Source organism: Nicotiana tomentosiformis, chromosome 2 (assembly GCF_000390325.3).
Source record: "Nicotiana tomentosiformis chromosome 2, ASM39032v3, whole genome shotgun sequence".
NCBI classification, from domain to species: Eukaryota; Viridiplantae; Streptophyta; class Magnoliopsida; order Solanales; family Solanaceae; genus Nicotiana; species Nicotiana tomentosiformis.
The window spans coordinates 110614301-110686389 of record NC_090813.1 but is presented as its reverse complement, the minus strand read 5'-3'; the positions used below and the strand labels follow the sequence as shown (position 1 = coordinate 110686389).

At 40.0% G+C, this 72089-nt stretch overlaps 3 protein-coding genes across 5 annotated transcripts; 2 read left to right on the top strand and 1 right to left on the bottom strand.

Moving 5' to 3' along the window:
* Nucleotides 1–12769: 12769 nt before the first annotated feature.
* Nucleotides 12770–15788, top strand: LOC104084795 (uncharacterized). The gene is made up of 2 exons (XM_009588743.4): nt 12770–14764; nt 15091–15788. Exons 1-2 carry the CDS (start codon nt 12952–12954, stop codon nt 15294–15296), a joined length of 2019 nt encoding a protein of 672 aa, XP_009587038.1. The 5' UTR covers nt 12770–12951; the 3' UTR covers nt 15297–15788.
* A 599-nt stretch (nt 15789–16387) lies between these two features.
* Nucleotides 16388–40365, bottom strand: LOC104084793 (suppressor of RPS4-RLD 1). Of its 3 annotated transcripts, none has more exons than XM_009588740.4 (24): nt 40048–40364; nt 39822–39931; nt 37029–37717; nt 36408–36452; nt 36140–36241; nt 35977–36057; nt 31495–31561; nt 31020–31120; nt 30780–30887; nt 29566–29636; nt 29337–29393; nt 29033–29141; nt 28846–28926; nt 25200–25286; nt 24446–24652; nt 21912–22246; nt 20150–20236; nt 19781–19880; nt 19227–19318; nt 19068–19106; nt 18846–18936; nt 17701–17798; nt 17322–17630; nt 16388–16634 (listed from the first exon to the last, which is right to left on the bottom strand). In XM_009588740.4, the coding sequence occupies exons 1-23, from the start codon at nt 40167–40169 to the stop codon at nt 17342–17344; spliced, it is 3168 nt and encodes a 1055-aa protein (XP_009587035.1). In that variant the 5' UTR covers nt 40170–40364; the 3' UTR covers nt 16388–16634; nt 17322–17341. The 3 variants fall into 3 exon arrangements, with proteins under 3 accessions (XP_009587035.1, XP_070052065.1, XP_070052064.1); XM_070195963.1 differs by lacking the exon at nt 16388–16634 and adding an exon at nt 16667–17141 and having other exon boundaries at nt 40048–40365; XM_070195964.1 differs by lacking the exons at nt 39822–39931; nt 40048–40364 and adding an exon at nt 38451–38622.
* A 2666-nt stretch (nt 40366–43031) lies between these two features.
* Nucleotides 43032–44544, top strand: LOC138905391 (uncharacterized). The gene is made up of 2 exons (XM_070193913.1): nt 43032–43191; nt 43988–44544. Exons 1-2 carry the CDS (start codon nt 43032–43034, stop codon nt 44542–44544), a joined length of 717 nt encoding a protein of 238 aa, XP_070050014.1.
* The last annotated feature ends 27545 nt before the right edge of the window (nt 44545–72089 follow it).

Genomic DNA, 72089 nt, shown 5'->3' with positions numbered 1-72089 from the left:
CTTCGCCATGGAAAATTTCAGGTTGTACCTCATGGGTCCCAAAGTGATTGTGCACACCGATCACGCGACACTTCATTATTTGATGAGTAAAAAGGACTCTAAGGCTAGGTTTATAAGATGGGTTATTATTCTACAAGAATTTGACCTTGAAATCATAGACCGAAAAAGGAGTGACAATCAAGTGGCTGACCACTTGTCCCGCTTAGAAGAGGAGGGGAGGCCCCATGATGGCCTCGAGATTAATGATTTATTTTCGGATGAACAACTTCTCTCTGTGTCTGTGACTGGGATACCGTGGTTCGCCGATGTGGCTAACTTTCTTGTGACCGGCATTGTCCCGAATGAGCTCTCTTCAAACCAAAGGAAGAAGCTCAAACGGGACTGCTTGGATTATTATTGGGACGAGCCATATCTTTTCAAAATTTGCAATGATAGTGTTATCCGGCGATGTGTTCCGGAAGAATAGCAATTGAGTATTCTTGGAGCTTGCCATTCCTCGCCCTATGGTGGTCACCATGGTGGGGCGAGAACTACTACAAAGGTCCTAAGCTGTGGATTCTATTGGCCCACCTTGTACAAAGATGTTAGCGAGCTTGTTAGGCGTTGTGATGAATGCCAAAGAGCTGGTGGAATTTCCAAGAAGAATGAAATGTCCCTCACCACTATTTGATATTTTCGATGTGTGGGCATCAATTTTATGGGGCCATTTGTGAGTTCATGTGGGAACACTTATATTCTAATTTATGTTGATTATGTTTCCAAATGGGTTGAAGTTTTGGCTTTGCCCAACAATGAGGCACGGAGTGTGGTGGCTTTCTTAAAGAAAAATATCTTCACAAGGTTCGGCACCCCAAGGGCTATCATTAGTGATGAGGGTTCTCATTTTTGCAACAAAGCCTTCTACACTTTACTTTCTAAGTATGGTGTCAATCATAAGGTGTCAACCCCTTATCACCCACAGACTAGTGGACAAGTTGAGGTCTCCAACAGGGAGATCAAGAGCATATTATCCAAGACTGTCAATGCAAATCGGACTGATTGGTCAAGGAAGCTTGACGATGCTTTATGGGCTATCGTACAGCTTACAAGACTCCAATTGGTATGTCTCCGTACCGGTTGGCATTTGGTAAAGCATGCCATCTTCCGGTTGAATTAAAGCACAATGCCATGTGGGCGCTGAAAAAGTTGAACCTTGAACGGGATGTAGCTGCCAATCTCCGGGTAGAGCAACTAAATGAACTTGATGAGTTCCGGTTCCATTCTTATTCCAGCTCGTCCTTGTATAAGGACAAGATGAAGTACTTACATGACAAATATATCCGAAATAAATAATTCAAGGAGGGTGACTTGGTTCTTCTATTCAACTCTTGGTTACGGATGTTTCCGGGAACACTCAAGTCAAAGTGGAGTGGCCCTTTTGAAGTGATGCATGTAACTCCATTTGGTGCTCTCGATTTGAAAAATAAAAATGGTGAAATATTTAGACTCAATGGACACCGAATGAAGCATTACCTTGGCAAGATTGATGATAGCCACGCAGTGGCCTTGATCCGTTTCAAATGATGATGGTAACATGCGTCGTACCACGACGTTAAATCGGGCGCTTCTTGGGAGGCAACCCATATGTTTTTCTTTCTTTTGATTTTCTTCTTTTATTAGGCATTGTTTTGGATTAACTGGTTGTGAAGTGTATGTAGGAATTGGTTGTGCAGTGCAGGATTTTGACAGGGAAAAATTTGACTAAGTGTTGGAAGTTCGCGAACCGCGCCCAAAATTTCGCGGTCCGCGTGAGCATTTCGCGGCAGCACATTTTTGTCCGCGGACGCGCACTTGGAAAGAGCAAAATGCCAACTCTATGAAGTTGTACTGTCAAAAATCCTTCAGATATTGCGGCCGCGCTCCAATTTTCGCGGGCCGCGTTGAATCCCGCGGTCGCGGACAGTATTCCGCGGATCGCGCCCAAGTGCTTGAAGCTGGTCTACATAAGGTAACATAGTACGGACCGCGATAGAATTTCGCGACCGTGCTCAGGTAAGGCAGTGGGTTCCACAGCTGATTAGTATAAATAAGGATTCTTTAAACATTTTACAGTTTTCGAACCCTAATGTTTCACCGCACAAAAAAAAAAGCATTTTTCATCTCATCCTGCTCTCAATTTTCATCTCACATTAAGAGTTCATTTCCTACTACAATTTTACAACTGGTATGTTCAATTCCATGATATGATTTTATCTTTTTCTTTTCTTTTCTATTTGTTTTAATTTTTCTTTGTTAGTTAGGGTTAAATGCATACCATGATCTCAAATTAATGCTTAATTGATACTTAAATATATGTGGGTAGTGTTTATATGCCTAATGGGGGCTGGGGTTAGTAACTTTGCATGGTTAATTGAACTAATTTTTGCACACTTAGTGAAAACCCTAGTTATCAGTGTTCTTAGTACCGATATTATTGGAATTTCGTGGCCGCGGTCCATTTTATGCGGCCCGCGATAGGGTAGGCTGCCGCATTCATTTTTTCGCGGTCTGCGCTACCCCATCTTTTAGTTACTGAGTGATTGCTAAGAGTTCGCGGCCGCGATCACTTTTACGCGGTCCGTGGTTGCTCCTTCGCGGCTGCGTTCAAGTTTCGCGGTCCGCGCTTGTGAACTCCAAAGAGTGTTAATTGACTTCGCGGCCACGTTCCCTTTTACGCGGTCCACGATTGATCATTCACGGCCACGTCTAATTTTTCGCTGTCCACATATGTCCAAGATCAGAGAGTCAGTAGTCTGAACCTGACCTCTTCGCGATCGCGTTCACTTTTTTGCGGTCCGCAATGGGCATTCCGCGGACGAGTTCACTTTTTTGCGGTCCGCGATGCCATGTTTTGAGAAACACTGTTGTTCATTTCATCTGTACTGCTATAAGGCATGATTGAACCCCAATTCTAATTATCTTTCACTAATTATGTATTGCAGAAAATGTTGCGATCTCGTGGAGGAGTAGACAAATCAAAAGGGAGGGCAGAATCCTCCCGAGGCCGGGGCAACGGAAAGCAGGCTTTGCCCTTAGCAGCTCAAAGAATCATAAGCAAAAAGAAAACCCTCACTAGACCTTCTACCGATTCATCAGACACAAGTGAATATCTCCCATCCCGGGAGATTTCTAAGGGGGAATCTACACAACCTCGACAAGAGGCCCAATCACAACCCTTTCGCCTAATCGATGAAGCTACCTCCTCTTCTGGGTCGTCTAATGGATCAAAAAGAGGTAGTGAGGCATCTTCCCCACCTGCTGCAACTCCGGCCTCAACAGCTGCTCCTATCAATATAGATGAGGATAAAGAGGTCCCGGATGACGGGAGATGGGGTGATACCAATGTGGGTGGTCTTGCTAGATCAAGGAAACCCGAGGTATGGGCGGATAGATTCGTGAGCGAGAAAGCATACCTCAAATTCCGGGAATGGTGGCCCCAAAGGTCGCTCACCCTGGAGCAACAGTTTATAGATAGAGATCTCCTTCCCCACAATCCGAATATCAAGAGATAGTTTGAGGAGAGAAAAGGGTGGAAGTACTTTACTAGCAAGGTTCCGGATGCAAATGAGTACCTTGTCAAGGAGTTCTACACAAATGTTGCCCACATCAAAAAGGGCACCACTGTGACAAAGGTACGGAACTTGAAGATACGGTTTGATGGCGCCACCTTGAACACATATGCCGGTTCTGAGGATGTGGAAGTTGTACAGTATTTAGAGAAGATGGCCCTAGATAAAGCATCACGGCCTTGGCCAGCGGAAGTAATAGCCATTCCAGGGACAACACTGGCCTGGCTCACAGCTGGAGTCCCAATCGCCAGAAACACCCTTAGCTTTGAAGCAAAAGGGTGGTGCACATTTGTATACATCTGGCTTGATCCTAGCCATCATGGTAGTGACATTCCACTCTCTCGGGCGATCTTAATAGATTCCATAATGGTGGGGTATCCAATCAACATGAGGAACTTCATGTCCCACCACATCTCCAAAAGAACCGAAAAAGAAGAAAGGTCCTACCCCTACCCCAACTTCATCACTATATATCTCGAGGACCAAGGGGTAGAGGGGAGGCACTATGACACAAAGGTGAAGCCGAAGAGACCTTTCTCCAGGTATAGCCTCCAAGGACCGGACAACCCTAAATTAAAGGGTAAAGCCACTACCTCCACTGGCCAGTCTGAAGAGCCAAGGGTAGTGGTCACCGGGTCAGAGCCTTTCACAGTAGCGGGACCTTCAGCTGCCATGCCTCCTCCTTCCTACGGGCCATCCATCACTGTGCCACTATTTGTGCCCTCATCTTATACTTACCCCCAGACTGCAATGAGGGTTTCTCAGACCTTATCCAGCATCAACAATTGGATGCAGGCAGTTACATCAAAGCTATCTGTCTTATCCAGTGCATTAGCAGCACAGTCATCCCCAACACAGCTTCAGGTACCTCCATCAGTGGAGGATTCATTGACGGAGTTTTTGGCCAACTAGAAGAAGCTCCTGGACAACCAAACGAAGATCCTGGAGACTTTGGATACTCATGGCAAGGTGATCAAGGATCTGGGCAAGCATGTAAAGAAGATGAGAAAGACTCAGGCCTCAAAGGAGTCAGTGGAGAAGCTGAAGAGGGGGATAGAGAAGTTCACTTCTGTTGGAGATATCCCACTTGACTTGCTTATGGAGGAGACTGCACCAGCAGCACAGGCAGTAGAGCATGAGGCAGATATAGCTCCAGTTAGAAGATTTGTGGTCCCCCAGTTAGAGGATTTGGAGATCCAGTTAGAGGACCCGGAGGGAGCTGATGATCTTATGCAGTCCGAGGACCTCACTCATGTGCCTGACCCCATGCAGCCAGAGACCACATAGGGAGTTTTCTTTACTCTCTAACCCTTCCCTGATCTTATTTTAATATTAGCATTGAGGACAATGCTATTTTTTATTTGAGGGGGTGTTCCATTTTGAGTTGGTTATGATTTGATGACATTGGTATGTAATAATTATGATACTATTTTTTCTTTACCTTTATTTATCGTTAGTTTCACTTTCGTTATTTTTTACTTTTGGTATGTATATAACATTAACATTCAATGTAGATATTCATTTCCATTTTGTATATATATTCGTGTCACTCCATTATTGTACATATTCATTTTACTTTCCATAGTTTACTCCATAACTTCTTTCGTATTTTTCCTTAATAGATGAGCTTCTTATTTCCTTTAGTAGCTTATTTTTGAGTTTTTAGCTTCTTTTTACATTCTCCATGATCAATAAGAATTTAGTTTTCTTAATATCACGGTTCTTTCCAAAGGTAGATGTTGTGTGAACCGGGTGGCTCTTCCCAATGATGGATGGTGTGACAACCTTCTTAAGGGATTGAGTCCATTTTCTTTTTGTTTTGATGTATATAGTAGTAGTAATGAATAAATGTGTCTCAAGCAGGCTTCACTTGGTACTAACATATTTACCTTCGACCTCATGGTTAGAGACAAGTTGATTGGCATAGACTAGCTCTAGTTGTGACCTTTAGACTTTTGTGTTGACTAAAACAATCATCGAGTGATTTTCTTGAGCCATTTGTGATTTTCAATCTTAGCTAGGGTTTGTGGACCCTCGACTCTGTTCTCTTTAACAATCCAGCATCTTAAGAGGTGAGGTATTGAATTGCAAGTCCAAGTCTCGTGCCAATAAGTCTAGAACTTGCCCTGAATGTTTGTCTAGGCAAAATTCTAAGTGTAGCTTGACTTGAGAAATGATTGTAGGCTCTCCTTGGTCCAAGTTGAACTTTGAAAGCTTCCGTATCCTACCAATATGATATCCCTAATCAACTCCTTTGATCCTAAGCCTTTTTCATTCAATAGCCATATTGCAAGCCTTTATCCATCATATAATGACCCTCTCTTGGAATCCAATCTTTCCTTAACATTCATGATGAACAATTGGCAAAAGCATAAGTTTGGGGGGAGAGACGAGTAAATTAAAAGTGATAAAAGGTTCAAATAAGAAAAAGAATTGTTAAAAAGGAAAGGCAAAGAAAAGGAAGAAAAGCCAAAAAGAAATACGTCAAAAAGAAAGAGAAGGTTAAAGGGATTCAAAGAACATAATGATGAAAGGCAAGGAATGATGAGAAAAGGAGAAAAATGATTGTCATGAGTAATAAAGAGTGACGGTTTGTCTCTCTAGTTCCCCTAAAGAAGAAGAAAAATGACTCAAAGAGTCAAGACAGTATGAGCCGAAATGAGAAAATGGAGTGCTTAAGGAAAGATGAAACCATCATAGTTCGTTATGTCCTACCTTGATCCAAAAGCCTTCATTACATCCCTGCTAAAGCCCTATATGATTTCAAGTTGAGTGAGCTTACATTAGTGGTGATTTACATAAGGGGCAAGCTTATGGTACTTAGAGCCAGACTTGTGGCATTCTTTTGAGAGTGATGAGCGCACTTCTTCACAATCCTTGTTTTGAGGGTTCATTCTAAAAAGTGAGATTTGCTCATAGAGAGTAGAGGAGGAGGAGTTTGGGATCCACAATGACCTACGTGAGAGAGCGAGCTTCCTTGATGAATTGGGTCAACTCTTGATGCTCTAGTGTCACATTAGAACTATGGAACTCAAAAGGGCATAACACGACATTGTTGATAATTCATTAGTGTTGAGGGTAATTGTTAGACCCTAATTAATGCCTGATGAAGTCACCTTAGGCCAGATGAAATATCCTTTTCTTTTTCTTGTGGAGGTGGGAATTATCTTATTTGCTTGAGGACAAGCAAAAGTTTAAGTTTGGGAAAGTTGATAAGTAGGGATTTTAGTCTATTAATTGCTCTCTTTTACTTGTGTTTTAGGCCAAAAATGCGTGAAAGTATTCCCGGAAACTAACTTAATATGCATGCTTGCAAGGATTGTTCAAAATGAACCAAAGGAGCCATAATCAACTCATAAAGGAGTCAAAACTTGAACAAAAATCAAAACTGGGCCAAGACATGTGGAACGCGGACCGCGACAAATAAGTGCAGCCGCGGAAGTATTAACACAGACGCGGCCATTATTTCGCGGTCCGCAATATGAAGAATCAGAGAGATGGTTTTTTGGGCACAAACATGAACGCAGACCACGACAAAAAGATGCGGCCGCAAAAGTACCAGCGCGACCGCGATGGAAATTTCGCAGACCGTGGTTGCTAAGGTTCAGAGAGTGCATAATTCAAGCAAAATGAGAAGGGCGGTCCGCGTCAAAATTAAGCTGCCGCGGAAGTCTCTCACATGGATGTGGTAGAAATTACGCGGTCCTTAAAACAAGATTCAAACCAGGTGTAGATGTGAAGAAACTTGGACCGCTATCAGAATTATGCGGCCGCGAAAGCAAGTATACGGCCGAGGTCAGAATTACGCGGCTGCGAAACTTCCGCAAGGGTATTTTTATCTGGAAATTTCATCTTAGTATAAATAGATCTTTTTGTCAATTTTACGTGATGTTATGTTTTTACTGAGTACGTGAGACATCTAGGTTTACCTTTTTGGATAATTTTGTACAAGATTTACTTTATAACATTAGATTTTCATCTTTTAATTTAGTATTATGGATTATATCTTCTCTTTATCTTTGATTTTTGCTATTATTATGAGTGGCTAGACTCATAGCTAGGGTTGTGACTCAACCCAAGTGTGGGTATTTAATGGATCTTGAATTTTAGGACTTGAATGTCTATGGGTTAGTGATATTTAGCTTAGTTCTTTCTAGAATTATAGAATTAGTGGTTGCAAACACTGATTCATGCCTTTATGATTTGGTCTCTTCTTGAGAAAGAGGGATTAAGTCTCGAAAAACTAGGTTAACAAGGAATTGGGGTGAACTAAAGAAATTGATAGTCCCAATTAAAGGGTTAAACCTAGAGATAGTAATACCCGACTTGAACTAATATCACACGACTTGCATGAATACCCAGGACTTGAGAAAGCCAAATTGGGCAAAATCACTCAAACTATCGAGAGATATAGAGTGAGTACTTGGGTGTGATGGCTATATTACGATCCCAAATTAATCAAGCTTGTCCTAGATTTTTACTACCCGTTAGATGTCCACCTAGGCGAAAGTCACTACCCTAGTCCTTTTAACCTCTTGAAAACCAACATCAAAAATATTATACTTAGCTTTAATCATTGCATACAATAGAATAGAATTAGAAATAGAATCAATACCATCATGCTTGGAAGTGCAATTAGGATCAACACACGCATCTAGATTTAGATATAAACCTAATTTCAAATCAATTAACTCCCTGTGGAAATCGATCCCAACCTTGTTGGGTAAAACTGCATCGACCATCCTCACTACTCAATAATGGTGTAGGTTTGGACCCGATCACTAAAGTCGTAGATTTATGATTTAAATTAGTTTCTTGTAATTGTATTCATGTTATGAAATTGCTTTTGGCTAGATTTGGACCATTCGGAGTCGAAAAATCGAAGGAAGGTATTTTACCGATTGATTGAGTGACATTTGAGGTAAGTGACTTGTCTAATCTTTTATGGGGGAAATACCCTTAGGATTTGGTACTGTTGTAACAGTTTGTGATATGTGAGCATCGTGTACGTGAGGTGACGAGTGCGTACACGGGCTTATTATAGAAAATTCGGTTCTTGCTGATTTGTCATCTTTTAAAATACATTAATGGAGTTGTTTTCTTTTAAAATACATTAACTGAGTTGCCTCAACATATGTAGTGATCATGTTTAGCCTAGTATCGCATGCCTACGTGCCTTAATTCTTACTTGCAATTTGTGCAACATGCTTAGTTGAATTACCTGCTTTACTTGATTTGAATTAAATCTTTAACTGTAAGATTTTTGCTGAAAATTTGTGTTTCCTTTCGATTACCTGCTGCATATTTACTTTGGGACTACGAGGCGGTTCCTCGGGAGATCCCCCTGTACTGCATATTTACTTTGGGACTACGAGACATTTACTCGGGAGATCCCCATGTACTGCATATTTACTTTGGGACTACGAGGCATCTACTCGGGAGATCCCCTCGTACTGCATATATACTTTGGGACTACGAGGCGTTTACTCGGGAGACCCCCCTATACTGCATATTTACTTTGGGACTACGAGGCAGTTCCTCGGGAGATCTCCATATATTGCATCTTTATATTTGGGACTACGAGGCGGTACCTCGGGAGCGCCCCTGCTGTATACCTCTATTTATTGTACTGATATTTTCTTAAACTTCTTATTGTTTAAATTCTTAGTTATTTCAAAATATTATTATATCTTCTGCCTTATTTTTCTTTTAAACCAGTAGGGCCCTGACCTGACCTCGTCACTACTTTACCGAAGTTAGGCTTGGCACTTACTGGGTACTGTTGTGGCGTACTCATACTATACTCTGCATATATTTTTGTGCAGATCTAGGTTCTTCCCACCAGCCTAGACACCAGTGAGTTGGACTGCTCGTGGAGACTTCAAGGTATATCTGCCAGCGCTCGCAGACCTCGGAGTCCCCCTCTATCCTTACTATGTTGTTCTCCTTATTTTCTTTTAGACTCTGATGTATAGAGATACTTAGTAATTGCTCTTAGAAGCTTGTGACTTATTGGGTTTTGGGAGATGTATTGATTTTGAATCGTAGTTTGAATTATATCACATGTTTAGATTTGAGCTTCAGTTTTATTATTCAGTTATTTCGTAAATTGTTAGGTTTACCTAGTCTTAGAGACTAGGTGCCATCACGATATCCAACAGAGGAAAAAATGGGGTCGTGACATGTTCGCGAAGTGTAACTCCGCCCCAGTCCCAATTTTCCCTTCGCGATCGCGAGAGTAGCTTCACAAAGCACCAGACATCTGCAGATAGCTGAAACTAGCAACTTCCCAAGTCTGAAATGGTCTGAAGCCTATCCAAAACTCACCCGAGCCCCTTGGGATCCAAACCAAACTTGCACACAAGTGTAATAACATCATATGAACTCGCTCGGACGATCAAAATATCAAAATAACACCTAAAATTATGAATCGGATATCAAAATGAATGAAATTTTTAAAGAAACGTAAGAACTTTCAAATTTACAACTGGACGCCTGAATCACGATAAATCAACTCTGTTTTGCACCAAATTTTACGGACAAATCATAAATAGTAAAATGAACCTATTTCAAGTTCCGGAACCAAAATTCGAACCCGATAGTAACAAAGTCAACTTACGGTCAAACTTAGGAATTCTTTAAACCTTCAAATTATTTGTTTTCAACAAATCACGTTAAATCAAGTTAGCGACTTTCGAATTCGATATCGGGCATACGTCCTAGTCCCAAATCATGATACGGACCCGTCGGGACCGTCAGAACACTAATCCAGATCCGTTTACATAAAATATTGACCATAGTCAACTCAAATTATTTTTAAGGTTAAAATTTACATTTTCCTCAATGTTTCACATAAAAATTTTCGGAAAAAGACACGGACTGCGAATGCAAATTGAGAAAGGCTAAACGGAGCTATTCGAGGTCTCGAAACACAAAAATAAAGGCTAAAACTCAAAATGACCTATCGGGTCATCGCAATATAAATCAGATACAAAATACATACAAAAGACATATTGCATAAAAATTTTATAAAAATTGTATTTAAGTTGTATGATGTATTTAACTAGGTAAAAATAATGTATAAAAGTTGTAGATAAGTTGTAAATATGTTGTATACTATATAATTAGTTGTACAAAATTTATTTTTAGTTTATCTGTTGTAGATTTATCAAATTTGTACGAAATTTTATTTTTAATTTGTATACTGTTGTACCATACAAATTTATCATTGTCGAATTTCTACTGATGTTGTTGTTGGTACTACATCGACGGAGGTGAAGGCTTTGAACATTTTGCTTAATTTCGACTCACGTGTTCAGCCACAAAAATCAGCCACTTAAACCATTTTTAAACCCAACAAAACAGTTGACAAATCGCCCACTTTCACACCTAAAACCAAGCCCAAAATCATTCATCAACAGCCGCAAAAATCTGTTTGAAAATAGTCCAAAGAGCTTAAAAACCCTTGGAAAATCAGTTGAAATTACCTTTAAAACACAACTAAAAAATAACATAGGGAAAGAGGAATTTTTCCTTCTTATTAAAAGTTAAAAACCTTTACGTACAACATTGGGTAAGAGGAATTTTTCCTTCTTATTAAAAGTTAAAAAAATTTGCGTGGCTGAAACTAATTAAGTAACAGCTTTGAAAGAAAATTAATTTAAATCCAAGTGTTTCTTGTTTCGAAACGAAACATGCTTGCCTATAATTGTCTAAGTTATTCATGATGTAATGTTCTTCAATATTTTTCTCGATTTTTTCACTTTAATAAAAAAAAATTGTCTAACTAAATCCTCTAAATTAAGGCACTAGTAATGAATTGTATATATAGAGAGAGAATAGGGAAAGAGGAGAGGAGAGAAAAAAGGAAAAGGGTGTAATAAATCCCCTAATTTAAGGCACTAATAATAAAATGTATAAAATTTATAAGTAATCCTTATTTAAGGCGGGTAATATACAAAATTAGGATAATTTTGATAGATAAATTTCAAATATTATATAAAAATATCTCATTTAGGATTTTACTTGTAAAATGTGTGAGTTACTACTTGATATTTCGTAAAATAGTGCCCGTCATATTTTTTGAATAGTTATGATTTTTTAAAGCTACTCCATCATTTCAATTTATTTGCTATAGTTTGACTTGACACGGATTTTTAAATTTGTTTGGTAGAATTTAACTTGGGACAGCGCTTAAAAAAATAAAGAATTTTTAAACTTATGATATTCCACATGTTATAAAATTTGTGTGATCGTATATTTAAAACTTTTTATCTTAAACATGACACACTATTTCTCTTTATAAAAAGATTAAAATGAGAAGTTTAAAATTAATTGTTTTCAAATATATAATAAATCATTTTGAGGAGAAAAAAAAGATTACCAAGAAAGAAAGACACACGCGAAGATAGATCCTGAATACAGACATAAAGACAAATGTTGTAAACCTGGACTAAGCACGTTAGCATTATATATCCTAGATTTGTAATGATTATTTTTGCCATCAAAAGCTATGCCCTTCAGTTTCGAACTGAGTTGCAAACTCTGCTTCAACTCAAAAAGACCCCAAAAGCTACTTTAGCTCATTCGTGAGTTAGCCGCATTTTCTTGAGACCCACACTATTTGTACTTGTGGTTCTATAAACAAAAAGTAAACTACTGCTAGATTTGCACTTTGTTTGATTTTCAAGTTAAATCTGGATACCATGAGGCTGCTAGGTCTTACGTAAATAAAAAGCCTCTTCATTGGTTTCAATAGGAGCGGACCATAAATATTTAATTCCTTCTTAGACCTCATATTCTTAATATCATAACGGTCTCATCCTTGCTATCATATTCTATACTTCAGTTTTTCTTCTTTAATCTTTATTTTCTGTACTAATACTATTTCATCTGCTAGTTACTTCACTCGTGCATCACAATTCCTGCTCATAGTTGGATGAACACGAATTTAAAGTTCAGTTGCTCAGTTGAGAATGAGTGTTATCGTATTATATGTATATATTTTTAGATCTTATGCGCATAGGTAAAACCGAAAAGAATTCTCATAGCTTCGTCTAAATCTGCTTTTAGAGTCATATGAACTGGTCTCATGATACAGCCCACGTGTTTGTCAAAAACACTTCTCTCCCTCTCTCTCTCTCTCTTTGTGGGTCGGGGGAGTTGCAACTTGGTAGTATTATTTATGTACGATTAAAGATGAATAACGACAAAACACATTGCTGACTAAGGTTAACTTGTGAAAATGAAACCCTACCTGCCCACTAACCAGGAAATTAATTAAAAGTAAAACTAATAAAACTACAACCTGCCATGGAAATTAACTCCAGTAGGAACATTCTCTGACTCCTCAGAAAAGCTAGCAATGAACTCCCATAACTCCCACCCCTCAAAGAAAACAGCTGCTAACAACTCTGCCATTCATTTAAACATGACATGCACCAGTAGTAGTTGCTTGTTATGCACCATTAGTAAAACAGATACATCTGGCAGAAGAAAATTAATAGCTCAATGCTTCAAAGATTTGCCTCTTCTCAGAGATGATAAAAAACTTGTCATCACCTTAAGATGCCTATGGAATATTACTCTGGCTCAACCTGATGACCCTGAATTTCCAAATCTCGGCGTTTTTTATTGCATGGCTAAACTTCTCAACAGGTGCATCCATGACCAAAAATGGCTTTCGAGTGGCAAAAATGTGTATATTCCTTACTATGCAGCTCACATTATTGGCTCCTACACCATGAACAAAGCTCGGTTTTCTGTATTGGCTGTTAAATCAGGTGTAGTTTCGCCATTAATAGAGCTTTTAAGAGGAAAGATAACATGGGTTGAGCAAAGAGTAGCTGTTAGAGCACTTGGTCACATTGCGAGACATAGAAGAACATTTGAAGACATTAATGTCCACGAAGTTGAAATCATGAAGCTAGCTATGGACATAGTTTCGAAATGCATTGGAATTATCTACAGTGAGTTTGTGGTCAAGAAAAGTGATGATAGAGTAGAATATCATCGTCATTTGATGATTAAGGGTCTAGGAGGATTAGAAATGGAGAATAAAAAAGCAGAGTCTTGGGCTTTCCAAATGCAAAGCTGGTCTCTTTACCTTCTCAATTGTTTTGTTAGAAAGAAAAGAAGCATCAATTTGATTTGCAAAGAAGAATTTCTTAAGAAGTTGTGTGGTATATGGGGTGGATTAGAGAGCCAGAATTCTTTCTCTGGCATTGGGTTAATCAAAAGTCTATGCCACAGTGAAATTGGTCGAAGAAACATAGCACAATCAGAAGAAATTATCGAAAGTATCTGTAGTCTCTCTAGATCTTCAGACGAATGGCAATTATGGGCAATTGAAAGTCTTTTGTTACTTCTCAAAGATCCAAATACAAGAAGCGAAGTAACAAACATTGCTGCTCCTTTTCTTGCTGATTTAGTAGAGCTTAGAACTATTAAAGGTAGAAGAAAAATGGGTGACGTGATAACGCAAGTACTCTTACAAGATTATGCAAAAGTTAAGTATGGTCAATTGGTTTTCAACAGAAAAGGATCACAAAAAGCTATAGAAGAGATTTGGGACTTGAAGGTAGAAAAAAGGAAAAGGGATAAATTAATGTCCAAAGAAGAAGCAAGGGAAAGAGAGCTTTTGGTTGCCATATTAAAACGTGAAGGAAATCGAAAATTTTGGTCAGCTGATATTGAAGAAGCTGTAAACAAGTATACGAAGGCTTTGGATTTGTGCCCATTAAAATTAAGAAAAGAAAGGATAGTTCTTTATAGCAATAGAGCTCAATGTCATTTAATTATAGGAGAAGCAGAGCTAGCTATTAGTGATACAACTCGAGCACTATGTTTATCAGGTGAAATGAGGCCTCATATTAAGAGTTTGTGGCGAAGATCACAGACTTATGACATGAAAGGATTGGCTAGATTAAGTTTAATGGATTGTTTGACGTTCATTAATGAACGTAGCAAGTTGAATAATGGAAACAGAAGCAGCAGAAGGAAAATCCCGTACTATGCAATGAGCATGTTGAACAAACAGATGACAGCCACGTGGATTTTTGTGGGGGTCGCTGAGTCAATGGTAGATGATGTTAATGTCGATGGAACGTGTAAATCCAGGGACCAACATGTCTTTGCAGGTGTTAAAATGAAAGGGAAGACAGAAGCACTCTTAAAAAGTAAGTGCTAAATTATGTTTGATGCTTATTTCATACCAATTTTAGTTCTTCTCAGCTGAAAAAAGGATTTCCTTAGTTTGGCTTCTTTACAAGTGTAAAAGAATTTTCAAACTATATACATATCACCTAAAATATGATGGCATATAACAATCTATAAAGAGAGGGATGAATAACCTGAAATATAAGACAAGTTAAATTGCATTAATAATGTGAATTTTTTAATATTGCCATGCATATATTTAAATCTTTTTTAGTTCACCCCCCCCCCCCCCCAACCAACAAAATTACTAATCTAATGAACATATTTGGGATTGTCCTTAAAATAGGAATGCCTACCCACGGGAGCGACAAGGAGGAACGGCTCTTGAAAACGGGACGGCTTTGGAGAAGGCTGAATAGCACAAGTCGGAGAAGCAAAGGCGTTATAGAACCATTGCTGAAACGTTTCAAAGGAAGGAAAAGCGTAGATATACAAGATAAAAAGTCAAATAGTCTTTTGTTCGCGAAGGAAACTAAAGATGGAGCCATTTGAGAAGGAAAATAGTCCAACCAGTTTGATTTTAGAGCAGCTCATGTTCAAATGCCAAATTAAGAATATTCTCTATTTAGATCATCTAATGTCCACTTGAACACTCTATTCAATTTTCACTCAAAATTCTTATAACCGACATAAGCATGCGTATTTCTTTTGGGATAAGGTTTTGTCCAATGTTTCCCCCTCTTTTGGGGAAACAAAAATCACTTGGAAGTTAATCATTTTTTGGCATCTCTGACTGAAGAGTGAAGGGAAAATGTGATTTTTGTTTTCAGGCAAGTCACTTTTGGTTTGATATGGTCCTCGTTGACAAGACACCTCAACAAATGCACCATAAATGGACACCAAATAGATAAGATTTGTAGCATAGATCTGCTGACGTATCGTATCGTACCTAACCCGCTAAGATAGATTTGTGCGTTCCTAATGCGGAAAACTAGCGTGCTCTTTATTTTATTAACTTAATGGAGAATACAGTTTTTTCTTTAATTTTTAGTCCATCGGTAGTTATTGCATCTCACTTTACAACTATCTGATACGACTCATTTTCGTATTTGCCTTCCCTCTTTAAAGAAGATGTTTTTTTCCTGATTAAATTTAGAATATATTTTCTTCTCATTCAACTAAGGTTCGGGCCTCTGGAAAAAAAAAAATATGAGGGCTCAAAAAGAAATTGCTTTACGCTATATCATTTTCCATCCTGTTTATCGTTGCAAACCTTAGACCAGAAAGCTTTTCTATACTCTTCCGTCCTCGCCAAAATAAAATGTTAGTTTCCAGCTTTAGGAAACCAGAAGACAACACAAAACTAGGGTATGAAATTCTGAAAATACACATTTGTGCGTTGAGCATGCATACCAAATGGTAAGAGTAATGTTGGCATTGGGGCAAAAGAGGTCTAGTTCCATCAAGTACTGTATCAATGGAGTAAACTTCTCTGTGCGCTTATCCACCAAGTTGCAGCTCAGTTTACGTTTAAAAAAAAAAAAAAAAAAATTGGCGCTTAATTCATTCATCACCACCCCGCAAACTAGAGAAGCGGGCCCTTTAACTGCATATAGAAACACAAAATACAGAGAGAAAACAGAGACTAGAAGACCCATTTATTATTCTTTTTAAATAAGCATCCTGAAATCTAACATGGTAATCTAAAAGAAAGGAAAAATGAGGTGGTAGATCATACACAATACAACAAATATACATCTCACAAGTAATGGTACACTTGGACTATGGCAATAATGTAAAAACCTCTCGCCTCAATTCATCCGTTACAGGATCAAGAAGTCCGGTAATGCACCAGTGAAATTCCTCCAGATAAATTATCTCAGATGAAACCTATTTGCAGGGAATATATGGGAAAGTTAAGATGTCAAAAAGAGGTAATCCACTAAAGTAGTTGCAACCTCACATTTAGTTGAAACATTTAACATTGTTCTCACCAACAAAAAGAATTGCAAAACTTAGAACAAGTTAAGAGCAGCTTTAGGGCTCAGGAACCTTGCCCTTGTCCAAAGGTTCATTAGAACAGGAACTACCAAAGCCAAATTGCATTCATGTCCTAGTGGTTTAATGTGCTAGTACTGTACCCCATACTTTTACCACTTAAACTTTAAGTAATTTCCTTCGTTTTCATTCTAATGACACTACACTTGACAGGCCAAAAACATCCAGTTGACTGAACAATCCTTATGCTTAGCACCACAGCCCCCAAATGAGGGTTCTAGTCTTTGTAGCTACCAACACCTTCAAGCCTACGGTGCTGGTGGCCTAAAAGACTAGAAGAACCTCATTTGAAGTGTATTGCGCACGCACCTCTTTGTCGAGTAGATTAAGAATCTGCCCCTGTCAAGTGCATGGTCTTAGTAAAATTGAATATTAAAATTGGAGAGGTGATATACGAGGAGGAAAACCAATACACACAAGGACGTGCTCCACATTTTGCTGAACTACAAACAGCAAACTTAAAAATCCAGCCAGAACAGAGTAGAGAAATTCGTTTCCTGCATATATAAAGCGACTTACCAATAAATGACGTATCTCCCTCAGTCTGAATAGGAGCTCAGAGCAGCAACAACTGATCCAGTCGTCTCAAATGTTGATGTGACATCTGGGTAAGTTTTCCAGGATGTGCTGACTTTGAGAGATGGGTACAACCACCTCTTTACAGAATCTACAAAAGAACTCGGGTCAAACTCCAGGATGGCTTCCCAATCCACCTGCAGACCTTTTGGAATGCTTCCTGTGAACTCCATATTAGCAGCTAGGAGTAATCCAAGCAAAACTATGAACCCGACAACAGCAGTTCCTCTGGAAAGCGGCATGAAATTGTACCTGCAACAATTATCAGCCAAATTTAAGCCTACACTTGAGATCAAACAATCAAAAAGTTAATATGCCTTACCAGTAATATGTCATCCTTAAGATTGCATCTCTCACATTTTCAAGCACATCAAAATCTGTTGACCCATAATTCTCACCACAGTAAGCATCGCAAAGCGCCTGCATAACCATTTTGTATTCAACTAAGTTAACTAGAACACTATCATTTAAATCCCAAACAGAAGCCGCACATGTGTCTCAAGAACCAATAAAGAGAAGAAAAGGGAAGACAAAGTAAACTACACAAACCGAAGTAAGCAATAATTGCAAATGAATGGCAGCCTGAAATAGTAGGTCTATGAACATGTTCAAGTAAGAAATAGACACCAAACCATCACGAAGATGATACTCACAAAAGCCCAGGATCTTATCAGTTATAATGATTACTTTTAGAAATGTCTCAGGCCGGAAAAGGCTCATTACTACAGCTGACATATGTGGCCGTGCTATATATAACAACAACGAACCCAGTATAATCCCACATAGTGGGGTATGGGGAGGGTAGTGTGTACGTAACCTTACCCCTACCTTGTGGAGATAGAGAGGCTATTTCCAATAGACCCTCGGCTCAGAGAAGCATAAGCACCACGTTAAATAAGAGAAAAACAAGAAGCGCAACAGTGAGAAAACATGTAAAAGCAGCATAAATAACAACCAAATAATCCGGTGACCGCAATGAAAGAAATGACAGGTAGTATGACAGGGAGAACACTAAACTAACTACCCTACTACCCTAATCTTCAACCTCCACACCTTCCTATCAAGGCTGTGGCCGTGCTATATATATACATATATATGTATATGTGTGTATATATATAGGGAGAGAGAAAATCTCCTATACAAGTGAGTCTAATGAACACATTCTCGATCAGACTAATATAGGCTTAATTGTAAGACTTCACTGACCACTCTCTGGGCAGGCACAGGATGGATAAATCTCTTAAAAGTGAGTAGTCTAATGAGAACATTTCCCATGACTAATATAGGCTTATTGTAAGACTTCACTGACCAATCTCTTAGCAGGCACAAGATGAATATACTATGCAAAATTGCACTGTAAAGTATTTATATGTCTACTGTCTTACATCATGTTAAATTGCTTTTAAATGTCCAAAAACTATGTCCTGGCAGCAGAAAATGGCTTTCTAGGTAAAAAATAGGGGATACCTCCCAGGCGGATGTCATCTCCATATCAAAGTCATCCCATCTAGCAGGTGTACAAGGTGTTCTAATTGCAAAGTCGTAACCAATCTCACCCCTGGAAGGAACAATAAGAGTTGACAAGCAGTAAGAAACATTGAACTAATATAAGCAATAATTTACTCAAGTCACCCCCTCCCTCTCCACACACAAAAGGTTGAATTCCAATAAGGCTAGAGGGTGTTCTACATTTTCACAAGAGTGATCCTTGTTCCTTCAAGACGCTTCCTGATCAATCAATAAGAAAGGAGGGAAAATTAGAAGAAGAAGATCCTGCTGAGAGAAAGTATTCAAGAGTGACATGCTGCTATACAGTATAAATAGGACTACAAATTTTAAAAAAAGTACCCTTCAAGTGCCGTACTGTTACACCAGGTGGCCAACCAAAAGTCTTGACCAACAACTCTGTAAAGATCAGAGCTGGATTCTGCAGTCATTATCTGCAAAGTACAGCACAGCTGTTAATTACCACCCAGAAGAAAAAAAAGCATGGCAACAAAAAATTTAATCCTAGCAAGTGGACATCTAAAAGGTGAGAACACAAAAAAGCTCCCAAAAGGATAGTGATACTGAGAAAGAAGAGATTAATAAGCAGCCAGTTTCAAGTTTCATACACATGAAGTTGCTTTTGCAGTTTTCCATCTTAAAATATTTGGACGGAAGGTACTACTAGTTGGATATTAGAGAGCCATTCAGATACATCTAAGGAAGAAATGTGACCAATATAAAATCAGCTAATAAAGATTTCTCAACTTGCTGGATTTATTGTCATGGGAGATGCTATATATTTAGTATTTTGACAAGAACCAAGAAAACCAATTATCAACCACCAAAAACTATACAAGTGCAAAAGGTACAACATTGCAAAAGATTGAACTAAGGTCATAAGCAAACAAACTCACTTCCTGCAATTTCCGCTCTTCAGAAAGATCAATTATCTTGTCTTCCTTGTTGAACACTGATTTCTTCTCCTTAATAACAGCCTTGGCAACAGTCAAGGTTCTGAACATTGACAGACAATAAGAACCTTGAGAAGGAGCCAATACAAATCAGAAAGGTTAAGCTATTTGACAGTAAAAAGCAATTTATTGATGTGATGGCCAGCGGCAAGAAGGTACTGTAAAGTAATTACAAGAGTAGCATCAACTACAAATAGTGTAACGAGCTCCAAAGGTCAGTCATGGCATCAGTATCATTTGCAACAATCACATTACACCCAAAAAACAGTAAAGAAATACACCTATACTTAATCAGAAATGTTAAGCTATTACCTCTGAAAATTGGGATAGTAGCGAACAACTTTGGCTTGACCGAGAACAAGAGGAGTGTTAGACCCAAATCCAGAATTGAATTCCTCACTACGCAAAAAGACGGGAATCTCAGCAGAAAGTAAAGATAAAGCAACATATTAAAAATTAGACTTGGATTTTGAGAAGCATAGATGAAAAGTCTGTTCCGTCTAACACGGTCCTTCTCGCTGGTGTCAGAGAGAGCATGTTCTCTCATCTAATATGCGAATAAGCAATAAATCCCAGCAGAGGCAAAAACACTAGGCGGATTTCTTCCCATCTATCCAAGCCTTGGTGGACAAAGTTACCTAGTATTTGTTGCTGGTGGGAGGCAGCATGTATCCAGAGGCGGATCCAGGATTTAAATACTATGGGTTCAACTTTTAAAGTTTTTAGCATTGAACCTATTATATTTTTAAAGTTATGGGTTCATATCTGCTATTTTTGTAATTTTAATGAATTTTAACATATAAAATTTTACCCCGCGTTAAAAGTTATGGGTTCAGCTGAACCCATTGATACTACACTACATCTGCCACTGCATGTATCCCGTGGAATTAGTCGAGGTGCGTGCAAGCTGGCCCGGACACCATGGTTGTCAAAAAACTGCGAATAAGCAGCAAATGTGGAACAATACAAAGAATCTACCTTAAATACCATCAAACAAGTGCATCTCTAAATTTTCTCCTAAGAGTGAATTTGGACAGTGTGTGGGTACACATACAGTATCTGATATGATACGCTGAGGGTTCACATAGAATTCGGCACTGTATGATTTAAAAAAATAATCAATATTTTCAAACTTTTTACTTACAAATAGCCTTATTAAAATATAAGGTGCCTTTGGGTTGAATTGAAAACATTTGGGGCCAAAACACAGCTTTAAACTATGGTTTTAACTTTGTCATTAAGAAAATTTGGTCAATCAAGTCTGCAATGCAGCAAAATTCCTCTTTTTACAGTTTCAAATAATGACTGGGCAATTTCACTAATGAAGTTTACCATTTCTACTTTTCCACTTTTGTCTTCAATAATCATAATGCTTCTTACAATATCATTTAGAATGTAAATATATAATGAGGAAAAAAAATGATGCTTGTGGTTTCAAAATAATTCATTGTCGAATTGTACTGAAACAAAGTACAGTTTTCGTATACATACCCATGCAACATAGAGATTGAGCAAATATAATGTGGATTCCCTCCATATATTGACGCATAAGACTAAAATCAGGACCTTTTCCATACAAGATATATAGATGATAGTACCAAAAGAACCAACAGGAGTGTTCGGATTTGGTTTTGGTCTAGTTTCTTGAATAGCTTAGACTAGCCTAGGTGACATTGGTTTACAGTCCTCCAGAAGCTGAAACCACCAAACTTCAAGAGTCTTCTTATATACTGCAATCTTCTTCTTTTTTTCTTTTGATAAGTCAAAAAGTAAAATAAAAATCACAAATCCACGAGTACTCCATATGAGAGTGAAGTGCAACACCACCAATAAAAAAAGAGCTGGAACGTAGAACTAAAGGATCGAGTGAAGCAAGTTGAGGAGGGGGGTTTTCATGCTCGAGGCGAAGCGAGTTATTTTAATAATCTTTATGCACTTAAATTTAAAAAGAACTTGGAAAATGTATTTGTTAAAATGCTGAGACCAAGTATAGATTCAATAACCTTTAATAGCTAAATAAAATTCAGTGCACTAACGCTCGGTTAAGGGAATAAGGGAAAACAAGGTGGACTACCTTAACTTGTTAATCCACACCACTGGATCACATGGTTCAGATATTTGTCTCCATTTGACAGCCAATGAATACAACTGGTTCCATGACATTGTAGAACGCCCAGTTGATCTATCGTCAATCAAACTGTATGAAGTAGATGTTTCTGAGGAGCTGCTGGTGCTACAACCAGCTCCACCTCTGTTTACGCTAAGTGAATTTACTTTTTCCCTTCTCCTGAGTCTCTTCCCAGACTTTGTTGTGCCTTTAGTTGAGTTTCTCCATTCAGCTTGTAACGCACGCCAAGCTTTTGAGACTTTTTGTGCTATCTCAATAGCAGCTAATCCGGCCATGCGGTGCTGATAATTGCAAAAATATTCTCAGATTTGGATGAAAGAATAACAAGAACGCACAAAGCATGTTTGTAGCTAAAAGAACAGCATGTGAATAACATATCAACTAACAAAAGATAGTGTCGACTTTCACAAAAAATTACAAACTCATCATCTGCAATCAACATACTTATATCATATATAAATTGCAAAAAGAAAAGAATGTCAATCATAAGGTCTAAAGGCGAAATTTTGATCATGGAAAAGCAACACAGGTATGGAAAGGCACAACCTAATACTACAGTTTACTACCATTGCACAAACTAACTTATCCAAATAACTACAAAGAGCGTCACAGATGACAAAGGAAATTGTCCCACAACATACACGATTAGAATCTGAAGCCCAACTGCTTCTTATAAGTCGTCTCCTCCAAAAGTGAGGCAGGATCAATCTTAGACATGGCCTGTAGCACAAAATAAACTTCTATATGTTTAACCACCCCCACTGCATCATGTATCAATTGAACTTACAGCCTAAAGTAAGACGTCTGGACAAACCAAACGATGCGGAATGCCACCTCAAACCGCTCCAATAGTTATTTGTTCCTCCATCAAGAGAATAACTCAAGCAGTTTACAAGCCATTTTGATATATAACACTATCAAAGGGATGACAGGATGGAGATTGTCTAAATTTTAGGAGGTTGAGGATTAAAGTTGCCAATATTCTTGGAAGCTTTAGTCCTTATCAGGTCTGTATTGTAAATTATGGTGAAGTGGTGCTTTGAAAGCCAAGCCTTACTTAGGAAACCAATCACTTCATCTATTAAAAGTTATTCCCAGAACTCATTGTCTTGAATAATTCTTGTATATTTACAGTTTCTGCTCTGCTCAGATTTCTAGTAGTTAGCATTTAATATTTGATGTGTGTTTTCAATTACTCATTTATCTCCAATAGTTGGTATGATGCTAGACATGCCTATGCCAATGCAGAAGACCCATCATTGGTCAAAAAGTCAAAACCAAATCAACATTTAACTTTTTGCGATGAGAAAACATCTAGTACAACTAATTCAGTGGTGCTTAGATATACTAGCTAAAAGAATAATGGAACATTTTAAAGTGTCATTTTTTGTTAAAGAAATGGTTAAGTGGTCAACTCAAACATGAAGGGAATAAAGGACAAGGAAAAGTAGTTCCCCTATTCTCTCTTTTCCTCGGGATGACTTGGCAGATGCTTTGCAGTAACAATGAGGATTGTTATATCAGCTTTTACTCTATAAGTTGCCTTCATCTCTTTTTGTACTAAATGAATATATAAAGTTTGCAATTTTTACTTTAACATTATTCAGTGGAAATCTTCACATCTATAAATATTTTTTATTAGTTGCATGTTATTCATTTTAGACATTTGTTTCACTAGAAATGTAGACTTGACAGTGATCTTAATCTTTTTTTCTTTTTTGGGATAACCGTAGTGTGCCGACCAGATTGTGCGCACCTCGACTAATTCCACAATTTACCTGCTACCTCCTACCAGGTATCGGGTAACTCTGTCACCAAGGCTTGGACATATGGGAAGAAATCACCTAGTGTTCTTGCCTCTACTAGGATTTGAACCTGAGACCTCATGGTTCTCAACCCACTTCATTGACCACTAAGCCACATAGTTAGAGAAGTTATCATACAAACAGTGAAGTATAAAATGTTAAATTTTTCTTTAAGATCTAAATCTTGTTTTCTGTGCAACGGAGAAGATAGAACACTAGTCCACAGATAGTGAAAATATTTCTGATGAAAGGTAACCATAGAACATTATCTCATTTAAGATGAGTTCTTTAATTTTTTTTTCATGGAATGTGACTAAGCAAGGAATGGAAAACACAGTGTGTGTAGAGCAGAAGCTGGAGAAAAAACTTCGAGTGTGAATATAAAGGCATCATTCTTGTAACAAGAACTCTCTTCGTATTTGCATATTAGTCCCAAATGCCCCAATTAAAAGGCTTCCAACACAAACAAAAGCTTCTGATAACATTTGCATGTCCTTTCCTTCAATTCTCTCATCATCTATACTAAGAAAACTCCAGCATAGATGTGAATGCACAGCATAAAAAGGTATCTAAAAGCAATGGGAAATCACAACCTGGTTTCTCAAGGAAAACATAGAACGCCGGGATTAAAAAAAAGATGATAGTTAACTAAAGATTTAACTCTTTTAGAATTACCTGGCGCCTATTATGCAAGAAACCAGGGCAATGATACTGGATCTTCCTGCCGATAGAATCTGCAGCCTGTAGAAGGGCAGTTTTTTGCTTGGTGAAAGTAAATTCTTGCTTTCTTCGCTTTCCTTTTTTCAAAGATTCTTTTAACGGAGGTTGCCTGTAGACCTTTTCACACACATTTTTTGGGTGCAGCCTTTTGCACCAATACTCCTGCGAACAGAAAGAAGGAAAAGGGAAGAATTACGAAAGAAGCATAAGAACACAAAGTCAGTGGAAATAAATCACTTTTAAGATAAGGAATTCACTGCCAACAAATGCACTTTTCAGGTGACAATTCACTTCATAGAGGTATTTACCACTTTAGACCCCCAAGATAAGACTGTTAACGTGAATGCATACAAATGCCAAATAATAGTGAATAAGCATGTTATATGATATGGAGAAATGTACTACTGCTTTGAGAGAGTTGTACTTTAACGAGAATTCAGGGAAGCTTAGAATTCAATTCAAATCAGTATGGCCTTATTTCTTTCAACTTCCTTCGTTCTCCTGGTTCTCTGCACACCTTCAAAGTTCTATGTAATTCCCACCAGATAGTACTTTTTGCTATATCATAAAGCTGCTCTCAGATCGAGGTGGTCCACTTGCTACCAGAATGTTTCCTTTTTTTTTTTTCTAACGAGCGATGCTATCAAAATGTATCCTCAGGCTCTAGAAATAGATTAACTAAGCATTATATTCTCTTTTTAGGCATTACCTTGAAGAGTGGATCAATATCTCCATCAATATCAAACCAACAAAATTCACCGGTGATCTTTGACGCTGAGTATAATGCAATTTCTTTCTGCAAAAGAAAAATATTGAAAAGTAAAACATAGGTTATTCAAACAGAAACAGATAATGGAGAAATAGTTACAGAGATAGAGAGATCAATTGGTGACTCTTGATAATAGCGAGGAGGTCTCGGCATCTACGAGAGGAGGTTATTTGCAAGAGAGTGAGGAAGGAGAAGAGCAGCACATATGTGATGACCCAAAATGTCATCTTTAATTTAAACATTCATTTTTGTGTTATAAGACCTCGAAAAGCACTATTCATCGCTCCTCGACTTGCGTGCGCAGTCCGTATAATTTTTCGGAAAGTTTTTATGTGAAAAATGGATTAAAATGTGAAATGGAGCTTCAAAACTCAACTGAGTTGACTTCGGTCAACATTTTGAACAAACGGACCCGGATCAGTGTTTTGACAGTCCCGGTAGGTCCGTATCATGATTTGGGACTTGGGCGTATGCCCGGAATTTAATTTGGAAGTCCCTAGCTTGAGTTATCGCCATTTGTTGAAAATTGGAAGTTTAAAAGCTTATAGATTCCAAAGTTTGACCGTGGATTTCACTTTATTAATATCGGGGTCAGAACCCGATTCTGGAAATTGGAGTAGCTTCGTTATGTCATTTATGACTTGTGCGCCAAATTTGAAGTCATTCCGGATTCATTTAACATGTTTCGGCACAAATTTTATAAATTGATAAAAATTGAAACTCATAAGTCCGAATCGAGGTGTGAATTGTAATTTTAGTGTTGTTTGACGTGAATTGAAACCCCAAGTAAGTCCGTATTATGTTTCTGGACTTGTTGGAATATTCGGACGAGGTCCCGAGTGGCTCGGATGAGTTTCGGACGAGCCACGGAGCAATTGGAACCTGCTGCCCAGTGCTGGTTCTGATGCGTCGCACTTGCGACATTCTGTGCGCAGGTGCGTGGTCGCTCCTGCGGAATTCCAGTCGCTTCTACAACATTGGACAGCCCTGCCGAGCTCCGCTTCTGTGGAGAAATTAGCGCAGGTGCGCAACCGCTTCCGCGATGGTCGAGCCGCTTCTGCGGTCACTAGAGCGCTTTTGCGGTCACTGGAGCGCTTCTGCGGTCACTGGAGCGCTTCTGCGATGTCGCAGGTGCGACATTTCTGGGCGCAGATGCGGCCACTGGGCAGGATGCCTTGTTCCGCAAATGCGAGTTTTGTCTCGCAAATGCGAGTCCGCAGGTGCGAATATGCTGGACAAAACTCATAAAATCAGAAGTTAGCCATTTTTACTCATTTTTGAGTTTTGAGTCTCGGATTTAGGCGATTCCAAAGGAATTTTTCACTATTTCGACTTGGGTAAGTATTCTATATCCGAAAGTGATTACATTTCATAAATCCATATCAATATTCATCGTTTATTTCGGATTTAATGGAAGAAATTGGGATTTTTATAAAATCTTCCAAAAATGTAAAATGAAGATTTGAAAGCCAATCCGATATCGGAATTCGATAATTTTTGTATGGTTGAACTCGTATCGGAACGGGTGTTTGGTTTTCGTGAGTTTTTTCGGGATTCGAGATGTGGGTCCCACTGTCGATTTTTAAAATGAATTTCGGAGGAATTAATTCCTACGATTCGTGTTGAGTATATTGAATTGTTTGTGACTAGATTTGAAGCATTCGGACACCAATTCACGAGGCAAAGGTTTATTGGAATCTTGAGTTGGTTGCAAAGCGAGGTAAGTGTCGTGGTTAACCTTGACTTGAGTGAGTAGGACTTATTTGTCTATTTGCTACGTGATTTAATGTGCGGGAACAACGTATATGTGAGGTGACGAGTACTTATGCGTTGTGGTTGAGTCAAAGCATGCGGGTGGAATTTGTTTATTGTGAATAATTGCCTATTTAATTAAGATATTCCTGCTTAAGTTATTATTGTTTATTTGATCATTTTCATGAGATTATTGCTAGTTTAATTATTGTTGAATATTTTGGAAGGTGAAGTCGGTATTCTGGTACTGAATTGATTGATAAGTATATATCCCTGCATTTAAATTCGGAAGAGTGTAAAAGCACGAAGGGTGATGCCGTGCCAATTTCACATTATTATTTATTGAATTATGAAGTGAGGAAGAGAGTTAAAGCACGAAGGGTGATGTCGTGTCATTTTTAAAGAGTGTAAAAGCACGAAGGGTTATGCCGTGCCAGAAGAGAGTTAAAGCACGTAGGGTGATGTCGTGCCCAAAGAGAGTTAAAGCACGAAGGGTGATGCCAATCTTATTATTTATTTATAAATTTATGGAAGAATGAGAGTAAAAGTACGAAGGGTGGTGCCGTGACATTTTCATATTATCAGTTGCTCATTTTATTGTTGAGGAATTAATTGGCTGCTAAGTGATACTTCTCCTGCTGAAATTATTATATCATCCCCCTTCGCATGTTCCCTCCCAAATTTATAAAGTGTTATTTATTGTATTATTGTTGCTTCGTATTTGTATATACTTGTACAGGTTGTTTACATATGTGTCCTGTCATAGCCTCGTCACTACTTCGTCGAGGTTAGGCTCAACACTTACGGAGTATATGGGGTCGGTTGTACTCATACTACACTATGCACTTCTTGTGCAGATTTTGGAGTTGGTCCCAGCGGCGTACCATAGACTTGCTCGGATTCAGCTACCCAGAGGAGACTTGAGGTATAACTGCACATCGTTCGCAGTTTTGAAGTCCCCTTCTATCTTATCTTAGTTGTGTATTATCTTTCAAACAGCTTGAATTTTATTCAGACCTTTATTTGTATCATTCTAGTAGCTCGTGCACTTGTGACACCAGATTCGGGGATGTATTTTGATAATTCGGTAGTTATGGTCTTCCGCACTTTATTTCAGCAACTGACTTCCATGTAATTTAAATTGTTTAAAAATGGTTAAGATTATTCTAACGTTGGCTTGCCTAGCAAGTGAAATGTTAGGCGTCATCAAGGTCCAGAAGGTGGGAATTTCGGATCGTGACAACATAACTAGAATGAAAAGAGTTGGCACATGATTATTAAATGGTAAGGGTAGAAAATGCGGATTTTACCGTTTATGTTATACTAAAGTGAGAAAAACATCAGCTAACTAGGTTCGAAAGCTAGTATCGGTCAGCTTGAGCTTTTGGTAGGGACATTTATGCTAGGTTTGAACTTTCTAGCAGCCTAAAAACTCAATCATAATCAAGCTTAAACCAAGCCGTGCATGGCTTTTTTCACCTGCACCCTCATCTCTTGCTTTGACGTCCAACAGTGGCTTAAGGGAACAAAATAGCAGTCAGAACTCAGAAACTTCGCTACTGTTTGAACAGTATGAGGGTAAATATAACATTGCTAAATATTCTTACTACTAACTGAAGTAAGTGTAATATTGCAACTACTAAAATGGCTAACAACCCCAAAAGACAAATCTTAAATTTGACATCTACCTCGTCCAATTGATTTTTATTCCAGCAAGGTAACATCTAGACAGTTATAAAGATGCCAAGACTTAGAAAGCAAAAAGAAATTAGTGCAACAGGCATAAGACTGAACCACCTGGATGGCGGAAGTCTGGCATACCAAAAGTTATTACCTGATAGAACGCCAAGCATTGAAGCACAAACTTTTCCATAGAATCTAATTCAAGATCTAAAGCAGCATCATAGTCCTTGACCTACAGCACAAAATCAGAATCGACAATCTGAAAATGGAGACAACAAGCACCTTATATAATTATGAACATTTAAAGTCACAAGAGATGAGTTTGAGAGCTCTCATACTGCTTCTTTATATTCTCCAATAGCATGATAGCATGAAGCTCGTAGATACAAGCATTCAACGTTTGCACTATCAATAGCCAACCCCATTGATAAATCTTTTATAGCATTCCTGTAACAGTATATATAAGCAGTTAACCCCGGCTACATCTTTCAGTGAAAGAGGATTATGATAAAGCAAACATGGAAAAAAGGTAAAAAGAAAACTCAGGACAGTGAAAATTTTCAGAAGGAAAATCCCACAAATCAATACCATAGAGATTGCATATTTTACTGCCTTTAGTATATAAGAACATAAGATATGTACCTATGCTCTCCCATTCCATGAAGTAGCAGCCCACGCAGGTGATATCCTTTTGCATACCTTTCAGCGAAAAAGGGTAATTAGAGTATGGATTATCAGCTATTTCCCGATTTAAGGACAGAGTATGTACTTCACCATTCAAATACTCAAGATTAGATAACAAAAAATAAGTAAACCTTTTTTTGATCAGTGAAAAATATGTAAATATCAACATGAGATGCTCAGTAATTACCTCCCATCTATTTGCAAAAGCTGATGAAGGCATTCCAAGGCCTTCTCTGAATTTGCCAGGTCTTGATATAACTGCCACCAAGAAATATAAGGTTCAATTATACACCATTAGAATAATATCTTGAAAGAAATTTCATTGTTTTGCCCACATCTAAATTAAGTGATTTAGCTCAAAACCAACCAAGAACTAGCTCAGGGCAACTCCAGAATCTTCGAAATTTCTAACTTAGGGGAATTGGACTTCTGTAAACAACTAATTTGACAGTTAAACAAACAATATCAATAATATCTACCAGCTAATGGGGAGATCCTACTTGAAAATGCAACAAAAGCTATTACAATAAATGAGCATTGCAACCCAGAAGTTGAAGAAAAGGCTAATTGATCAGCATCTAGCAGACATTTTCGCCAATCAGGACTGTAAGTTAGTGCTGTCACACAATATCAATAAGAGAGCTAGGCTCTTCTATCACTTGTACGCAATTGAATGTCTGCTTACCGTGTAAATCTTGATTCTTGAATTTCTTAACATACATGAAGAAGTGTATATTACCTCAACCTTCAGGTTTACAGACAGATGAAAAAAGAGGCTATATAAACAAGAAAGCGGGAAAACAAAAGGGAAATTTTCTAAATCAAAGGGGCAACTTCCTCATCTTGTTTTAATCCATGATTAAACAAGGACAAACTTCCTCAAAATTTCTACTTCTGTTCCAACTAAAACTGTTCCCATAATATCCCGTACAAGTTTCTGTATTTTCCACTGGATTTTGAAGAAGTCTCCAAAATAGTGAAGTCAATTCTAATCGCTCGCCTTGGTATACTTTTGCAAACACAAATACCAACATCGAGCTTATAACAGCTTGTTGGCGGCAGCAAGTATTTCTTGTACCAAACAAAACAAAGGAAAATCGAAAAATAATTTAAAAAATAAAGAAAAGAACAGAAACAATGAGATAAATGAACAGAGTCATGCACATCTGAAAAAGAAATACTAGTAGAAACGAAAATTGGGCTTTGAGAAAATAAACGATATAAACTGCACCAAAGCACGTACACACAGTTGAAATTTGTAAATAAAAAAACACAAACACATTATTGTAGGGCTTGTGAACCCATCAAGAGACTACAAAATTAGCAGTACCAATAGAAGTCTTAGGATTCCACTTGGCAGGAAAATAGGATTAAGAGTATTCAGTATATATTCAGAGATACCTGTGCTAGATGAGCCCAAGCCTCAAGGAAATTCCTTTCAATTTGGATTGCTTTCTTATGTGCCTCCTCAGCCCTTCTATATTCTCCTAGAGAGGATAAGGCCAAGCCCTGATAATTTTCCAGTTTTTTCCACCAGAATTATATCATTATTTGTCCAACAAAAATATTCTCAAACTCATGCCGATAAACATGGTTATCACATTCTACAACAATTAGCCGAACTCGAGGTCATAGACTCACCAAATATGTATATGCAGATTTGTTATCCTTATCAAACTTTACACATCTAGAAAGGTCTTCAACAGCAGCTTTGAAATCTTTAAACTTAAAATTGACAATTCCTGCACTAATTAAGGTCAGTTAGTGCTTGCCATGATAGATGGAACGGAGACAAGTAGAACGAAATGTCCTTTTTGAATCTGAAGTAATTATGAAACAGTTAGCCAGAGGTCATTCAATGCTAAACAGTTACAAGATGAAACCACCTATAGGCCTTAATAAAAAATTTCAGTCCCGTAAGAAAGATGAGGCTGAGCCTTAATGCATTGGAAGTTTCAAATGACACATGCATAATCTATCAGCCATAAAAAGAATACTACAGAAAGTAAATATGCCTCGAATGCTGTTATATTTACAGGAACATCATGTCTAACTACTTTAACAGCACAAATCTACCTTTCATAGTAAATCGAAAAGTTCAGTCCCGGTAAATCACCTCTTTCATGTAAGATATCGGCAGAGTCTGGCTCAAACTCCAAAGCTTTAGTCAAGTCTGCAATTGCCTGGTAAAAATCATTTTATTTAGATACACCAATATCACTCATATTACTATTATTGTGAAACCAAACCTTTTAGGTCGTGATAAGTCTTTAACCATAAGTACCATCACTCTTAATGGGATCATTGGAGGAAAGAAAAACTAAAATGAAACACATTAGAAAGTTAAATTATGTTATAGACTATCAAGAAACTCCCATGATCAAAAGCATGCAGCTGAACTATTCTATGATCCTGATTGCATTTTAGATATTGACTTTTACTGGAAGATGGTCATAAGCTGTGATACAGCTCATGTAACGACCCAACCAGTCGTTTTGCTTCTAAATCCCCGTTCCTCTAAATAAGACTCTCCGTATGTGCTTTTACTGTTCTATGACTGCGGAGATGGTTAGTTTGGGTCTTGAAAGGGTTCGGGTTGAAATCGGAACACTTGGTTCCTTAAGTTTGGCTTTAAAAGGCTAAGCTTGACTTTGGTCAACATTTTGAGTAAACGACCTCAGAACCAGGATTTGACGGTTCCAATAGGTTCGTATGATGATTTTGGACTTGGGTGTATGTTCGGATCGGATTTTGGATGACCCGGGAGCGTTTCGGCGCTTAATATTGGAAGTTGGCACCTTGAAGGTATTAAAGTTCTTAAAAAATTGGTTTGGAGTAGGTTTTGATATTACCGAGGTCCGTTTGGGATTCCGAGTCTAGGAGTAGTTACGTATGGTGATTTAAGACTTGCACGCAAAACTTGGTGCCATTCCGAGTAGTTTAAGCATGATTCGGCACGTTCGGAGCAAGTTGGAAGAACTTGAAGTTCTTTTTTTTTTTTTGATGACAGAGAAATCCGTCTGGGGCCGATCCTTTGGACCAACCGCAGCCTTCGAAACTCGGTGGATAATGGGCCCGCCCCTCTACCCTTCTCCACTTAAATACCAGGCTTTGCTTTGCATGGTGTGGGGGCTTGAACCTGTGACCTAAGACACCTAAGACACAAATCCACCACCATTTGCCACTAGAGCTAGGCCCTGGGACTAAGAACTTGAAGTTATTAAGTTAATTCGATTTGATTTAGGGTATGATTCTTAGTTTTAGTATTGTTTTCCAATCCGGGCGATGCACAAATTGAATTAGGACTCAAAAGGGCTACTGGTGCACCAATTCTGGTGTGCCCGCACCTGCAAGCTTTTGGCCGCAGGTGTGAGCCCGCAGATGCGTGATTTTGGCCGCAGAAGCGGACTCGCTTCTGCGATGAGGAGCCGCAGGTGCGAGAAGGCAGCAGATGCGCTGCTCCGACCGCAGAAGCGGGCTCACGTCCGCAGAAGCGGCAAGCGCTGGGCCTGAGGAATTCCGCAGAAGCGGACCTAGTTCCGCAGATGCGGCCCAGTGACCGCAGAAGCGGAAATCCTGGAGGCAGTGAGGTCCATTTATTTCGGGACTTAGACCATTTTTACTGATTTTTTTCATTCTCTTGGGCGATTTTGGAGCTTTTGGAGAGGGATTTCCACCTAGCTATAATTTCTACCCAATGTGAGTTAAATACATACATTATGGGTAGATTTTAACAACAAAATTTGTGAAAATTATGGGTTTAGATGAAAAGCCTAGGTTTTGATAAAAATAGGATTTAGTACGAAAATGATTATGGGATTGGGTGAAAATTATATATTTTAGTTCGTGATGTTATGGGTAACAACTTTATTCAAAAATTTCCGAAATCCGGGCACGTGGGCCTGGGGGTGAATTATAGGAATATTCCAATTTGGGTTGGGTAATTATTCTAATAGTTGAATCATTAACTTTCGAGTGTATATTGATTAACTTATACTACATTTGACTAGTTTCGGATTGTTCGACATCGAGTTGAGGCTTTAGGGTGAATTTGAGGCCGGAAAGCGAGCTTTGAGACAAGGTAAGTCTCTTATCTAACCTTGTAAGAAGGAATTCACCCCATAGGTGATTTAAATTAATAATTGCTGCTAATTGTGGGGGCTACGTACGCACGAGGTGACGAGAGTCCGTGCGTAGCTACTAATTATGTTTATGTCCGGGTAGTTTAGGATCCAAATCATGAATTTCTTGTAATGTTTGCACCCTACTTGTTATTTAAAGTGCCTAAATCACATTGGAACTTGTTAGAGGAATTGTAAAGGACCGAATTTCACTTACTTGAATTTTGAGCGAAATACTTGACCGTTAATGGTAATTGTGTATTAGCCTGGTAATAACTTTTAAGCCAAGTGTTTATAAAGTATCCCCTTTTCTTGTGGAGCGGGCCGAACGCCTCGGCAGTAGATAGATGCATCTATGGATTGTGCCGCACGTCCCTCGGCAGTGTACACGTTATTCTGGATCGGGCCGTACGACCTCGGCGTAATCGTGCATGATAATACTTGTAGTTCAATTTTATATATATTTGATGATATTTCAAGACTTGGGAGGTTTAAATTGGGATTTATCAGGTGTGAAAGAATTATTTATTTCCTGCTCGTTGTTGAATTGTTGTAATTATATACATAACCGATGTTTATTTAGGACTTCTATATTTTTACTGTTAGCCCATAGTAAGTGTCAATGTCGAACTCTCGTCACTACTTTTTCGAGGTTAGACTTGATACTTATTGGGTACATGTTGTTTATGTACTCACGCTACACTTCTACACTGACCGTGCAGGATCTGAGGCAGGTGCATCTGGCGGTCACACCGGCGCGCATCCCCCATACCCTGAGGCCTAGTGGTGAGCTGCTTCCTGAGCCGTTCTGCAGCACCTAGAGCCTCTCTTTTATACTTATTTTCAGTCTATGTTATTTCAGACAGTAGTTAGAGTTTTTGTATATTCTACTAGTGCTCATACACTTATGACACCAGGTCTTGGCACACACTCTAGTAGACTTTATGGTTTTGGAGTATTTACATATTTATGCTTGCACTCAGTTGCTTTCGTTTTATTTTTTTTTATTTTTTTTTTTTGATGAAGTAAGATGATTCATTGATGGCATCTAGAGGATGCAGAAATACAAAATAGGCCTTTGTTAGCTCCATCACAATGTGATTCAATTCCAGTCGGAGAGCTAATAACAAAAAAAAACACAAGAACGAAAGTATGGCCTAAGTCAAAGTAAGTGAACTGATAAAATCTAGATAGGAGGCAACGCTATTTACAGGGGTGAGGTTGCTCCAACTAAAAAGGTACACTAGACCTTTGGCTTTCAAAAAATGAGTAGTAGTTGAAACTCCATCAAAACATCTATGATTCCTCTCTGTCCAAAGAACCCAAAAGATGCAAGGAGGGATCATCTTCCAGATTTTCCTGCTGGCTCCGTCAACTTTCCACCTGTTCCACACTTCAACCGCTTCCTTAATGCCTTGAGGTAGGGTCCAGCTTATTCCCATAATGGAAAAAAACATAGACCACATGGAAGTGGCTACTGGGCAATGAAGAAGAAGATGGTTAATAGACTCTGAGTTTTGTTGGCACATGTAGCATCTATTAGCTAATTAGAAACTCCTTCTAAGATTATCTTGTGAGAGACAAGCTCCCCTTAGAGTTGTCCATGAGTAGCAGATGACTTTTGTGGGCAGTTTTGCCTTCCAAATCAGTTTCCAGGGCCAAGAGTCGGATAATTTCATTTTGCTAACAAAAGTGTTTATAGCCTACCTTCACACTGTAAGAGCCAGATCCTGAGTTATCTGTCTGATGCTTGCTCATCCATAGAGAAGTTCCCAAGTCTCCCATACAGTTCCAATAGACTTTCTAGTTCACAGTCCTGCATGTTCCTTCTAAACAGGATGTCCCAAGTTCCTTCTGATCTGTTTTGAGCTATTGTTGAATCTGGAGCATTGGCTATCTGATATAAGGATGGATAGTTCCCAAGCTGCTTTCGTTTTATTTATTTGACTCTCTAAATGGAATTTAATTACTTGGGAACCTATTAAAAGAAGTAATCACGCAGTTAGTTCACCGTAGGCTTGCCTGGCGGCGACGTTTGGCGTCATCACGGCCTATAGGAGAAATTGGGTCGTGACAGCTCAAGCCTAGAAAAGACACTCTCAGGATAGACGACGACCTTCACATTAAAAGTTAAGCTTTTTCAAGAAAACTTTTGAGGGTTACTTAGACCACCCGAAGCCATTTCATCTCCATCGTTAACCCTGTAAGCTATCACAATCTGAAGGAAAATTTCCAAGTGCAGCTTGATAATTGCCCTAGCAGTCTAAATGGAGACTGATTTGCTATTAATGAACATTTAGCTTCAGAAATTGATAGCACAAGTGATCAATTCAGCAATTCCACACATTTACATTGTGTATCACACCCACAGGAGAAATGAATGAAAGTTGACCTTGCAAAAAATATTACAGAAAAGAATACCTGATGACAAAACCCAAAAGGTAGCTCAATAAATAGACAAAATACGAGGCTCATACCTCAGCAGATTCACCTAAAGCAGCACGGGCTTGCCCTCTGCGTTTCCATGCCTCCCCAGCAGATGGATTTGATTGTATAGCCTGAAAGGCAGATAGAAAATATTTACAACAGGAGCTGAAGTATTACCATAACTAGTACTCAATATGCCAAATCAATGCAAACCTTTGTAAAATCAGCAATAGCTGCATCAAGTTCTCTTTGAAATGCCAACGCTGTTCCCCTGCCGATAAGTGCCTCGGGGTACGTCGGATCTTCTTCTAGTATCTGTGTTTTAGGTAGAAGAGAAGAAGTTCTGTAATTAAGTTCATCATACCACACACAAGTCTTCCAGTGAATCCATAAATCAAAAATGAAAAAGTCAAAATAAAGCACAAGTTACATCTAGCAGCAGAATTAGTAAACTACTAAGAGTGGTAAGGCTAATGCTAACCTGGTCAAAGATGGACACGGCATTACCATATCTTCCTTCGTTAACCTGAAATCACCAGAAATGTTGCTTTAGACTTCCAATGACGTTCAATACACGATGAAGAGTACACAATTACCACTACTACGCCTCAGTCCCAAGCAAGTAGGGCTCGGCTAGATGGATCCTCACTGACAAATAATAAAAGCTTTAGAAATTAAAATCTAGCAACTGAAAAATAGGAGTTCTAAAAATAGAGCTTAGTTGCCTCAAGCTTGCGCAAATGCAATATCTTCCAATTTAGTTCACAAAAAATTAAAAGTGGAGCGTAATCAGCAAATTACAACTGAAATAGGCAGAGTGAACATAACAGACATGAAGACTGTAGAAAATCTTGTCTATGCATAGCATGGTACCCCCAGTTCATAGCAGATAGCAGAATAAGAAAAAATTGATTTCTCTTGTCCGACCTACTTAATTTGGTATAAGTAAGTGCACAATTAGAGACTTGCAGCTGATTTATCGTTATTCGAATTTTAATAAAGAAGAATAGCATATTAATAACCAACTGCACTAACAGAAATTATCAATCGATGAACTAATCCGTGCTGTCTTCATTTTAATATCACAAGATAGGCAGTGTACCTGTGCTATTCCCCTTGATAATCGAAAATCAACATTAATTGACTTGGTCTTGTTAATCCTGGTAACACAGAATTTTTTGTTTCTCTTGCCTTCTTTAGTCAATTCAAGGCGAACGTCGCATTTATTATTCAACTGACAGAGAATTTCCTGTAACTCATTTGGTTCTGACTGTTCACTTGATTCGCTAGTTACAGCAGATGATTTCCTACTGCCTTCAGATACATCACTTAATTCACTGCAAACCAGAGATGGATAACCCAACTTTTTGCAATTGTTCTTGGTTCCATTTGCTTGTCTCTCATGCAATCCATTTGGTTGACGGTCAATCTTCTTATGTTTTTTGGCATTATTACTTGAGGAATTTTGTAAAACAGAACTATCATTTGATTTCTCACAGCTGACCAACACCCCACTGCTGCATTCTTTGAGCTTTCTATCTGAGGCCTTACTAATATCACAAGTTTCAGCAGATTTGGTAGAAAGCATAGGCCCAGTATTGGATTCAGGACCAGATGACTCCACAGAATGATTGTCGGTGGCAGCAGTGATATTCTGCTTCGCATTTTTGAGCAGCTCTTCAAGCTCTAATAGCTGCTTTAAGTCTGCAGACTGATGAACCGCATGTTCATGCCCTTGCTCCCAAATTAGAAGAGCTTCTTCTTTCTTACCAAGAGCAGATAATGCACGTCCTAAATGACAAGTAACTTCGTCACATTATACTTCAAACTCAAAATCAGTTTAGCATAAAACTGCCAGTTTTTTCAAGCTTTAAGAACATTGAAATTTCTGCAGCATATGCTAGAACCACATCTAGGGAAAATCCACAGAAGTCACACTAGAGAATAATTGTCAATACAGATTCTTATATTGTTATATAGCTTCATTTCGAGGGCTTAGTTACACACAAGAGACAAAAATGTATTTGATCTTTTTACGTGACCTATCAGTAAGAGTTGCTGCTGTGATACTAGCAGTGTTATCAAAGGCGAAAAGCGCAAAAAACTCTAAAGTCTGTTGGGGCTTTAAGCGCAAAGCGCAAATAAAGCGTGAGCCTTAATGAAAAAAGGCGCAAATGGAGAAAAACTACAAATATGCATGTGTAGTCCAAGACTAATATCTATAAGCATGAATACCAAATATATACCAAATATATGAACAAAGCAATTGAAGAAAATTTACAAAAAAGTGAAATATCAATTGTTTAGTGTCGCCTCTTCAGGATTATGCTTGTTGGCAAGGAAAAGTATGGCTTAGAGCCTTGATAACAACACTGAAGCGCCCGCTACGCGAGGCGAAGCGCTCAACATGTTTTGAGCCTCGCTTCAGGGTTTAAGCGTGCCTTTGATAACACTGGATACTAGGTATCACATGTTTATGCCGTGGAAATGGCCTTTTATTGAAAGTGAAGGTAAGGCTGCGTACAATAGACACAATATGGTTCCACCCTTCCCTGGACCCGTGAATAGCTTAGTGCACCGGGCTGCCCTTTTTATGCATGCCAAGAATGATGCTCCTCTTAGAATTCAATCATCTGCCTCTGAATGTATGAATCTTGAGACAGTAAGATCCATATTGGTAGCAGCAAATGACACTTCCATTCCAATTATTCTCAGTGACCTGTTGGAAGTTATTTACTTTATCAGTTTAAGATATGATGCACTTGTGTAAATAAGGTTTTTCCACAGATGCATAAGACGCAGACTCATAAAGAGCAGCTCCGATCACACCTAGAAATCTACCTTTTTTTTGTCCTTTCTAATTAGTCCAATCACTGAGAAAATTAGGGAATCAACTACCAACGTGGTGAGTTCAAACTAGGAAACCATACAAACTGTTATGAAGTGTTTTGCACGCCCTATTCATGCATTGAAGTTCATCGCAACACTATGTTTGGTCCAAGGAAAGGAAGCAAAAGTGAAACACATCAATTTACTCTCCACCTGGAACTATTTGTCTTCGTCAGCTTGTACGGCCATGGCGTTGAGGGGGCCAAAGCACGCTGGTCGAGCTTCTAAGGTTAAATTGGTTTGTGGGTCATTTGCTTTGTACATTTTGACAATTACTCTAATGCTGGTTCACCTCCGGATACCACGTTATGACTTCGGAAACCTTGTTATGACTTCTCTTTCTCACAATTGATAAGATTTTTTGGATATCCCACGACATCAAAGGAAGGAAATATGACTAAAAAAATTAGGACGACAATTAAATATATTTTTCCTCCTTCCACTAAATCTTTGGATGGTAACATAAATATCTCCTTTATGTAATCCTACCAGGGTGAGAGAATAATTCTTATTCCCTACTTTATTTTCCACCCCTTCCCTTTTTATCCCAACCAGACAGACAGTGTAAAAGTTAAATCATTTCCAAAATACAATCCAAAACCACTATAGGATAGAGAATGCAAGTTCAATATGACCTTATCAACCTCAATCAAGCTTAAAATGGCTTTATCGGATACATACTTCATTTAAAGCTAACCATTACTTTGGCGCATACGTGACAATGTTGTCAATTATAGGGCACAATCGAGAGGTGCGATAGTTCACTAGCTTTACAAGAGTTTCATCTAGTCAATCATCTAAATTGCAAAAAGAACCTCTAGGAAATTGTAAATTCAGAATACAACAGTTGACTTCACAGCCCGGAGAGGAATGCCATACCAGAAGATATCCATATCCAAAATCGACATCCCAAATGCAATCTCAAAGGTCTAGAATTTCTTTGGCTTTTTTCTTAATACGCCCGTAAAAGCAGTTAATTTGAAATGCAAGTGAAAATGAAAAGAACCTTTAAGTATGTAAGCTTGAAGAAGCTTAGGATCGAGCTGAAGTGCCTTATCACAATCCTTAATAACATGCTTGTGAAGCTCCAATTGACTATAGCAAAATGCTCGGTTACTGAAACAAATTGACCATTTTTTTATTCAGAAAATCAATCAGCTCATTCATAAATCTCCAAAAATCTAATAAAGCTCGTTCAAATTAAAAAAAAAAGGTTATAAAAAATAGCGGACCAGATATCTTGAATGACGCAACTCTGAGCAAGAAGTGAATCGAGAATTCGAATTGCTTTGGACCATTCCTTGGAGCTACAAAGCTTCGCCAGTTCAATCCTTTCTGTAACTTTTGACGTCATCAGCGGCTCCAATGGATCGGAAACAGCTGAATTGATGCGATTGATTTTTTCTTCAGTTGTGTTGTGAGCTACTGAATTTCTGATCCTGCGGCTGTAACTGTTTTGTATTTTGTGTTTTTTTTTTTTTTTTAATTTCTCTTTTACGGTGTGGTGGTAGAAAACGGAGGGGTAGAAAGGAGAAAATGAAGTTGAATGAAGAAACGGAGAAGAAAGAGCTACTTTGGGGAAGTGGTGAGGGATTAATTATGGATTACACGTGTTCAAGAGCCCGCATGTCTATTGGCTCAATGTTCTCGTCATTTCTCACTCTTTTTTTTTAATAGTGAAAATATAAATTATTTAACCATAATTAAGTATTCCATCTATTTCAATTTAGATGATATAGTTTTATTTATCACAAAATAAAAGAGAAAAAGAAAAATATTTTTGAAATATGTGATGCTAAAAACTTAAGGAACAAAAGTTTAGTAGGACCATGATATTTGTGTGGTTATAAAAGTTTCTCATTAAGGATAACGCAAGTGAAATGAAAAATTTTAAGTTAAATTATTTCTAAATATAGAAATGTGTCATTCTTTTTAAAACGGACTAATAGGAAAAATATGTCATTTAAATTGAAACACATGGAGTAATAAATATGAGGGAAAACTATGTATTTTTATATTTACTAATTTAATATAATATCTCGTGAAAATCGGTTATTCTTTGAAAAGAAAAAAAAAATCTGACCAGGACTCAGGATCCTTGTGATTCACCTCTAATTTATTTTTATGCAATATCAGTGTTTGATTCGATAAGGCAGATTTTAAAAAAAATTAAGTCAACAATTTCGAAATATCAGGAACTTATTATTCTTTTGTAGTGATAAGAATGAATTTAATACAAAATGTATAATTTCTAGGAGAAATTAAAAGAATAGATTATTAAGACAATAAAATGCGTTTGTATATGCTACTGAAAAGAATAATAAGTCCGTTGTTTCATTTCAATTAACGTTTCGAAAAGGAGGAGAGAAAATAATATTTCTTGTTCACGTTTAATAAAGTAAGCACAGAAAGAAAAAAAAAAGGAACTTTGTTCTCTTTTAGTTTTATACTTATATTTTTGCAATCAAACGACCAAAAAGAAAAAGAAAAACAAGAACAAGCAGTTCTTCTCACTTATTCTTATTTATTTGCTTCATTTTCAAGGAAGTTGTGATGATTTTACCATTTTATGCCAACATATTGCAGCAGCCAGCAGGTAACTTGGGGTTTTTGATAACTTCGACGAAGTTAAGCTCCATTTAATAAAGGCTGTTGACCATTTTTAGTTTTTAACTTCCTCTTGCGCTAATAACGATACACAGAGTTTTTTTTTAAGTAGCAACATATTTGATAGGGTACAAAACTTAAGAGAAAAATTTGAAACTTCTCATCTAAAATAAATTATAAATATTTATATGATTATAAAATTATGTCATTAAAGATAAATAAAAAGTTTAAAGTTACATTATTTATAAAATATAAAATATATTATTCTTTTTTAGATATATTAAAGATTAAAATGAAAATTACACATAAAAGGTTAATAATTTTCAATGAAAATGTGAAGAAAACTTAAGTAAATACACATCATCAAAAGTGTTCGTGGTAGGCAACGAACTACCTCTATTCCCAACTTATTAGGGAAAGGCAATATAACTCCGGAGGTTGGGACGTTATTTTTTATATATTTTCCCGTTTGGCCATAAATTTTGGCTTTTTTTTTTTTTAAAAAAAAACATTGAAAACATTGTTTGAACTATGATCATGTTTTGAAAAAAAAAGTTCAAAAACTAATTTATAACAGTTTTTGGGTAAAAAAATTTCTTCCACTCACGAAATTTTAACTTTTCTTTACGGATAACAATTGAATTTATACGCAGTTTTAAGGACACGTGATATAACTTGACACAAATTAAGAGAATATATTAATATCGAAATTGACGATAAAAGAAATAAATATAAACCACACGAATCGAATAGTCTTGACCCTCGAGTTCGATCACCCTTGAACCAAGAGATGTTTAAGCTGATATATGAACAGAATAACAAGGTAACGAAAGCTAGAAATAACAGTGTATTGCTTTATATTGCGTAAATGTGATATGTTTTACAAATGATCAGGCCCCCTTTATATAGTAGGGGAATCCTATTCTTGGTACAATTCTAAATGAAGTAAGAAATCTCATGATTGGCTAATTAATCGGCATATCCTTGATATGTATCGAGATCTCTACCGTAACCTATGCCCGATCGCGGATATTTCGTCATTATGTTATCCATCTTAGCAAATTTCCCTTGATCTCGCATGATCTCGATTTTGTTCGGTCCCGGAGTTTCGAGCTTGACGATATAACCTCGCACCTTGGTTCGATATGATTCGAGGTCGAGCCTTAATCTATCACATTCTAGTCTCGATCAGTCACGCAAGGGGCGAGACCGGTTTTGACCGTATACAGATAGTCCCCTTGTTTCTGGAGAGAAGATGACGAGAAACGATATGAACTTCTGAATCCCATCTCAATAGGCCATGACGTAAGCGACGATCGGTCACTGAAACACCCGGTTGTGACATAAGCGACAAACGGATCCTGAAACGTCCCGCCGGTCCAGTTACCAAGACATTAAATACCTGTCAATTGCTGGTCGGCCACTATGGGTTCTGAACCGTCACCAGCAAGTTATAAGTACCCCAATTTTTCTTCATTCAAACTTTGCGTTCAAAGCTCCTCCCATTCTTGTTTTTTCAAAAATCACTTTGTTGCAACTCTTGTACCCAAATTTCTTGAAACTTTAGCAAACCACATACCTTCCTAATTCCCTTTTCTTCTATTCTACAATGGCAAAAACCTCTAAGACTATACCGCAAAAAGAGGTCGCATCTTCATCACGACTTGCCGGCGACGGGGCTGCGGCAGAACCTCACCCTGAGGAGTTCGTTCCGACAGGGTGCCCTACCGTTGCCGATTTCAAAGTTGAAAAGACTTTCTCGGTACCAGGTCAATACGAGCCGGTCTCGAGATACATATGCATAATAACCGAAGATCTCCTCACCAAGGTTAAAGAGGACTGTAACTGGACCAATAAACATGTGGTGGTACCTTTGCCCGAGGAATCGACCACAACCCATGTGGAGGGTTCCTAAGTGTTTACACTTACCCCTTCACTTTGGGTTCTTTAGACCCTATCACTATTGCCTTCTGCAAGAGGTACGACGTGACTCTTGGCCAGATCCATCCTTCCTTCTAGAGAATAATGATTCTCCTCTGATTCTTCATCAGCAAAATTGAGAGGTGTCCCTTCACCCTCGATCACCGTGTGTATCTCTATAGTCCTCAACTCTATCGGGGGGGCTAATCAAACTTGCTCGTCGAGCCAGTAAGGCCCTGTTCTCGAGTATAGATGAGGCTCGGGACCGAGGCTGGATGGGTCATTTTGTCCGAATAAGGACCTCAGATCTGATCCGGGCCGAGGATATGCCATTTTCCGAGAAGTAAAACATGAAACGTAAGTACTACTTTGCCTTGAAGATTCAATCTTATTGTTTTTCCCCTTATCTTTTTTCTTATCGATGCTTTTGGTATTGCAGATGTGGCCCAGATGCCGGACGTAGTTCCTGAACTTAAGGAATGGGTCGAGGGCCTTGTGTCATAGAGGCCATATTCTAAGCGTGCTTGGATGGAACTATCGAAGGGTCGATGAGAGGCCCGTTATCATGGTAAGTTTCCTTTTCTGATGCAATAATGTTTGATTTCCTCATTTCGATGTCTAGTTCTTATCCATTTTCTCTTGTAGGTCTCCCCAAGGACGTTGCTATGAGGCCTTCATCCGATGATGAGGATGTGCCTCCCGATTCCCCTGCCCCGAGGCAGGGTGATAAGAAGAAAAGAAAGGCTCCGAGTTCCCCAAACTTGGAAAAGAAAAAACCGAAGAAGAGGTTGTGCAAGCCCAAGGGAAATATCGGCGCTCTATCCTCGGATTCAATCCATCTGCTGAGGGACGACTCTGAAGAAGAAGAAGAAGAAGAAGAAGAAGAAGAAGAAAAAAAGAAAAAAGAAAAATCCAATATGGTGGCCCGCGTGCGGGCATGTGTCATGATACAAAGGCCCTCCGAACCGGAGGAGGTCGGTGAAGGAGTTTTGGCCGAAGCTCCCGAACCAGAAGGGATTGAGGCCACTATGTCCCAAGCTAGGGGGGCCAAGAGAGAGACCGGGGGCGACGCTTCTCGATCAGAGGGAGATACCCCGATAGACGAGCTTAGGGTGATCGACATTAATGGGTCCCCCCAAATTTCAGATGCTATGATCCGCGAGGCCGGTTTGTTAGAGAGCCGTTCTTACGAGGGGCCTTAGGGGGCAACTGATATCCATCACTTCCTGGACGGATTAAAGTCCACTGCTTCGGAAGATATCACCGGGTTTGGTGACTTGCCGGTGCCAAGGAAGGAGCCGTCATCGGGTGCCACTAGGTCTTTTTCGAGCCCAAAACTGGTGGACCGATTCCCGGACCCAAGTGTTAACCCTGAACGCAGGCGGTCGATAAATTTCTCAGTTCCAGAGGATGCTCGGGTTTTCTCTGCCCCCGTGGGGGTTGCTAGCTACCTCAGCTGCTTGGTGACCAAAGAAGACCAGGTCGTGATGGACGTGGTGGAAGCCCCCTGCCTATTCAATGAGGCCCAACATGCTTTGAATCGGGTAACTTCGAGAATTGTTTCATTTACTTGTTTTAAATTTGAAATTGTAAATAATCTTAATACCTTTCTTCACGCTTGTAGGCCTCTAGGGTTGCTTATCGGGCGGATTGGGCGGTTATTTACTCTTAACGGTTTGACTTATCGGTTATCAGCTTTTAAATGTATTAATCCGCTAGCCACCTGATAAGATATCGGGCGGATTGATATCGGTTTAGCTCTTATCGGGCGGTTTATCGGATTGTTTGCTGACCGCTGTGACTCAAAATAAAATTCCTATGCTCAGCAGACTACATTCCGGTCTATAGAATATGGCACCTAAGAAGAGAGCTAAATAGAAGAAATATAGAGCTATATTCCAGCATATTTCCCAGTAGAATCATCTCTGGGGATGAGCCTATTAACAATTTATAATTATCAGAAGAAATAGAAGAGAACACTAGGTATAACACATGACATCAAAATTATCTAATAGTAACTAACTGAAATAGTAAATTATAACTAAATGTCTAATAGTAAATTAGTAATAGATAGAGTACTTGAAGTGGAAGAAGTGTTTTTGATTATTTAATATATATATATATGGATAATATATATATATATATATATATATATATATATATATATATATATATATATATATATATATATATATATATTCTTAACGGGTTAACGGATAATCCGTTAAGAAAATTAAATAATCTGCCCCCAAACCGATAAGCCGTTAATAAAAAAAATTTCAATCTGTTCCCCATCCGTTAAACCGTTAAACCGATACCAATAAGCCATTAAGCTTCGATTTTGGTTCGGTTTTCGGTTTCGGTTCGGTTTTGAACACCCCTATAGGCCTCGGTATTGCACCATGAAGCTTTCCTCCGAATCCGAGAGGAGTTAGTCCAGCACGAAGTTGAGGTTCGGGAGCTCATCGAGAAGAGAGATACTTACAAGCTTCTGAGTGAGAAGCTTCAGGTCGAGCTAGAAGAGACTCGAAAGGAGCATGTTGGTTTGGTCGAATAGGTAATACGAATATTTGATCTTAGCAATGATGATTCAAATGTTTTGGCTAATGACCCGAAACCCACAGGCTCTAAAGAGAATTGACCAGATCGGGCAGCTTCAGGTAGAGGTGGATGCGGTGAATGCCGAGGCCGAAGAATGGAAGAAAAATATGGATCGTCTGTCCTCGGAAAAAGAAAACTGCCCGGGCACAGTTGGCTTTTGCCGAGGTTCAGCTTCGGGCTGCAAAGGAGAAAAACTTGGTAAAGGCCAAGAGGATCGGGGAGCTCCAATCTGAGCTTAACTCGGCTATTTATGGGCAAGAGAGACTGGCTAAGGAGCTCGAGGCGGCCAAATCGAAGGTGGTCATGGCCAATACCAAGGCCGATGCCAGGGTGGCCCAATTCAAGGTTAAAGTCGAGGCTATTCAAGCGCAGGCCAAGAGCATGGTTTACATTGATGATATGTTGATTAAGTCCCTGCGAGCAGAGGACCATTTGAAATATTTACATTAAACCTTCAATATATTGAGGAAATACAACATGAAGCTGAATCCGGAAAAATGCGCGTTCGGGGTCGGGTCAGGCAAATTTCTCGGATTCATGGTATCCAACCGAGGAATTGAGATCAACATCGACAATAGCAAAGCTACCGAGGACATCACGGTAGTAGACAACGTGAAGGTCGTGCAGAGGCTAACCGGGCGCATAGTCGCCCTGGGGTGATTCATCTCGAGGCTCTCCGATAAGAGTCATCAATTTTTCTCGTTGCTGGAGAAGAAAAATAACTTCATATGGACTCCGGAATGCCAGCAGGCCTTGGAAGAGCTTAAATGATACTTATCGAGCCCACCGCTGCTTCACACGCCGATGGCAGACGAACAATTGTACTTATATTTGGCAGTATCGGGGATAGCTGTAAGTGAAGTTCTAGTCCGGGAAGAACAAAGTATGCAATTCCCAATTTATTATGTTAGTCGGACCTTGGATGAGGCCGAAACTAGATATCCCCACCTAGAAAAATTAGCGCTCGCTTTGATAAGCGCCTCTAGGAAACTAAAATCATACTTTCAATGTCACCCCATATGTGTTGTAACAACTTATCCATTGCGAAATATAATGCATAAACCCGAGCTTTCGGGACAGTTGACCAAGTGGGCCGTAGAAATTAGCGGGTACGGTATTGAATATCGACCCCGAACAGCCATTAAGTCTCAAATTTTTGCACACTTCGTGGCTAACTTCACATCGGCCCTAATACCCGAGGTCGAAAGAGAGTTGTTGGTAAACTCAGATATATCCTCGGGAATCTGGACCCTCTTTACGGATGGTGCATCGAATGTAAAGGGGTCCAGACTCAACACCGTACTAAAACCGCCCACATGCAATGTGGTTAGACAATCTATTAGAACTGTGAAATAGACTAACAACGAGGCCGAATATGAGGCCATGATTGCAGGTCTCGAACTAGCCAAAGGCTTGGGGCGAAAGTGATCGAAGCCAAGTGCGACTCCCTCCTTGTGGTGAATCAGGTTAACGGAACGTTCGAAGTTAGAGAAGAACGAATGCAAAAATACCTAGATAAGTTATAAGTAACTTTACATCTATTTAAGGAATGGACTTTGCAGCACGTTCCTCGAGATCAAAATAGTGAGGCCGATGCCCTCGCAAACTTAGGGTCGTCGATCGAGGACGACGAGCTCAATTCAGGGACCGTTGTGTAACTCATGAGGTTGGTAGTTGAATAAGGCCATGCCGAGATAAACTCCACAAGCTTAACCTGAGATTGGAGAAACAAATATATAGAGTATTTGAAGACCAGGAAACTTCCCTAAAATCCAAAGGAATCGAGGGCCATGCGCACAAAGGCAGCCCGATTCACCTTGTCCGAAGATGAAACCTTGTTCAGAAGAATGTTCGATGGCCCGCTAGCGATATGTCTGGGACTAGGAGATACCGAGTATGTTCTAAGGGAAATTCATGAAGCCACATGCAGAAACCATTCCGGCACTGAATCATTAGTTAAGAAGGTAATCAGAGCCGGCTATTACTGGATCAACATGGAAAATGATGCAAAAGAGTTTGTTCGAAAATGTGACAAATGCCAAAGACATGCATCGATGATTCACCAACCCGGGGAACTACTCCATTCGGTCTTGTCACCATGGCCATTCATGAAGTGGGGAATGGACATCGTTGGCCCTCTTCCATGGGCACCAGGTAAAGCTTAATTTATCTTATTTATGACTGACTATTTTTCTAAGTGGGTTGAAGCACAAGTCTACGAGAAGGTTAGGGAGAAGGAATTCATAGACTTCATTTGGGACCACATCATATGTCGGTTCGGGATGCCATCCGAAATTGTGTGTGACAACGGAAAACAGTTCATCGGCAGCAAAGTAACCAAATTTCTCAAAGATCATAAGATCAAAAGAATCCTATCAACACCTTATCATCCTAGCGGAAACAGGCAAGTCGAATCGACCAACAAAACCATCATCCAAAATCTTAAGAAGAGGCCAACTGATGCCAAAGGAAAATGGAAGGAGATACTACGCGAAGTCCTTTGGGAATATCACACGACTGTGAAGACCAGTACCGGGGCTACTCCATTCTCATTGGTTTATGGCACCGAAGCCCTGATTTTGGTCTAAGTCGGGGAGCCAAGTATCAGATACCGATATGCAACAAGGAGTCAAATGACGAGGCCATGAATACGAGCTTGGATCTGTTGGACGAAAGGCGCGAAGCCGCCCTTGTTCGATTGGCTGCCCATAAATAACGGATCGAGAGGTACTACAATCAAAGAACCAATCTTCGATATTTTAATGTCGGGGACTTAATGTTAAGGAAAGTCACCCTAAACACCCGGAATCCGAACGAAGGGAAATTGGGTCCGAATTAGAAGGACTGTATCAGATTCTCGAGGTCACCGGGAAAGGGTCCTACAAGCTCGGAATGATGAATGGAGAACAACTACCGAGCAATTAAAATATATCTCACCTAAAACGGTATTACTGCTAAGGTATGGCCCCATTTCATTTTTTTCTCCAAACTAACACTTGCAGTTGATCAACGAGAAGCGGCACAGAGTCTTAGGTCTGAAAGCACATGTTGCACTCTTTTTTCCTTAGACCGGTTTTGTCCCAAATGGTTTTTTTCTGCAAGGTTTTTAACGAGGCAATAATGGATCGTGCTAACTTAGAAGCCCGATTACGAATCAGCACCAAAGATCAATTCAATAATATCCAAGGTTCCTTTGCAATCAACCTCGAATACAAGAGGGATTACCCTCAGATATGCATTACTTTCATATATCAACTCTAGCGAGGAAACTACTTCATAAAGGAAGGGTCTCGATAGATAGGATTTATTGTAAGGGTCAAACGGTCAAAACGCACTTAGATCACTCGACCCCTGGCATAAAACATGTACGCATGTATGACTGTTTTGCTCAAGAATAAAGAGAAGTACTTTCATTGCAATCATATTATGTTTTAAAAAATTTCCTCTTTACATCCCTTAAAGAGTTTCGTACTTCCAAAAATAACGAGCCCAAAGGCAAAGCGGAATACGAACGACCACTCCCTCACTCGGGGACTGCCGTCCGAAAAACTCAAACAGCCCAAGTCACCAGGCCTCGGGGGTAAAAGACCTATTAGGTAACTCCTCGATTTCTAAAGGCCACGGCCACCCCACTCGGGGACTGATATCTTGGGTAAGCCCGGATAACTCGGGAAAATAAGCCTAATGAGCAACTCCTGAACTAAAAGGCTACGACCAAATTAACACGGCTCGAAGATGTCTGAAACCCATAACAAAAACTAAGCCTTCGAAAAACAAAAACTTTCACAACCGGTTCTAAAGGCTGCCCTCGGCAAAGCTATAAACTTAAGATATTTTCGGGGAAAAGTTTTCGGTAACGTCGAGCCCCTACAATGCCTTAACCCAGAAAGGCAATAAAGGTAACGTTTGTTTGAACCTTCGAACACAGCCTTATTATTTCATGCTAAGGCATCTCGACATTTACGAATACAAATAAAGCAAAGAAGAAATTTGAAAGCTATGAAAAGGAAAAGCCTTATATATATATATCAAAAAATTTACAAGGAATGTACAATGGCCAAAGCGGCCTAAAAAGATACAAAAAACAAAAAGTAAAAACGTCTAAAAACCTAAGTGGCCTGATCCTCATCGGAGGCAGCGTCTTCATCCTCGGGGTCTTGCCCACCTTCAGATTCAGACAAGCTCTCGGAGCCTTCCTCGGGGAAAGCTAGCTTCCGGGCCCTAGCTTCTTTAGCCTTGGCATTCTCGATTCCTGCCGATATATCGAAGCCCTGTGCACAGACTCCCTCGAGGGTGTCCCTCCGAGCTTCCCACTTTGCATGATCACATAGATTTCCCTACTTGTTCTTTCAACATACGGTTTACTAGGCGTTGGTAAGTGGCACCAACAATTTTTAATCCAAATGGCATTACGTTATAACAGTAGGTACCGTATTTAGTGATGAACGAGGTCTTTTTCTGATCATCCGGGTTCATTTGTATTTGGTTGTACCCTGAATAGACATCGAGAAAACTGAGGATCTCGTGGTCGGTCGTGGCATCGATCATGCGATCGATGTTAGGCAAAGGAAAAGAATCCTTAGGGCATGCTTTATTTAAATCCTTGTAATCTACACACATTCTTAGTTTGTTCCCTTTCTTAGGGACTACTACTACGTTTGCTAGCCATTCAGGGTATTTTACTTCCCGGATGGACCCTATTTTAAGAACCTTAGTTACCTCGTCTTTGATGAAGGCATGCTTGATCTCGGATTGGGGTCTTCTTTTTTGCTTCACCGGATGAAACTTTGGGTTCAAGCTTAGTTTATGGGTGGTGATTTCTGGTGGGATCCCTGTCATGTCAAGGTGGGACCAAGCAAAACAATCCATGTTAGCTATAAAAAATTGAATATGTTTTTTACTAAGCTCGGGAGTTAACCCCGTGCCCAAGTATACCTTTTGGTCGGGTAGATGTTCGATTAGTATGACTTGCTCCAACTCTTCGACCGATGATTTGGTAGCGTCGGAGTCATCGAGGACTATGAAGGATCGAGGGACCCCATAATCATCATCTTGGTCAGTCCCCTGCTTCTCTAGTTGGGTCGAGGCCCGCGTCTGTGATTGTTATTTGGCTTCCTGTTTTGCCTTCGAATTTGACCCCTTCATCGATGAGAGTGTTGATATTGGAATCACTTCGTCAACGACAAACATTTCTTTTGCGGCGGGTTGCTCCCCGTAGATTGTTTTGATTCCCTCCAGTGGCGGGACTTTTAAAACCTGGTGAAGGGTCGAGGGCACTGCCCTCATGTTGTGGATCCATGGTCTCCCGAACAGGGCGTTATACCTCATATCCCCTTCGATCACATGGAACTTGGTCTCCTGGATGCTCCTGGCTGCATTTACTGGCAAAGTTATTTCGACCTTAGTAGTTTCACAAGCCATGTTGAATCTGTTTAGCACTCGGGCCGCGAGCACAATTTGGTCCTGTAGGTCGAGCTGTTTTACGACCCTTGATCGAACGATATTGGCCAAACTACCTGGATCAATTAACACATGTTTAACTCGAGTCTTATTCATGAGTACAAATATTACCAGTGCATCATTATGGGGCTGCATGATTCCTTCTACGTCCTCGTCGTTGAAGGACAAAGTTTTTTTGGTACGTAATCCCGATTTTGTTTCTCCCTTGTGATCGACACCTTGGTGCGTTTTAACACTGGCCCTTGGGGAACATCGACCCCTCCGACAATCATGTGAATGACGGGCTGAGGTTCTTCTTACTCGTTTTGTTTGTTGGAATCTTTGTTTCTGAAATGATTCTTGGCTCGATCACTCAGAAAAAATAACCGGGCTACTTCTTCTCTCAACTTTTGACAATCTTTCGTTTTGTGGCCATGGGTGCCATGATATTTACACATTTGGTTGGGATTTATCTGGGCTGGATTGGTCTGCAAAGGTCGAGGCCATTTAGTATCTTTGATGCATCCGATAGCCAATATGATGGTGGCTGCATCAACATTGAAGTTATATTCTGACAATCATGGTGCTTCTTTAGGTCCGATATGCCTGTTGAAGCCATTCTTTCTCATGAGCCCTCGAGAGCTCTGGCCTCGGTCATTTCTACTTCATACAGGGTTTCGCCCATATCCGCTGCTCCTACGATCTCCATTATATGGATGGTATCAATCCCTGTTCAACCTTGGTTCTCGATCAATGTCCCTCTTGATTTTGTCAACGGGCCAGTTAGGATAAACGGACCCGGAAGGAGCCCAAAGCTGGTCGTCTTCGACTCTAATCTTCGATTGATACCGATTATGTACATCAGACCAGGTAACAGCCGGTAGTCTATCAAATTCTGCTTCAACTGCTGCGAAGCCACTAAGCTTCGTGCATTGAGTCCTTGGATGAAAGCTTGAACGGCCCAATCACCGGTGATCGGTGGTAGGTCCATTCGTTCCATTTGGAATCGAGACACAAACTCCCTGAGCATTTCGTTGTCCTTCTGCCTTACCTTGAAAAGGTCCGATTTTCTAGTCTCGACCTTGATGGCTCCGGCGTGTGACTTTACAAAAGAATCTGCAAGCATAGCAAAAGAATCAATAGAGTTAGGTGATAAATTATGGTACCATATCATAGCTCCTTTTGACAGGGTCTCCCCGAATTTCTTTAGTAACACGGATTCGATCTCGTCGTCCTCTAGATCATTCTCTTTAATTGCACATGTGTAAGAGGTGACATGCTCGTTTGGGTCGGTCGTTCTATTATACTTGGGAATCTCGGGCATGTGGAACTTCTTGGGGATCGGTTTGGGAGCCGCGCTCGGGGGGAAAGGCTTTTGCATGAAATTTTTGGAATCCAAACTCTTCAGTATTGGGGGTGCCCCCGAGATTTGATCGACCCTGAAGTTATAAGTTTCCACCTTCTTGTCGTTTGCCTCGATCTTTTTTTCCCCCGACTCAACTCGTTTTGTTAATTCCTCGAGCATCTTCATGATTGCGGGATCGGCCCCCGATTCATTCTCGTTCGATTTCCTTTACATCGATTTGACCCTGTGAACAACTTCCTAGGAGGGCTAGGGCTCGATCATGCTTGGTGCATGATTCTGGTTTTGGAGCTGGGCTATCGCGGTTTGTTGAATCCGCAACATCTCGAATATCATCCGGAGGCTGACCCCGCCCTCTTCGCCGCCATGTATGCTCTGAGCGGCTGATCGAACATCCCTACGGATGCTACTCTCGAGATCGACAATCAAATTTTCATTGATGGCTATATGTGAGCTGACGTCGATTGGATCTGCAAACGGAACTCCATCGAGGCCAACTGGAGGTGCGTCGTTCCCTGGTGCTATGTTGTCATTTTCGTCGTAGTGACGGAAATCATTGTCCATGTGTACGGGTGCTGCCTGAGAGTTCGACATTTTGATCCTAGAATCAAAGATACTCACAAGAACAAGTGTAAAATAGTGTGTGTTATGAAAGTTAGTACCAGGTAATCACTATTATTCTTAGCCCCACGGTGGACGCCAAACTGTTTACCCTAAAAACGGATAACAATTGAATTTATACGCGGTTTTAAGGATACGTAATATAACTTGGCACAAATTAAGAGAATATATTAATATTGAAATTGACGATAAAAGAAATAAATGCAAACCACACGAATCGAATAGTCTTGGCCCTCGAGTTCGATCACCCTTGAACCAAGAGATGTTTAAGCTGATATATGAACAGAGTAACAAAGTAACGAAAGCTAGAAATAATAGTATATTGCTTTATATTGCGTAAATATGATGTGTTTTACAAATGATCGGACCCCCTTTATATAGTAGGGGAGTCCTACTCTTGATATAGTTCTAAATGAAGTAAGAAATCTCATTATTGGCTAATTAATCGGCCTATCCTTGATATGTGTCGAGATCTCCGCCGTGACCTACTCCCGATCACGGATATTTCGTCCTTATGTTATTCGGCTTAGCAAATTTTCCTTGATCTCACCTGATCTCGATTTTGTTCGATCCCGGGGTCTCGAGTTTGACGATATAACCTCGCACCTTGGTTCGATATGATTTGAGGTCGAACCTTAATCTATCACATTCCAGTCTCGATTAGTCACGCAAGGGGTGTGCCCGATTTTGACTGTATACAAAAATACATGTCAAAACACAACTTCAACTTTCGAAAATTATTTTTTAACACAACTTAACAAAAAAAAATAAAAATCAAGCATCAATCAAATTTATGTCCAAATACTATTTAGAATTAGCAACCAGGATACTTGGAAGCGCGTTGAGGAAAAAAAGATGATACTACTTGAAAGCACGTGACCTTTCATTGGTACTTCATCTTTTATTTCCATTACCAGCTTTTTTACTGTATTTTCAAATAAAAATTTTATAATTAAAATAATATGAAGGACAATATGAAGACGTAACGAATAATTCGATTATGTCAATTTTGTGGTGTGAACACTGAACATACTGAGATGCTTTCCCCTAGCTCAAGCAAAGAGAGCTAAAAACACTACCTTCTACCCAACAAGGTAAAAAAGTCATTTAATCATCAGAGCTTGTTTTTTCTGCTCAATGGAGCAAAAGCTACCTGAGTTATTGAGGGTTAATTGAAGATGAAACTTTTTGGGCCTTCTCATATCCATAAAACTTGTTGGGCTTATCTTGTCAAAGTAAATTCGACAGACCAAGAACCCAAAAATGAATTTATTCACTGGCCTAGAGCATCAAAGGATTCTCGTTGTTGTAAACAAATAATAATAAATTCTAGAAAATGCTCAAAGAAGGTTGATTCATGTACTAGTACGTGAACCAATTAATGTACTTCTGGAAGTGTTGCTAAAATTATACAAGAAGTTTCTTATAAGTAATTAATCTGCTGTAAATGTGCTTTTCGAAGATTCTAGCTTGCCTGCTCATATTCAATTCAATTCAATTGGTGAAAGAACAGAGGTTTCCACTTGGCGAATGAAGCTAACAACAGTCCCATTTCAACTCCGTACGGGCAAGAAGCAATAGATTGTTGTGCTTAAAGACCAAAAAGGACACGGTGAAATTGATGTGATCATTTTTTATTTGAAATTTCAATTTCTAACATGAAAAATTGAGTATCTCTGGGCAGGGAACGTTTTACCCTCTATATAGGTAAAATATGTTATGGGTAGTGATTACGTAAGGGAGCGACATGTGGAGCCGAAAACAAAGGATAGTTAAAATCGAAGACAATAAATGTAATAAATGTCGTGTTCCACATGTTACCGGAAGGAATGATGCCCATAAAGATACAATAAATGTCTACCACCCGCTAATATTTAATGGAAAATATTCTACAACATTTAGTACACTGCTCGTTATAAAGAATTTGTCATTCATATCCACCGTTACACATTCTTCAATGGCCCTCATAATTGACACTAAAGAAGGGCATGATCCTAGGACCTTATTCCCTAGGTACAACTATAAATAATGAGCTCCGTTATCGTTGTAAGGGACACGAATTTTCTAGCAAACTTACACTGTAATCTTTTCAAAGCTTTTTACAATTCTATCTTCTTGTTTTTTGATTTCATTACCGTTGTGTCTGGAAGCCCTGCTCCTGAAATTACTGTTTCTACTATTTCATCTTCATCTCAAGGCAAATATTGCATATTTATTCAATTATCCTATTATTTTAGGATCAAATTAATTCACTTGTCTAGAAACCACGTATAAATTCAACGGTATCGTTTTACGGGTAAACAGTTTGGCGTCCACCGCGGGGCCTAGACAGTCATGTAATTAAGTTGGTCCTTGCCTCTCTTACTAACGTATTTTAATTATTTGTTCTTAGCAAAAAATCGCAGAAAATGGCAGATAATGGTGTTAACAACACACACAATCTTGAGGTTCAAGGAGACTAGCCTCAACACGAGGATTCAATCAATAATACCCGCAATGAGGAGAACGATGCCATGCCAGTCCACGACAAGCGGTACCCGCGATATGTTCGGGAGACGACTCCCGATGATGCCGAAGAGGGGCATGTTGTTAAAGCGATAAGGGTCCTACATGAGCAACAAGAAGTCATCCTAGATCACATCACACGACATGATAAGGTCATGACAGAACTAAAGCAGACATTGTCGGGCGCTTCCAATAACGCAAATAGACGAGATCCAGTTCCTCCTGGCGCTCTTGCAAATCAAACGACGCAGAGGGTCGACAACAACACCCCGAGGGACGAGGTCGGCTTCGATGGGGCCGGGGGGAACGGGTCCGGGCACACAAACGAGAGTGATCACTTCAAAAGCGAACTCTTACGGTTTATGAGAGAAGTGAACGCCCGCATGGACCAAATCCCGGACGCACCACCGGTGCTGAAAGGGCCAAGCTCAAAGAAGTAGATACTCAGTTGCCGTACAAACCAAGCGCGAGACCAAAATTAATCCTGAAGCGGTTTAAAATGCCCAACGTCCCGAAATATGATGGGGCTTCGGACCCTCAGGAGCATATTACCACCTATACAACGACGGTGAAGGGGAACGATTTAGCTCCCTACGAGATCAGATCTATTTTGCTGAAAAAGTTTAGAGAGACTCTCACGAGGGGAGCCCTAACGTGGTACTTGCTGTTACCCGAGCATTCCATGGATTCCTTTGAGATACTCGCAGATTCTTTCATTAAGGCTCATGTTGGGGCCAGAAAGGTGCAAGCCCGGAAGGCCGACATATTCAGAATTGCACAAGGAGAGTCCAAGTTGCTACGGGAATTCGTAACTCGGTTCCAAAAATAATTGATGTTGCTCATGGCTATTCCGAATGAATACGTTAGTGTAGTAGAGTTGTTATCGGCATGAAAAATATTAAAGAAGCATGATTACCGAAATCGATGAGGTCTGATCCCAGCTAGAGAGACCCTAATTTGTGGTGCGAATACCACATGACGAATGGCGCACTAGACTGGGGAATGCCAACATCTGCGTGAAGAGGCACCAACACTGTTGAAAAATGGCCAGTTTAGGGAATTCTTAAGTGACCGGGCCAAGAATAATTACGGTCATTACTGTGATAACACGGAGCCCTAAAAAACAGGAGAAGACCCCATGCGCCAGATAATCAACATGATTTTCGGGGGGAACGAGATTAACGGGGTTACCTTCTCGACAACAAAAAAGACAAAGGTAACAGTAACCCACCGCAACATGCTCTGGGATGTCGCTGAGGACGACATCACCTTTACGGAGGAAGACGTAGACATATTGTTGCTACCGCACACTGATGCATTAGTAGTTTCTTTAAATGTATTAGATTTTAAAATCAAACGTGTTTTGGTGGATCCAGAGAGTTCGGCCAATATTATACAATTGAGGGTATTGGAAAGGGCCAAACTTACCGGAAGCATCATTCCAGCCACAAAACTCCTCACCGGATTCAACCTCGCAAGCGTGACAACCTGAGGAGAGATCTAGCTGCCCACAAATACCGAAATGATGATGAAGATGACCCTTTTCAAGGTCGTGGACGGTGATATGGGTTACAACATTATTCTGGGAAGACCGTGGTTGCACGAGATGAAAGCCGTGCCTTCAACGTATCATCAGTTGCTGAAATTCTCAACTCCCGAGGGGATTAAACACATTAAAGACGATCAACCAGCGGAGGGAGATGAATGCGATTTTTATCTCCAGTAGCAGAGGGAAAGAGCATGCAGCATAGCAATTACAGGAACCGGCGCCTAATCCCAAATCAAGTGAAGTCAACCAGGGGAAGAGGCGTCAGAATCTTATCAGGTGCTAAGGTATTTCCAGGTACCCAAAGAGACGAACGCAACGAAGTCCACGATGGAAGAGCTTGAGCAAGTTGCATTATTTGAAGAATTCTTAGAGAGGAAATTCCACTTGGGGACATGGCTGCACCCATCTCAGGTCTGGATTTATTCAATTTCTTAAATTTAATGTCGGTTGCTTTGCGTGGTCGCATGCGGATATGACAGGTATCCCGATGGATGTGGTCGTACACAAATTAAGCTTGGATCCCAGCATCCCTTCGGTAATACAAAAGAAACGCCTTATTGTATAGGCCAGAAATAAATTCGTCAAAGAAGGGGTAACTCGCCTACTTGATATCGGTTCGATCCGAGAGTTAAAGTATCCAGATTGGCTAGGTAATATAGTAGTAGTTCCTAAGAAGAACAATAAATTTCGCATATTCGTAGACTATAAGGACTTGAATAAGGTGGTCCCAAAGGACTCGTTGCCATTGCCAAACATCGATCAAATAATTAATACCACGGCCGGGCATGAGTTAATGAGTTTTCTCGATGCTTATTCCGGGTACAACCAAATTAAGATGAACCACGAGGATTAGGAAAAAACTTCGTTCATAAAGAATTTCGGCACATATTACTATAATGTGATGTCTTTCGGGCTAAAGAACGTTGGAGCCACTTACCAACGGCTCGTAAACAAGATGTTTGAAAAACAGATAGGGAAAACCATGGAAGTTTATATAGACGATATGCTTGTTAAGTCTTTAAATGCATGTGATCATCTTAAGCATTTGTAAGAAACTTTTGACATCCTGAGGAAGCATAACATGAAGCTTAACCCCGAGAAGTGTGCATTCGGGGTCAGATTCGGCAAATTCCTAGGATTTCTTATGTCACAGAGGGGAAGAATAACTTCGAATGGACCCCAGAATGCCACCAATATTTGAGGGATTTTAAAAGGTATTTATCAAGCCCTCCATTATTATCAAAGCCGGAGGAAGGTGAAAAATTATTAATCTACCTATCAGTCTCATAGGTAGCGGTAAGCACTTTTAGTCCGTGAGGACGAAGGTATGCAGTCTCCTATTTATTACGTTGGCCTTAGCTCTCATAGTCGCTGCTCGGAAGCTGAGGCCCTACTTCGAATGTCACTCGATAGTAGTGGTGACCACTTTTTCCCTACGAAATATCCTTCATAAACTCGAGCTCTCGGGTAGGTTGGCCAAATGGCTCGTCGAAATGAGTGAATTTGACATAGAATATAAACTTAGGACTGTGATTAAGTCACAAATTTTGTCCGACTTTGTGGCCTCATTTCAGTCCGGGATTGCTGCCTCTTGCAACCAAAGAAGCAGTGATGGTGTCAAAGTCGGCATCGAGAGTTTGGACCTTATTTAAGGAAGGAGCTTCCAACGTAAAGGGTTCCGGGCTTGGTATAATGCTAATCACGCCTTTAGGAGAAACCCTAAGGCAGACCATAAGAACGGTCCCTTTGACTAACAACGAAGCAAAGTATGGAGCTTTGATTGTAAGACTCGAATTGGCCAGGGGACTAGATTCTGAAGTCATAGAAATCAAATGTGATTCCCAGCTGGTGGTAAATATCAGGTATATGGGATCTTCGAAACCAAAGAGGAAAGCATGCAACGATACATAGCGAAGGTTCATGCTCTGCTTGCTCGATTCGGGGAGTGGTCAATTATGCATATCTCGAGGGAAGAAAATGCAGAAGCGGATGCATTAGATAACTGTGGCTCATCAACGGAAATGAAGGGATCGGACTCCGGGACGGTGGTATAGCTCATGCACTCGGTTCTGGACGTAGATAACTATTGTGAGGTGAATACGACTAATTTGGTCTGGGACTGGCTGAATGAGATCATTGATTATCTCGAACACGGGAAGTTTCCCGAAGACTCTAAGGCATCCGCGCGCTGCGCGCCAAATCAACACGATATAAATTTAAAGGAGGCCAACTATACATGAAATCTTTCCAAGGCCCACTAGCCCGATACTTAGGAACCTCTAAAGCTATTGAGAGAAGTCCACGAAGGGATATGTGAAAATCATTCGGGCGTAGACTCCTTAGTACTAAAACTGGTTATGGTAGGATACTATTGGCCCCGAATGGAACAAGACGCCAAAGCGTTCATGCAAAAATACGATAAGTGTCAATGTTACACACCACTAGTACATCAACCGGCATAACCATTGTACTCAGTTTTGTCTCCATGGCCGTTCATGAAGTGGGGGATGGATATCGTCGGACCACTGCCCCCCATTAAGGTAAGATTTCTTTTAATTTTAACTATCTATTTTTATAACTGGGTTGAAGCAGGTCCTTATCAGAACATCGGCGAACGAGATGTGGTGGATTTCTTGTGGGAGAACATAATTTGCAGATTTGGATTACCAAAAGAGATAGAATGCAATAACAGGCCGCAGTTTATAGGTGCAAAGTTCACAAAGTTCCTTGAATACTTGAAAATCAAAAGAATCATATCTTCGCACTACCATCCGAGCGCAAATGGTCAAGCAAAATCAACGAATAAAGTGATTATACAAAATCTCAAAAAAAGGTTGGAAACAGCTAAAGGTAAATGGCCTAAGGAACTACCTAGAGTGCTATGTGCGTACCGAACAACGGCCAAATTGAGCATAGGAGAAACTCCTTTCTCCCTTGTGTACGGAGTAGAAGCCTTAATCCCGGTGGAAGTAGGGGAGCCTACCTTGAGATTTTTCCAAGCAAGTAAGGAGACAAACAATGAAGCAATGTTAGTCAACTTAGAGCTACTCGATGAGCGCAGGGACTTGGCGAATATAAGAATGGCAGCCCAAAAGCAGAGAATAAAAAGATATTATAATCGAAGAGCCAACCTCCGTTATTTCAAAGTGGGAGACTTGGTTCTAAGGAAAGTAACTCAAAATACCCGGAAACTCAACGCAGGAAAGCCAGGTCCAACATGGAAAGACCCTTATCAGATTTTAGCTGTCACCGGGAAAGGTTCATACGAGTTGGAGAATCAGGATGGAGAAAAGTTGCCAAGCAACTGGAATGTGGCACACCTCAAGAGATATTATTACTGATAAACATCACTTGTACTGAAAATATGTGTTGCACTCTTTTTTCTTTCGTCCACTTTTTGTCCCAATTAGTTTTTTTTGGCAAGGTATTTAATGAGGCAGCAATGGAAAGCATACTACGAAGAAGGTTTCAACAACAGCAATAAGGCCTTTTAATAGCAAGGCACACAAGCAAAGAACACGCCAGAGCGGTTAGATAATTTTTTGCTCGGTAGTAAAGTTCCCACCAGGAAGCTAAGTTTACTACTGAACAAGGGTTACCCGACCGTTCACAAGTGCAAATCACTAGGGGATTGTTAGATAGTCTTTGGCTCGATAGCATAAATTCCTAAGGAGAAGTTAAGTTTGTTACCGAACTGAAGATTATCTAGCAATTCATTAGTGGAGTCCTCGAGGGTGTAAAAACTTCTAGTATTCCAATTCAAATTCTTCGCATTCGAACACATGGGGGAATGATATGAGGATACGGCTGCAATGACTGCCACGTCGATCGAAATACGAAAACCAGAAACATAGTTGTATCATCGGGACTAGGGGCTGTGCGGCCAGCCCTGTAGAAACAAGTTGTACAAATCAGCCACAAGGAATGACAATTTCTTTTTAGCATAACGAATGCTTATATACTTTTTGAAAAAGGAAGGAATAAATTAAAGTCCTCTTATTTTCAATCTTGTTTCTTATCTGAATGATGAATTGATTTTGTCATTTGAAAGCTAAACAAGTACTTCAAATGTTAGTGCCATAATGAACAAGAGACGTCCTCTTCAAGAGTACTGTAAACATAAGAGGGCCCTCTCTTATAAAATCCTCACGGTAAAGGGTTGATTTCGGAAGAAGTTGTGCCCGAAATCTAAATGCTTTCGGGGAAAAATACACTCAAAGCCTTGCATAATCAGACACAAACAGTAAAACTTGCACAAAACACTTAAGCAAGAAAGAACGCAAAGATTAAAACTTGCATAAATGTTCAAACAAAAGAACGCAAAAAGACTCATGCAATACTTGAGCAAAAGATATTTTTATTTATAATAAATGTGCCAAAACGGCACATGTAGAAAAGTTGGTAAAAGAAAACAAAAGCTAAACTGCTGCATTTCTGGAACCCGGAGAAAGAGAAGCATCCGCGCCCCCAAGGAAAGTGGGTAGATCCGCCGTTGGCTCTATAACTTGACCCTCATCAGTTTGGCCTTCAACATCTTCGTCTTCCGGTTCCTCTTCAGTTCCCAAGGACTCGAAAGCGGAACCAGAAGAACCGGAAGTATCATGCCCCTTTTAGCAGCTAACTCAAACTCACGGGCTTTAGCAATTTCGGCATCAAAGTCAATGACACATGCCTTAGTCTCTTCCAAGGTTTTTCTCACCATGATGTACATAACATATGTTTTTTCAATAACGAGGGAAACCGCTCGGCACTTGAGTTCTTCTTTAAGTTGGTTAACCTCGACAGAAAGATTTTCTCGGGTGTATCTAATGGACTGACGCTAACATCGAGTTCGCAAACAATAGAGATGAAAATTCGATTATGCTCAATGGTTTTCTTATACTTCTCCTCCAATTGGGCATATTTCACCCTGACAGTAGCAATCACTTGAGTTTTGGAGTTCAAGACTGCCTCCAAGTTGCTCAATCTTTCAGTAGAGGCAGCCTCGCAATCGGATGCAGCAAGAACGACACTGTGGACTTCAGCCCATTTGGCCCTAGCCTCTTCAAATTTAACCTTCAGCGAGCAAATCTCTTGGCTAAATGTCTCTACTTCTTTCTCGTTTTGCTGCAAACAAGCCTCCAACACAACGGCCTCAACAACTTTGGTTTCTAGTTCCGAGAGGCGAGTAGCAGTTTGGTCCTTCTCGGCGAAAAGTTGATCCCGCTCGGAGATAAGTTCTTCTTTTTCCCGAATCAACCTCTGGAGGCCCTCGGAAGCAAGGAAATTGGCATGTAAAACAAGAAAGGTGAACTCAAGTTATTACTAAATCAAAGATAGGAGAAATGACAAAGGAAATGAAGAGTGTACCACTGCGGCATTGTGCATGAAGTTGTTCTACAAGCACTCTCCCGAGAGAGCCTGTGTCTTTTCCCAATCTTTTTCTAAAGCCAAAGGATTCCGATAGTTAGTGAGTTCCATCAGCCGGGACAACAATTTGCATCCGGTAGAGAGTTGGAGAGTAACGCTCCTCCTCTTTTACAGATCTTCTGAGGGGGAAACATAATTTTGCCCTAAATTCCCATGAACTGGGGACTAGGGGAGAAATACATCCTCTTCTCGGAAAGAAGCGGCCGGTGGAGATGTAGCAATTATTGGTGGAAGAGTTGGTAAAGAAGGAGATGAAGCTGATGGTGTTAAAGGGTGAGAAGCAATTGCGGCAAATGCAGTGCTGGTGGTTGGTTACTCATTAACCGAAGATGGCAGGGACCCAGTACTTAGCCCCACAATACCGGGCATAATGACTGGGATCCGAAAATCGGAGTTGGAATTTTCCACCATTTCAAACTCCCCCCAGAGTGTCGAGGCATCGTCCTCAGTTGGTGTAACTAACTTAACAGATTGAGCAGTTTGTTGAGTTGAGGAAGGTCGTCGACTTCTATGTAGAAAAGCTCCCTTCTCGCTAGCTTCTCCATCATCGTCAATCATCATGGTATCTATGGCCGGCCCAGGATGAGGACTCGACACCACGACTTTCGGCGATGATTCGGGACAACATTCTTCACCCTCTTATTCTTTTCCCCGGCTGCGGAGGAACGCCTTCTTTTTTTGTTGCTTGTTCTCCGGCCGGGAACTCCGAGAAGAAGCACTCGCACCAAAAGCAGGCCTGGAGATGTCCAAAATTTTCTGAACCCATTGGTCCAAACCCTCAACCCTAGGGAGAACCCACCGAATCGCTGAGACAAGTAAAATAGGAAAAGTCAATAATGACGAGGAATGATCTTTAACAGAAGCAGAAACAAACTATATACTTACGAGTACGGTTCCACAATTCCGGGAAAGACGAAACCGAGGCCGGGATAATGTCACCGGAGGCAACTGAAACAAATCGTTCCATCCACCCACTGTCGTTATCATCATCCATGCTGGATGGCAGTGCATGGTGGCCTCACTTGCTGAAGTTAATCATCCGCCCACGAAAAATCTTGGGGGAATAGAGATTCATCACGTGAGCTAAGGTTAGCTCCTCCCTCGTTTCTTGGCACATGCGCCAAAGACAAGCAATCTTCCTCCACACTGAGGGACTCACATGTGCCAAACATACCTAGTAGCGGAGGCAGAGCTCCACAATAACGGAGTCAAGCTCTCTTCTCATAGAAAACTTCCCCAAAGTGAAGGGATACGTATAGAAGTACGTAAAACCCTTCTTGGGTAGGGTTACCAGCTCCGCCAGATCAGGAGCGATAATGTCTAAGTCCTGGTAATGGCAATCTTCCTTCACAACAGGAATATTGGAAGAACGGATGGAAGAAAGATATCTGCCAACGACCCATGTACGAGAGTTAGCAGAAGGAAATTTCTCTTCAAAGTTTTAGTTATGACAAGACTTCTAGGGATGATAGTACTCACTGTAAGAGGAGCAGCTTCATTGGCTTTGCTTTTGTTCTGTGAGGAACTGAGGTTTTTTGAAGAGGAAGTCATTTTATGTTAGAGGAGAAGGAAAAGATTTTCTGTTATGAAGAGACTTAAAGAAAGGTTGAAGAACAAAGTAAAAGTTGAATGAAGAGAGTTTGAGAGAGTTTGGAGAATTATGGGGTATCAATAAAGGAGGTTGATGCGTATAAGTAAAGGTTTAGTCGGCTAAATTCGTGTCCATAATTACCTCGATATCCGGCAAAAGTTATACTGAATCGTGGGATGACGCGTGTTTGGGGCATTAAATGCTGAGAGACGTGCGTCTAATCAACCGTCAGAAGATTTTCAAAGGAGGTCAGGAAATTCCACCAAAAAGAATATTTCTACCAACTTCCCGGTGACACAAAGTTATATAACCGAAAAGTAGGGGGACTATCTGTATAGGGTAAAATATGCTATGTGTAGTGATTACATAAGGGAGTGACACGTAGAGCCGAAGACAGAGGATAGCTAAAACCGAAGATAACTGTTCCACCTGTTACTGGAAGGAATGATGCCCATAAAGATGCAATAAATGCCTATCACCGGTAGCATTTAATAGAGAATATTCTATAGCATTTAGTACACTGCCCGTTATAAAGAATTTGTCATTCATACCCACTATTACACATTCTTCAATGGCTCTCATAATTGACATTAAAGAAGGGCATGATCCTAGGACCTTGTTCCCTAGGTGCAACTATAAATAGTGAGCTCCGTTATCGTTATAGGGGACACGAATTTTCTGGCAAGCTTACACTATAATCTATTCAAAACTTTATACAATTCTATCTTCTTGCTTTTTGATTTCATTATTGTTGCATCCGGAAGCCCTGCTCCTGGAATTACTGTATCTATTATTTCATCTTCATCTCAAGGCTAAGTATTGCATACTTATTCAATTCTCTTATTATTTTAGGATCAAATTAATTCACTTATTTAGAAACCACTTATAAATTTAATTATACTATTTTACGGGTAAACACCCTGTTAATGGGTCAACAAAAAAAAGAAAGAGAGAGATGGAGCTTAGAGAAAACTGTTGAAATTATTATGACGTAAAATATCATGAAACAAGTGACACATTCAAATCATGGTAAATATTTATTTGCATCCAATTAAGATATTTAACTTTAGCAGTTATAAATTAAAGTAGGAATACATCTCACCTAACGATGTTTAAGTGATCAAATTTATTCATCTTCATCTCAAGGCTAAGTATTGCATATTTATTCAATTCTCTTATTATTTTAAGATCAAATTAATTTACTTGTTTAGAAATCACTTATAAATTCAACTGTACAGTTTTACGGGTAAACATCCTCTTAATGGTCAACAAAAAAAAGAAAGAGAGAGATGGAGCTTATAGAAAACTGTTGAAATCATTATGACGTAAAAAATCATGAAACAAGTGACATATTCAAATCATGGTAAATATTTATTTGCATCCAATTAAGATATTTAACTTTAGCAGTTATAAATTAAAGTAGGAATACATCTCACCTAACGATGTTTAAGTGATCAATGCTTCTAAGAAAAGTACATATCTTATACTCATTGATTTTGTCTAAATATTTGGTACGGGAAAATTTTAGCCGTCTAAGTCATTTCACCGCTTTCTTTTACAAAATGCAGAAATGGCCACCAATTGCCGAAGAACTAGAACTATAAGATAGTGATTTAATACAATGACCATCTTACACTTGAAAAAAAAAAATCTGTATCCGCACATCTGATCCTCGTTTCGCATTTGAACAAATAAGAAACTATATCCTTTACTATTTATACCTCAAGGTTTGCAGAATTCTTAAAGCCAAGCTTTGAGTGAGCAAATGTTAGCAGATAATATTACTTGTATGCATGTGTAGCGAAAAATTCCCAAACAAAACCAGAAGTTTCGTCCAACTCAAAGAAAGAAGACAAAACATCCAATGGGCCCAGCATTAATCCCATATTGACTAAGGACCTACTCGTTACCTTTTACTCATTGGTATCTTCTGATTTCTTTAGTTAAACTATATCACACTTACTATTTGACCAAAAAATATAGATATTGGTTCAACTAATTAAATTTATACAAATATGATTAATCTTAATTAATAATAATATCCCAAATATGAAATTCTCAATAATGTGATGAATAATACGTAGATCTATTCCAAATGCAATGACGGTACACAATGAACAATATTTAAGAACCCAAACAGAAGTAATGTAGCATTGAATAGTGATGAATATCAATAAATGACATTTATGTAAATGGAACGAATGAGTCATCCGAGAAAGGATAAAATCAATGGATGTTCTTTCTGACAATGATGAATGATGGACAAGCCTTTGAATATCCGAGTTATTCTCGGATCTAGTGGGAAAGTGTGGACAAGAATCTTAGTGAAAAGGTAATTTTTGTAGGCTTGTAATAAGACCAGATTCTCTCTTTAAAGTCAAAGTATGTTCTTTTGGTTTTAACTGACTATTTCTATAAATGGGTGGAAGCAGGAGCGTTCTCCCAAATATGGGAACAAGAGGTAATTACCTTTATATGGAGGAACACTATCTGCCGATTCGGCCTACCCAAGGAGATCAACTGTGACAATGGACCCCAGTTCACGGGAAAGAAAATCGCCAAAGTCTTCGAGAAATGGCATATCAAGAGGAAAGTTTCAACCCCATATCACCCAGCGGGTAATGGACAAGCAGAGTACTCCAACAAGTCCATACAAAATATCATGAAAAAAAAGTTCGAGGACGCCAAGGGACTATAGCCAGAAATACTGCCAGAAGTATTATGGGCATACTGAACAACTCCGAAGACGAGCACAAGAGAGACGCCCTACTCTTTGGTCTATGGGACTGAGGCAGTAATACCGGTCGAAGTCGGAGAACCCAGCCTAAGGTACTCCCATGAAAGCGATACGAGTAATAATGAGAGTAGAAGATCGGAACTCGACGAAATCGATGAACGAAGGGATATGGTATATATAAGAATGGTCTCCTAAAAACATCAAGCAGAACAATATTACAACAAGAAAGTAAAGGTCCGGCCGCTTAAAGTCTGGGACTATATGCTGAAAGCCAAAACTCAAGCGAGCAAAGACCCCCGGGAAGGCAAGCTGGGAACAAATTGGGACGATCCGTATAAAATCACAGCCAAAGCAAATAAGGGTTTATTCTAACTAGAGACAATGGAAGGAAAGCAACTACCAAGCAATTGGAACATCAGCCACCTAAAATATTCAACTTTTAAGAGAAAAAGTGTCCCTCAAGTCGCACTCTTTTTCCCTCACTTGAGTTTTGTCCCATTTGAGTTTTCTCAAGGAGGTTTTAACGAGGAGGAAAAGGGAACACTTTGAGTCGAAGTACGCGAGGGAGGGACTATTTTTGCTCTTCATTGCTCGACTCCTCAATACTCTCCAAGTCAAATAATCAAGGGACTAGATAGACTGGGACTGGAATGCCAGCCAACACCCAAAATCTGTAACTTTCTCCATGTATGTAACCAAAGCAACAACGTCATAGTAATAGGAAACTTACGTTTATCATAACACCTTTTTTGTGTTAAGGTTATGTTCGACCCCGCTCGAACAACACCTATCAGCCCTCGGCCATGACTATAAAAAGGTTACGTTCGACCTCGCTCGAACAACACCTATCGGCCCTTGGCCACGACCAGGAAAAGGTTGCGTTTGACCTCGCTCGAAAAACACCTATTGGCCCTCGGCCACGACCACAAAAAGGTTGTGTTCGACTCTGCTCAAACAATACCTATCGGCCCTCGGCTACGACTACGAAAAGATTATGTTCGACCTCGCTCGAACAAATACCTACCGGCCCTCAGTCGTGATTTAATGAAAGGTTATGTTCGACCAAGATCGAATAGACACCTATCGGTCCTCGACCATAATTTAATGAAAGGTTAAGTTCGAATAAACACCCTTCGGCCAAATCTTAATGAAGAAACACACTCGACCTATATAAACAAAGGGTTGATATACCCATGAATATTCGGCTCCAAGGCCACGACCAACTAAAAGACAATGACAATGAGAAGGACAAAAAGAAAAACGAGCAAACAACATAAGCAAAAAATATACAAGTACAGAAAATAAACCACAGGAATGGAAGAAGATGCAAGGAACAACTTTGATATTTCATACTTAAATTTTTTACAAAGGCTCTTGAAGACGACAACAAAAATACACAAAAAAGTTAAAAAAAAAACTACTGGCCATCGCCATTACGACCTTCAGCTCCCTCTCCAACTCAGCCTTCAATGGAAGCACCAACTTGACCACTGATACCAACATCATCTTGGCCCCCAGCGCCCTCTCCATCCTCGCCCGGAGAGTATATGGAATCATACCAAGCCTCGTCCTCGAGGTGATCTATAACATCCTCATGTCCCTCATCTTCCTCACCAGGATGAGGAGTAGTCGAATCATAACCACAAGCAATCCGAGCATTGCGAGCCTTGACACGAGTACCCTTAAAGTCTACGACAGAAATGGAGCCGGCTACATGCAACTCTCGAAGCACATCGAGTCGGGCTTCGGCATAAATCCACTCTTCGTAAAAGTCACAAGGAGTGTTAGGGAAGACAGAAGCCACAGATGAAGAAGTCCGTTCAAGTAGTTTGGCCTTCTCGGCCTCTAGAGCAGCAACCCGATCATAAAGATCAGATGTCTCTTTCTCCAACTCCCCAATCCTTTCATCGAGCCTCTCTTCTTTAAGCCTTGCCATTGACAAATTATTTTCTCGCTCAGAACAGAGAGTTTGGATCACCACTTTAATGGAATCCGCCTTCCTCAGAGCTTCCGACCGAGCGGACTCCGCCTTCTCTAGCTCATCTTGCTTCTCGGCGACCTCACCACTAAGAGCCTCCGCCCTAAACTGACACTCTTTAAGTTGACCTCGCAGCAGGACCACTTGGGCATGGAGATCACTGCATTGGGCTTCTACGCCCCTGCTAAGCTCGAGCTCATCCTCTTTGCCCTTCAACTTCCCTTCCAAGATGATGTATTTCTCCATGACCCGCATTAACTCCTCATCCCGCTCCTTCAAATCCTCCCTCAGCTGTCACACAACACCGCCCTCACGGAGCCGAAATCGGAGCTCCCGGTACTTCTAAAGACATTTGAAATACTTGTCTTTCAACTTCACATAAATATCTTTACGCTTCTGCTACCGGCGAGCACTCTCGATCTCCAAAAATAACCGTCTTCAAAACAAAGAAAAGAAATTAGAATCTACGAAAGAAAAAAAACATAAAGAAAAGAACGAACAGTGGTTGTACTTACTCAGAGAGCAAGGCCATCAATGTTGTTGGACAAAGTGTTGTCGTCTATCGTCTAGAGGGTCGTCCCCTTAATTTACGAGCAAAGGGACTGAGGGCAGTGATTATTTCCTCGGTGTTTACAAGTAGGTTACGATCAATCGGGATCACAATAGTCCTTGAGCCCCTTTTGAGCCTCACTACGAATTGAGTGAGTCCATCATCGATCATCCTGAACTCATCCATATCCATGTAGGAGTCCGATCAATCATCCTCCTCAGCAACGACCTTCCTCCTATCATCAGTCGAAGAAGGCACGTCCGCCGCGATCCCAGAATATGAGGCCTCCTCGTGCCTCAGAAGTGCATGGCCGTCACTGTGTACCACGCCCTCGACCATGTTCCCCACAAGACGCATGCTCGTATCCTCTAAGTGAGGGTCCTCGGGACTTGCCTCGGGGCTCTCTCCAATATCCACTATGGCCGTTTCCCAAAGGACAAAACCACAATCTCCCACATCAACGGCTGCTGTCCTCTCTCCCCCAGTATCCACGACCCTTCTCTTACGAGGCATTAAACTAACGTCATCAGGAGAGACGTCGTCCTCATCAACTAGAGAATAAAGTTGGGGGTAGAAGTTGGAACTGGAACGGAGACGGGATCCTGAATTATGGCGGATGAGGTTGAGACCAGTACGGAAGACGTAGTAGTCGCAATAGGAGCCAAAGTCGAGGATGCAGCAGCCGCCCTTCGGAAAGAGGGTACTGGTTCCCGACTCCTCCGAGAACCCCTGCCTAAGAAAACTGCAATAGTAAGTTAGCAAAGCGAATCCTTACACCATAGGGAATGGAGTGGCCACAGTCAGAGAGAGGAAATTACTAGTTGACGGGAGAGCATGCTTGAATTTCTTCAAATAATTTGGCCAATCACGGATCCTTACGATGTGAGGGAGGAGTCGCTCGACCCAGTCAGAGATATGAGAGACCAGAGGAGGAGGCTGATCGTTGGCTACAGAAAAGAAAAGTAAAAAACATCAAAATTCAAAACAAAAAACAAACCCAGAAAGAAACAGGGCACTCACGAGTATAGTTCCAAGCTTCAGGAAAGCCGTTGACGTTGGCCACGACGTCCTCGGTCCTGACGAAGAAAAATTTAAGCCAAAACTAACTATTAGCTTTGTCGTCCATTTTTACCACCAAACATTTGCCTCCTCGGTGGTGAAAGTTCAACATCGTCCCTCTATAAAAGCCAGGGGCGAATAGGTGTATCAAGTGCCGTAGCATCAGTTCGACCCCGACCAACTCGGCGAATTTGGTCAGCATCTTAATCACCTTATAGACGTATGGTGCAAGTTGAGCCGGGTAGATGCCGTAGTGACAATAAAATTCCTCCACTAGCGGGAGGAGGGGGAAAGAATAGCCGATAAGGAAGAGAAAGGCATAGAGAGCACAGTACCCAAGACGGTGGACCTGTACTACGCCCCCCTCTGTCGGGATCAGCTCAACATGGTTGGGAAGGCCGAATTTGGCCTTAAGTTCTGCCAATTCCTTAGGCGTCATAGTTGATTTAAAAACTCCAGGCACGACATCCGGTGCTTTGGTACGATCAAACCTGGAATCGGGATTATGCGAGATTATTTCCTCAACCGACGGGAAGGTTTCATCCTCAGCAATGGCAGAAATTCCCTCCCTATGAGAGGGAAACACCACTGCCAATGGAGCAACATGACTCCTCTCACCAGCATCAGAAGGTACGTTAGACATGATTCAACGTAATGAAGGAGAGTAACAAATGAGAGGGAGTGAAGAATAATATGGGTCACTGAAACAGAGAAATGGCATATCAAGAAAATCGCCAAAGTCTTCGAGAAATGGCATATCAAGAGGAAAGTTTCAACCCCATATCACCCAGCGGGTAATGGACAAGCAGAGTACTCCAACAAGTCCATACAAAATATCATGAAAAAAAAGTTCGAGGACGCCAAGGGACTATAGCCAGAAATACTGCCAGAAGTATTATGGGCATACTGAACAACTCCGAAGACGAGCACAAGAGAGACGCCCTACTCTTTGGTCTATGGGACTGAGGCAGTAATACCGGTCGAAGTCGGAGAACCCAGCCTAAGGTACTCCCATGAAAGCGATACGAGTAATAATGAGAGTAGAAGATCGGAACTCGACGAAATCGATGAACGAAGGGATATGGTATATATAAGAATGGTCTCCTAAAAACATCAAGCAGAACAATATTACAACAAGAAAGTAAAGGTCCGGCCGCTTAAAGTCTGGGACTATATGCTGAAAGCCAAAACTCAAGCGAGCAAAGACCCCCGGGAAGGCAAGCTGGGAACAAATTGGGACGATCCGTATAAAATCACAGCCAAAGCAAATAAGGGTTTATTCTAACTAGAGACAATGGAAGGAAAGCAACTACCAAGCAATTGGAACATCAGCCACCTAAAATAT

Bases quoted from the DNA above. Each gene is read 5' to 3' on its own strand.
- LOC104084795 (XM_009588743.4), top strand. From the start codon at position 12,952: ATGAACTCCCATAACTCCCACCCCTCAAAGAAAACAGCTGCTAACAAC. The intron at 14,765-15,090 runs GTAAGTGCTAAA...TCCTTAAAATAG, and splicing joins GACAGAAGCACTCTTAAAAA to GAATGCCTACCCACGGGAGC.
- LOC104084793 (XM_070195963.1), bottom strand. From the start codon at position 40,169: ATGACGTCAAAAGTTACAGAAAGGATTGAACTGGCGAAGCTTTGTAGC. The intron at 22,247-24,445 runs GTAATTCTAAAA...TGCAATTATCAG, and splicing joins TCTTGCATAATAGGCGCCAG to CACCGCATGGCCGGATTAGC. The intron at 17,631-17,700 runs GTAAGGCATATT...TAATTGTTGCAG, and splicing joins TTAAGGATGACATATTACTG to GTACAATTTCATGCCGCTTT.
- LOC138905391 (XM_070193913.1), top strand. From the start codon at position 43,032: ATGGCAAAAACCTCTAAGACTATACCGCAAAAAGAGGTCGCATCTTCA. The intron at 43,192-43,987 runs GTCAATACGAGC...TTTCTCTTGTAG, and splicing joins AAAGACTTTCTCGGTACCAG to GTCTCCCCAAGGACGTTGCT.